Below are 72,089 nucleotides of genomic sequence, written 5' to 3'. Positions count from 1 at the left end.
GTAGCATGTCATCATATTAAGCGATGCATAACGTAAGCAGACACGGAAGAGTGCGACCTCTCTTGCGGACTCATGTAGTCCTCAAGGTCATCTGCTCAGTTGATGATGGTAATGCAGTTGTCGTGGCTGCCGGCGGTGGGGAAGAAGATATGAGGCGGCGAAAGACAGTCTGGAGAGCGGATCCCTGCTGTGGTGAACCCTTCCGTCGTTGGAGCAGCTGAGCTGGGGTGGAACACAGCACCGCAGGAGCAGGACAAACCACACAAGGTTTTCTTTGACACATATCAGTAACAGAAGTAATTGTTTAAGGGCTTGTTTGAATTTGAGGATTCTAACAATGCAGGGATAGGAAATAGACAGGAATAGGATAGGAATGCACATGCAAAATAGAGAATTTAAAAACAAAGGATTTCTGCCAATCTGGGTGTTTGGTTCACAAGAATTGGAAGAACACAGGATGCAAAGAAGCATGGTGAGATTAAGTCAAACCACGAGAAAATGTACGGTTATAATGCTATTATGCTCTATCTCTTAGTATTGTGCTTCATGAATAGGAATTTGAAAAGGAGGACAAGTGGAAATTAAAATTCCTACGCTTTTTCTTTCAACAAGACACTAAAGGAACAAATCCTATTGTTTCCTTTGCTCCATTCATGAAAAGTAGAACCATATGAAACTTTCCAATTCCTATGTTTTTCATTCACTTTTCCTTTCAAGCATTGGCGATTCTAGTAGGCAGGCTTGAGCAAGGAAAGGCCTACACTAAAAAATTGTTTTTGTGCTACTTCAATTACTTTGGACCCAGGCCACTGCCCTACTAGCTCAGCTCCCAGGGCCATCGACAAATGCATAACTCAAACGCGCAGAGATAAATAATGATGGCGTTCAGGAGAGTCCATCACGGATAGCTAAGTTGCCTGGTACCTCACTGCTTTTCATATAGTAGGATAAAATAATCGTATTTCCCGTTACTCCGTGTGCTCAGTGGACAATACATATATAACATGTAGAGTAAAAAAGAGATGCAACAAGTGTACAACCTCTTTGGCGAAGCCATGTCAATCTCAACATGATTGGGTTGGCCGGTGAGGTTGCTCCGGATGACTTGGCTGTCGGAGGAGGGGAAGAAGATCTTAGGCGTTTGGAGATGGAGCCCGAGGTACTGCTCCACTGTGATGGAGGGTTTCGTCGTTGGAGCAGCTCCGGTGAGTTGTACGATGCCGAGGCTGAAGCAGGACAAGAGAGACAATGTTAACCTGAGTGGAATTCTAATAGCATCTCCAATAGATGACGTAAAATACATAACCACAAAGTGCTAGATGTAAAATACATCAGCCGCTCATCTCTGAACTTAACTGTCGAAACTGAATTTAACTATCGAAACTGAACTTCACAGTCGAAACTGAATTTTGCTATCGAAACAGAATTTAACTGTCAAAACTGAACGCACTAGAGGTGAGGCTACATGTCAGTCGACTAACCTTTTTCATCTCTGGTCTGTCGATTTTGAAGCCGTTGGATACGAAATCAAGGGCATGCAGTTCATCTTCAACCTCCACCCCCCTGAGCTGCCAGCCACCACCGGCCAAACAGCCTCCCCCCCCCACCCCCGTCGCCCACGGCCGACGGTGCGCCACCCTGCCCGCCCCGAAAACACTCCCCACCGCTGGTCCGCCGCTGCCCCAGCCATCCCTCTAGGCCCCCCCATGCCGAGCTTTTTCTCCGGTGATCCCCATGCCACCGCCCCACCACCACCGGTGACCACCGCCCCCACCCTGAACCCTAAGATAGATAGTGGGGTACCTCTCCGGTGAGCCCCCCTCCCCGCTGCGGCTGGTTCTTCCTTAACTCCGGCGAGCCCCCCTGAAAATCGACTGACCCAAAAGTCGATTCAGTCGACTGAAGTGTAGCTAAATCGGAGCAGCATCGCAAGCAAGAGCAAGAGCAAGAGCAAGAGCAGCAGCGCGAGCAAGAGCAAGAGCAGACAAGGCAGGGGACTGAGAGCAAGAGCAGAGCAGCAGCGTGAGCGAGAGCTAAAGCAGCAGTAGCTCCTACTGATGTGGACGTCCCTGCCGAGGGAGCGACGCCGTGGAGGAAGTGGCCGACGACGCCGCCGTGGATGGAGCCACGCCGTGTCGGCTCGGGACCGAGCGCCGGCAGCACCGTGAGATCGAATCAAGAAGAAAATGCGGCGATTAGTGTACAACCTCTTTGGTGGAGCCGATTAGGCCATAGCTTCATCCGAGGAAATGGTGATGATGATGCTCTTCCAGTGGTGCAGGTGAATACGGCAGTGTGGGAATGGAGGTGGCGAGAAAGACGAGGGGAACATCGGGGCAGCTCCTTGGAGGAGGAGGATGGGGTGGCCGATCTGGCGGGACGACCAGATCGATGACGGATCCTCATCCGGTACGGTGGATGAGGGATGTTGAGGTGTTGCTGTGGATGATGTCGTCGGGGAAGAGGCTCCGACTGGTGGCGGACGGAGGAGGGTGTGGGGCTTCGCGGGTTTTCCCGACCTTGGTGTACGAATGGGTGGGCGGATGGGATGAGAGTGGGGAACCACGGCTTAGGGACGCGCTTGTCCGAAATATGGGGTAAGTTACGAAAGTACCCCCATCGATTTGAGGCGGTTCTTTCGGTTCAGAGGTATCACGGGCATTTCGCGTGTCGGGATTTCACAGGAGGTGGGAGTTTTCGCGCGCGTTCTAATTTTGGAATAGCAAGGCGCGGGTTGAGATGGAGGGTGTTGTTGGAGCACAACGAGACAAAGATATATCTTAAATATTTCAGGCTAACAAGGCACGGGTTGAAATTTCCGGACAAGCCTAACATGTACTGTACCAAATCAATTCGCACTAAAAATGTCATTCAAAACTTTGAATTCATGTTATGTTCAATTAAAATATTTCGCTACGTGTATAATGCATGCAACCTACTACTCAAATGAACGTTTTAGTGCATTCCAAACGTATATACTACCGCTTCAATATGAACTAAATCTAAATTTGTTTCTCTATTTGAATAAGATCTACAATAATGATTTTTGTGAAATCAAAGCATTTGAATTCATTTCTCTGTTTTAATAAGATCTACAATCATCATTATTGTCAAGTTAAACCATCGTTTGTGTATTATCTTCACAGCACACCACATGATTAGCCTCATATGAACTATGTGTACTATATGAACTCGAACTCAATTTTTTGAATCCACTTTATGTTGATTTCAAATCATAGTATATTTCAAGCTCTAGCTAGATCTTCATAATCTAAACCATGTCTCATATGTATAATGTGTTTATCACATTATGTATGGTGCCCCGCCCCCTACGCCTACAAGTATTTAGATGTGAGTTGCAAACACCACACATTACCACAAATCCAAATAAAATGTGAGAATGTTCGATATATAGTATTGTTTAGATTGTTCGATAATTAGTTGTAAGCTGCAAATGCCACACATTATCACAAATTCAAATAAAATGTGAGATTGTTCGATGTATAGTATGGTTTAATTGTCCGACATTTAGCTGTCAGTTGCAAATGCCATTGATGTCTACTACACAACCTTCTTCTTGGAGACGTTGTTGGGCCTCCAAGTGCAGAGGTTTGTAGGACAGTATCAAATTTCCCTCAAGTGGATGACCTAAGGTTTATCAATCCGTGGGAGGCGTAGGATGAAGATGGTTTCTCTCAAACAACCCTGCAACCAAATAATAGAGAGTCTCTTGTGTCCCCAACACACCCAATACAATGGTAAATTGTATAGGTGCACTAGTTCGGCGAAGAGATGGTGATACAAGTGCAATATGGATGGTAGATATATGTTTTCGTAATCTAAAAATATAAAAACAGCAAGGTAACTAATGATAAAAGTGAGCACAACCGGTATTGCAATGCATTGAAACAAGGCCTAGGGTTCATACTTTCACTAGTGCAAGTCCTCTCAACAATAATAACATAGTTGGATCACATAACTATCCCTCAACATGCAACAAAGAGTCACTCCAAAGTCACTAATAGTGGAGAACAAACGAAGAGATTATGGTAGGGTACGAAACCACCTCAAAGTTATCCTTTCTGATCGATCTATTCAAGAGTCCGTAGTAAAATAACACGAAGCTATTCTTTCCGTTCAATCTATCCTAGAGTTCGTACTAGAATAACACCTTAAGACACAAATCAACCAAAATCCTAATGTCACCTAGATACTCCAATGTCACCTCAAGTATCCGTGGGTATGATTATACGATATGCATCACACAATCTCAGATTCATCTATTCAAACCAACACAAAGAACTTCAAAGATTGCCCCAAAGATTCTACCGGAGAGTCAAGACGAAAACGTGTGCCAACCCCTATGCATAGGTTCATGGGCAGAACCCGCAAGTTGATCACCAAAACTTACATCATGTGGATCAATGGAATACCCCACTGTCACCACGGGTATTCCACGCAAGACATACATCAAGTGTTCTCAAATCCTTAAAGACTCAATCCGATAAGATAACTTCACAGGGAAAACTCAATCCATTACAAAAGGGTAGAGGGGGAGAAACATTAGAAGATCCAACTATAATAGCAAAGCTTGCGGTACATCAAGATCGTACCACCTCAAGAACACGAGAGGGAGAGAGATCAAACACATAGCTACTGGTACATACCCTCAGCCCCGAGGGAGAACTACTCCCTCCTCGTCATGGAGAGCGCTGGGATGATGAAGATGGCCACCGGAGAGGCATTCCTCCCTCCGGCAGGGTGCCGGAACGGGTCTAGATTGGTTTTCGGTGGCTACGGAGGCTTCTGGCGGCGGAACTCCCAATCTATTGTGCTCCCCGATGGTTTTAGGGTATATTGGTATATATAGGAGGAAGAAATACGTCAGGGGGGCCACGAGGGGCCCACGAGGGTGGAGGGCGCGCCCAGGCGGGGTGGGCGCGCCCCCCTGCCTCGTGCCTTCCTCGTTGCTTCCCTTACGTACACCCCAAGTCTTCTGGATTGCTTCCGTTCCAAAAATAAGTTTCGTGAAGTTTCAGGTCAATTGCACTCCGTTTGATTTCCTTTTCTGCGATACTCTAAAACAAGGAAAAACATAATCTGGCACTGGGCTCTAGGTTAATAGGTTAGTCCCAAAAATCATATAAAATATCATATTAATGCGTATAAAACATCCAAGGTTGATAATATAATCGCATGGAACAATCAAAAATTATAGATACGTTGGAGACGTATCAGCATCCCCAAGCTTAATTCTTGCTCGTCCTTGAGTAGGTAAATGATAAAAACAGAATTTTTGATGTGGAATGCTACCTAACATATTTCTCTAAGTAATTCTCTTTATTGTGGAATGAATGTTCAGATCCATAAGATTCAAGATAAAAGTTTAATATTGACATAAAAATAATAATACTTCTAGCATACTAACTAAGCAATCATGTCTTCTCAAAATAACATGGCCAAAGAAAGCTATCCCTACAAAATCATATAGTCTGGCTATGATCTATCTTCACCACACAAAGTATTTAAATCATGCACAACCATGATGACAAGCCAAGCAATTGTTTCATACTTTTGATGTTCTCAAACATTTTCGATCTTCACGCAATACATGAGCGTTAGTCATGGACATAGCACTATAGGTGGAATAGAATGGTGGTTGTGGAGAAGACAAAAAGGGAGAAGATAGTCTCACACCAACTAGGCATATCAATGGGCTTTGGAGATGCCTATCAATAGATATCAATGTGAGTGAGTAGGGATTGCCATGCAACGGATGCACTAGAGCTATAAATGTATGAAAGCTCAACAAAAGAAAATAGTGGGTGTGCATCCAACTCGCTTTCTCATGAAGACCTAGGGTATTTTGAGGAAGCCCATCATTGGAATATACAAGCCAAGTTCTATAATGAAAGATTCCCACTAGTATATGAAAGTGACAACATAGGAGACTCTCTATCATGATCATGGTGCTACTTTGAAGCACAAGTGTGGTAAAATGATAGTAGCATTGTCCCTTCTCTCTTTTTCTCTCGTATTTTTTTATTTGGGCCTCTCTTTTTTATGGCCTCTTTTTTCGTCCGGAGTCTCATCCCGACTTGTGGGGGAATCATAGTCTTCATCGTCCTTTCCTCACTTGGGACAATGCTCTAAAAATGATGATCATCACACTTTTATTTACTTACAACTCAACAATTACATCTCAATACTTAGAACAAAATATGACTCTATGTGAACGCCTCCGGTGGTGTACCAGGATATGCAATGAATCAAGAGTGACATGTATGAAAGAACTATGAACAGTGGCTTTGTCACAAATACAATGTCAACTACATGATCATGCATAGCAATATGACAATGATGAAGCGTGTCATAATAAATGGAACGGTGGTAAGTTGCATGGCAATATATCTTGGAATGGCTATGGAAATTCCATAATAGGTAAGTATGGTGGCTGTTTTGAGGAAGGTAAATGGTGGGTTTATGGTACCGGCGAAAGTTGCGCGGTACTAGAGAGGCTAGCAATGGTGGAAGGGTGAGAGTGCGTATAATCCATGGACTCAACATTAGTCATAAAGAACTCACATACTTATTGCAAAAATCTATTACTTATCGCAAAAAATTACTATGCGCATGCTCCTAGGGGGATAGATTGGTAGGAAAATACCATCGCTCGTCCCCGACCGCCACTCATAAGGAAGACAATCAATAAATAAATCATGCTCCGACTTCATCACATAACGGTTCACCATACGTGCATGCTACAGGAATCACAAACTTTAACACAAGTATCTCTCAAATCCACAACTACTCAACTAGCATGACTCTAATATCACCATCTTCATATCTCAAAACAATCATCAAGTATCAAACTTCTCATAGTATTCAATGCACTCTATATGAAAGTTTTTATTATATCCCTCTTGGATGCCCATCATATTAGGACAAAATTCATAACCAAAGCAAATTACCATGCTTTTTAGGACTCTCAAAATAATATAAGTGACGCATGAGAGTTCATATATTTCTATAAAATAAAACCACCACCATGCTCTAACAAGATATAAGTGAAGCACTAGAGCAAAGGACAAACTACTCCAAAAGATATAAGTGAAGATCAATGAGTAGTTGAATAATTATGCAACTATGTGAAGACTCTCCCATTTAATAATTTCAGATATTGATATTTTATTCAAACATCAAGCAAAGCAAACGAAAAGAAAATGACGCTCCAAGCAAAACACATATCATGTGGTAAATAAAAATATAGCTCCAAGTAAAGTTACCGATGAACGAAGACGAAAGAGGGGATGCCTTCCGGGGCATCCCCAAGCTTAGGCTCTTGGTTGTCCTATAATATTGCCTTGGGGTGCCTTGGGCATCCCCAATCTTAGGGTCTTGCCACTCCTTGTTCCATAATCCATCAAATCTTTACCCAAAACTTGAAAACTTCACAACACAAAACTTAACAAGAGAATCTCGTGAGCACCGTTAGCGAAAGACAACAAAACACCACTTCAAGGTACTGTAGTGAACTCATTCTTTATTTATATTGGTGTTAAAACTACTCTATTCCAACTTCTCTATGGTTTATAAACTATTTCACTAGCCATAGATTCATCAAAATAAGCAAACAACACACAAAAAACAGAATCTTTCAAAAACAGAAAAGTCTGTAGTAATCTGTGACTAACGCAAACTTCTGGAACCTCAAAAATTCTAAAATAAATTTCTGGACGTGAGGAATTTATCTATTAATCATCTGCAAAAATAATTAACCAAATATCACTTCCAAATAAAAATGGCAGCAATTCTCGTGAGCGCTAAATTTCTGTTTTTTACGGCAAGATCAAAAAGACATTCCCCAAGTCTTCCCAACGGTTCTACTTGGCACAAACACTAATTAAAACATAAAACCACATCTAAACAGAGGCTAGATGAATTATTTATTACTAAACAGGAACAAAAAGCAAGTAACAAAAATAAAATTGGGTTTCCTCCCAACAAGCGCTATCGTTTAACGCCCCTAGCTAGGCATGATGAATTCAATGATGCTCAGATAAAAGATAAGAATTGTAACATAAAGAGAGCATCATGAAGAATATGATTGGCACATTTAAGTCTAACCCACTTCCTATGCATAGGGATTTTGTGAGCAAACAACTTATGGGAACAATAATCAACTAGCATAGGAGGGCAAAACAAGCATAACTTCAAAACTTTAAGCACAATGAGAGGGAACTTGATATTATTGAAATTCCTACAAGCATATGTTCCTCCCTCATAGTAATTTTCAGTAGCATCATGAATGAATTCAACAATATAACCAGCACCTAAAGCATTCTTTTCATGATCTACAAGCATATAAATTTTATTACTCTCCACACAAGCAAAATTCTTCTCATGAATAATAGTGGGAGCAAACTCAACAAAATAATTATCATGTGAGGCATAATCCAATTGAAAACAAAAATCATTATGACAAGTTTCATGGATATCATTATTATTTATAGCATACAAGTCATCACAATAATCATCATAGATAGCAACTTTGTTCTCATAATCAATTGGAACCTCTTCTGGAATAGTGGATTCATCACAAAATAAAGTCATGACCTCTCCAAATCCACTTTCAGCAATATAATCATCATAAATAGGAGGCATGCTTTCATCACAATAAATTTGCTCATAAAAACTTGGGGGACAAAAAATATCATCTTCATCAACATAGCTTCCCCAAGCTTGTGGCTTTGCATATCATTAGCCTCGTAGATATTCAGGAATTCATATTAACAACATTGCAATCATGCTCATCATTCAAAGGTTTAGTGACAAACATTTTAATGCATTCTTCTTCTAACACTTGAGCACAATTATCGGAATCCTTATTTTCATGATAGATATTAAAAAGATGAAGCATATAATGTATCCTTAATTCCATTTTTAGTTTTCTTTTATAGACAAAACTAGTGATAAAACAAGAAACTAAAAGATTCGATTACAAGATCTAAAGATATACCTTCAAGCGCTAACCTCCCCGGCAACGGCGCCAGAAAAGAGCTTGATGTCTACTACACAACCTTCTTCCTGTACACGTTGTTGGGCCTCCAAGTGCAGAGGTTTGTAGGACAGTAGCAAATTTCCCTCAAGTGGATGACCTAAGGTTTATCAATCCGTGGGAGGCGTAGGATGAAGATGGTTTCTCTCAAACAACCCTGCAACCAAATAATAGAGAGTCTCTTGTGTCCCCAACACACCCAATACAATGGTAAATTGTATAGGTGCACTAGTTCGGCAAAGAGATGGTGATACAAGTGCAATATGAATGGTAGATATATGTTTTCGTAATCTAAAAATATAAAAACAGCAAGGTAACTAATGATAAAAGTGAGCACAACCGGTATTGCAATGCGTTGAAACAAGGCCTAGGGTTCATACTTTCACTAGTGCAAGTCCTCTCAACAATAATAACATAGTTGGATCACATAACTATCCCTCAACATGCAACAAAGAGTCACTCCAAAGTCACTAATAGTGGAGAACAAACGAAGAGATTATGGTAGGGTACGAAACCACCTCAAAGTTATCCTTTCTGATCGATCTATTCAAGAGTCCGTAGTAAAATAACACGAAGCTATTCTTTCCGTTCAATCTATCCTAGAGTTCGTACTAGAATAACACCTTAAGACACAAATCAACCAAAATCCTAATGTCACCTAGATACTCCAATGTCACCTCAAGTATCCGTGGGTATGATTATACGATATGCATCACACAATCTCAGATTCATCTATTCAAACCAACACAAAGAACTTCAAAGAGTGCCCCAAAGATTCTACCGGAGAGTCAAGACGAAAACGTGTGCCAACCCCTATGCATAGGTTCATGGGCGGAACCCGAAAGTTGATCACCAAAACTTACATCATGTGGATCAATGGAATACCCCACTGTCACCACGGGTATTCCACGCAAGACATACATCAAGTGTTCTCAAATCCTTAAAGACTCAATCCGATAAGATAACTTCACAGGGAAAACTCAATCCATTACAAGAGAGTAGAGGGGGAGAAACATCATAAGATCCAACTATAATAGCAAAGCTCGCGATACATCAAGATCGTACCACCTCAAGAACACGAGAGAGAGAGAGAGAGATCAAACACATAGCTACTGGTACATACCCTCAGCCCCGAGGGAGAACTACTCCCTCCTCGTCATGGAGAGCGCCGGGATGATGAAGATGGCCACCGGAGGGGGATTCCCCCCTCCGGCAGGGTGCCGGAACGGGTCTAGATTGGTTTTCGGTGGCTACGGACGCTTCTGGCGGCGGAACTCCTGACCTATTGTGCTCCCCGATGGTTTTAGGGTATATTGGTATATATAGGAGGAAGAAATACGTCAGGGGGGCCACGAGGGGCCCACGAGGGTGGAGGGCGCACCAGGGGGGGTGGGCGCGCCCCTGCCTCGTGCCTTCCTCGTTGCTTCCCTTACGTACACCCCAAGTCTTCTGGATTGCTTTCGTTCGAAAAATAAGTTTTGTGAAGTTTCAGGTCAATTGGACTCCGTTTGATTTTCCTTTTCTGCGATACTCTAAAACAAGGAAAAAACAAAAACTGGCACTCGGCTCTAGGTTAATAGGTTAGTCCCAAAAATCATATAAAATAGCATATTAATGCATATAAAACATCCAAGGTTGATAATATAATAGCATGGAACAATCAAAAATTATAGATACGTTGGAGACGTATGAGCCATGCATTATCACATTATGCTATAACATGTGCAGAACCACAACACGCGTATCACCGCTATATTCATGCATGCATATGTTTAAAACACTATGATCTCCTATTCAAATATATGAATCCACTTTCATATCAAATTATGATCTTTGTTAGTCTCTTACACCCGCACAATCCTCTAACCTTTGTAGCTACCACTAACTTTCTCTCGTGCATGCACACTCCCTCCTCGCCCTCGCCCTCCCTCAGCATTCTATCCAACTCGCACATTCATTTTTATTTTCTTTAGGTCGTTCTCCCACAGTCTCCACAACTCCTTTCCGAGACACACCGATCGATAAACCTCTCCAGCGATGTCTACCTACAACATACCCACGCACCTTCAATATCCTCCTTTATGTGTTCTTGCCTCGTGTCTCTCATACGGTCCCACACACGTGTAAACTCTCGCCCCTCTTTTCATCGATCTCACAACCGCATACTCCTCCCCCTATCTAGCTAGTAGCTGGGCCTCTCGCACCACCTCCTAGCTCCATTCTCTCGGTCTATCCATCTCGCCGGGCCTTATTTGCCTCTAGCAAATGGACGCACACCGACCAATCTCCCGCTAGAAATATAGCTAGCTAGGTCCTTATAACTTGTTTTCCCCACACGTCGATCGATCTACCTCATTAGTTATGTCTCTCCCTTCCTCCGACAAACAACAATTTATCTACCGATCTAGTTAGGTTTGCTTACCAAACACATGGTTCCCCTTCATCATCCATGGATGCATCCCGACAGATCTATCACGCACAGGCACACACAAAAACACATCCCCACTCTTATTGATAATATTGCAGTTCCACCCTCAGTTTGTCTAGTAGGCCTCTCCCACCATCTTCGAGAAGCAACTCCATCACCCATCCAGCACTCTACCCCTCTCCCTCCCTCTCCCTCTCCCTCTCCTCTCTCTCTCTCTCTATCCCATCCTATTTCCCGTTCTTTAGTTATGTATGGATGTCGACCGATCTCCCTCAAGACATAGCTGGGTCTCTCCTTCTCAACACATATATGAGTAGTTCTACCTCTATAGTTAGGTCTCTGCCTACCCCTCCCCCCACCCCCCTCCCACACACACACACACCGATACATTGAGCGCTCTAGTCATGTCTCCCTGCCACACACAAACTTGACATGTGCCCTCTGACGTTCCGGTAGGTCAGTCGCCCTATATCTTTGACATGCACACACACACACACAATTTCGATGGCTCTCTTCATCGATCTCGCACCCACCCACTTGATCTTCTCTTCGACTCTATCAATATATATGACCCCTCCCTATCTTCTCGTGGATCGCCCGGGCCTCTATATATGATATGGATAGGCCTCCATTTCACACACATTGCATTCAAAATTTTGTTTGAGATGTAATCGACACATATTCCCACAAATACATTCACGAAATCAACCTCTCCCCCAAACAAAAAACACTCATGAATGCACGAGCCATTTGTCTAGGTTTGTATCTCTCACACACACCCACGTAGGTGGGGGATGTGCACGAAGAGAAGAGGTGCACGTACTCCCGTATCTTTCACAACCACACCCGCGCGGGTACACGGTGGAGCTCATTTCTGTATGAAAAGGCAGCCCACATGGTAATTTGACCGTGTACTGGTTGTCCACTTGGTGGAGGGAGAATCGTCTACCACAGGTGAACAAACAAATTGTGACTTGGCGTGTTATGTTAAAAAAGAGGCAAACCATGTGGGGCCTACCTTAGAGGCAAGGCTCTATACACTGGAGTACTTTTGATGCGTCCCATCAACTTGCAGAACGAGGAGAAGCTTGCTTAGTATGCCGTATCCCCCGCCCACGGGCGCGGTGGCTCATAGGATGAGGTGAAGCTTGCTTACTAGTAGTAGTACTATACGCCTTACGCCCGCTCCCTCGCCCACACGCGTGGTGGCTCGCAGGACGAGGAGAAATTTTACTACTCCCTCTGTTTACTCCTCGTCCCTACTACCTTGGTTAGAGAGATTATCATATTGTTTGGAATATATATGTCCTTTAGTAGATTTCAATATGAACTAGTAGTACATACTCCAAACACTGATGTATATAGACGTATTTTAGAGTGTAGATTCACTCATTTTGCTCCTTATGTAGTCCATATTGAGGCCCTGTTTGGTTCATAAGTCCTAGGACCTTTTCTAGTCCCAACTAAAAAGTCTCTACTCCTTAAAAATTCCCTCCATGTTTGTTTTCAGGGACTAAAAAGTCCCTAGTCCCTCCCAAGAGGTTATTGAATGACCATGTTACCCCCAGTATATAGAAAAATAACAACCAAACAACACCATGGGGCGGCGGGGCAATGGGTGCAGGGAGGGGCATTGTTGGAAAAGTCCCAGAAAAGACTCTCCTTGAGAGTCTTCTTCATTAAGTCCCAAAAAGCAAGTTTTAGTCCCTAGTAGTCCCTCATGTTTGGTTAAAAAGTCTCTAAGAGGGACTTTTTCTAGTCCCTACACTAAAAAGTCCCTGAAAACAAACACCCCCTGCATAAAGTTGAGACACTTATTTTGGAACGGAGGGAGTACATATTTGCTATGATCTGTCAATCATTGAGATGTAATAGCATGAATGTTAGTCTCCTTTGTATTTGATGAAATGTTGCAACGGGCAACCTTGGACGCAAGATACATGTAACAGAAGCTGGAAGCTTCATAGCATTGTACTATCTCGCTGATAAATTACAGTATGTAGTATACTAGTACTTCATCTGTTCCTAAATATAAGTCTTTGTAGAGATTTCACCATGAACCACATACAGATGTATATAGATGCATTTTAAGTGTAGATTCATTCATTTTGTTCCGTATGTAGTCCACCTAGTGGAATCTCTACAAAGAATTATATTTAGGAACGGAGGGAGTACTATGTAAGGAGTTAGGTGCCGCACTGTGTCCAGAAAATATGATGATAGTGTGAGGTGGGCCATGTAATTACTGAGTCTGCATGTTTTCACTTCTCTTGCACTCCTCCACCGTAAGAATGGAGAAAATTGTAATCTAGTAGTACCTCCTTTCGCTGAAAGTGTGGGACATCCAGCAGTCCTACCACCTCAGTAATAATGACCAATGAGCCGTCAAATCACATAGACCCAGCAGTAAGTTGGACGGACGACGCAACCATCACTCTTGAATCCTCTTCTCCCTTCAATGCAGGCGCCAGTGAGAGGTCGTGTCCGCTCTGCCCGGGCATGAATGCGGCACCGATTCTATGGAGCGGCGCTGACCGTTTCAGGCGGGAAGCGCACGCGGGCCATGGAGGGGCTTTGTGTGGGCCAGGCTGGTCAGGAGCGGGCATGGCAGATGTCCGCCTGTCCCTACCGGATGCCCGGAAATGAGAGGATGCACCGACTCTCGCGGCTAAAATCGTACACTACACACTATCTCTCTATAGGAGTACGTCGATCTGTCGCTCTCTCTAACACACACATTTTGTTAAACACACACACACACATGCACACACAGGTTCATAGAATAGGAAAATCATGTGAGTGCGAAGCCACAGGAAGTGAGATACAAATGGAGTACGTAAAAGAAGCGAAGAGGACGAATATTCCATCAAACCTGGACTGAGGAGTAGTACTCCCTCCGTCTAGGTGTTAAGTCATCTTACGGAAATCAGATACTCCCAAAATGTTTAGGCGTCGTCCACTAACTTCGCATCTCAATGCCCTCCTAGCCTCCTTGCTAGCGAGCGTTGTTACTTAGGGAGCATTTGGATCCTTAGCAAGAACAGCTTATAGCATAGCCGAGCAAGGTTAGGCATTTGGAACTGTTAAAATAAGTTAGCTTTTGTGGGCCAGCTAGCTTGGGTGGGCTAGAAAAACCTTGCTAGCTCAGGAGAGCCAGATCGGCTCGCTTCCGACGGCAAACTTCGCGTAGTAGTAACATAGACTAGTAACATATGCATGTTACTAGTCCAAGTTACTCACCACTATGACCAGCCTAAGCAATGTAACCAAACGCTCATTACTCTGCCATGTTATCTCCCCCGGAAACCCAATGCATGGAGCGCAACTACGCGTTGATCAGTCAAGAAATCAAAGGTGGCTTGCATGCGAGTTAATACGTGGCCCTGCATGGTAGCTAAAACGGCATCTCTTAGTTGTTTGGAGACGAGGCTTGCCTGCTCCCGACCCGTGCTCCCATCGGTGCTCCCGACTACTAATTTTCCATCCAACGGCCTTTCCTCCCCCATACCCTTTTCTCCATAACAAAAAATGCAAACAGTCCTGTATTTCCGTGTCTTTCCCGCACGTATACAGGACGGAGCCCGTGCATGCATGTAGATCTCCCAACTTGGCACAAACAGAAGAGTTCGCCATAGTCTCGGCAAGATGTTGCACCACCGCCAGTGCAAGCGACGGTGCTCTATGGCCGCGCTCGACAGGACCATAGTCTCAGCAAGCTGTTGCATCATCGCCGGTGCATGTGATGTTGCGGTTGCTCTATGGCTGCGCTCGACAGGCGCGAGCACAAGGTCCCTCGGTCTCCACAACACCAGCATGCCACGCCCAACGAAGTAGCATACATGTTGATGTCTGGGGCACCAGTGCACTACCAACAGGCAAGGGCGGCCAATTGACGCGAGCCCGTGCGCCATCTCGGCCAGATCCTCTGCGTGCAGCACAATGACACTATCGAGCGATGCCTAAACCATGGAGCGCAGCTCCTAAGCATCCAGCCATACGAGGTAGTCATCCGCCGCCTTCATCATGCCGCCACGGGTGGTGGCCTCCTTCTCGAGCTTGACGAGCAGACCCACGGGGAAGAGCGGTGGTGTGATGCCCGGGAGCATATCAACCATGTCATGCTATGGCTTGAAGGAGTTGACGAACACCCACGATGCCTTGTGGAGGTGAAGAATTGGTTAAATATCATGTTGATGAGCAGCAGGCGATGCCCGTTCTCAGCGACATCGACGGAGAGGCGGACGTTGTGGGGGCAATGCCCTAACCATACGATGTTGAGCTGCAGCTCCCGCTCGTGCCGAAGGCCCTGGTTGAGAACAAGCATTCCCTGGTGGCCGCCGTCGTCGCCGCGGCGACGGGATGAGCCCAACGAATGCCCTGTATTTTGACGGTTCACTTTGCCGCCGAGCTGTATCCTCACTTTGCCGCTGGGATTGCACGGGTTCCGTACGATTTGTTAGAGTCCAGATTTGTGTATGGAAGGGATAGGGAAATACGGGAATTATTTATTTGTATTTCCTATAAAAAGGGACAGGGGGAGGAAAGCGGGAAGCAGCCGTTAGATTAAGAACAAGTGATGTGGGAGCACAGATGGGAGCAGGCTGCGGGAGCAGGCAAGCCTCATCCTTAATTGTTGCGTTTAGAGATAGAAATCGGGGCTTTGATTGGAGGAATGGCCGGTCAAGTTTCTCCTTCTCCGCTAATCTGCTTGCACCTTGGTCCCACTTCACCTTCTAACGTGACTTATTACACCTAGACGGAGGGAGTCATACGAGATATGGTGGCACACTGACTTAGGTCGAATACAAGTGCCCAAAATTGTGTGCATGTCATAATAAGGATTCACTTACAATAGTACGTGAGCGAACAGAGGGATCAATTGGACAGTGTTCCCGAGAAGTAGCGAGATGTGTGAGGTAAGATACACCGCTGGCGCTTTTAATTTTTCTTATTAATTTGTTTATTTCACCCTCTGACTGGTGGGACCCAACGTACTACGTGTAGAGAGAGGTAAGGTGACTAAGGCTACATTATTTCTGCACCACTATGGATAGTCTTACCACCAAAGCCACATGACACGATTATGATTTAAATCCCAATGACTCCCACACACAAAAAAACATGTCATGCTTGTCACATGAATGTAGGAATGTATAAAAGGTTATTTTCCTCTCGTTGAACATAACGGGAGGGTTTTGTAGCTGGTTAGCCTGTTCGCTCATCAAACTTGAGGTCTCGGGTTTGATAACTACACTTGAGCTCAATTCGTGCCAGGAGGATTCTTTGACTGCTCAAAATGGATGGATACGGAGCTATACGATTAGCTGCAGCCTCGGCGCTTGTTTTCTAGGGTTTGCACTCTTCACACTCTCTCCAGTATATACATACACGCTGGAGCCTCAGCGCCGGTAGGTGCTCTCTTCACACTCTCTCACCCTCTCCAGATCTAACCAAGACTTCGTCGGCCTCTCTCTCTCCCCTCACTGCTGGTCTACTTGTAGTTGCTCTCTTCACACTCTCTCACCCTCTCCAAATCTAAACAAGACTTCGTTGGCCTCTCTGTCTGTAACACCCACGATGCGGCAATATCTCCCACGTGTCGAGGCATGACTTAGAGGCATAACCGCATGGTGGTTTAGTCGCAGGTGGGGTAATCTTCACACAATCTCATGTACTGAATAAGAAAGGGATAAAGAGTTGGCTTACAATCGCCACTTCACCCAAATAACAAGTTATACATACATCATCCAGAGTACAACCAAAGGTCCGACTACAAAACCAAAATAAAGGAAGACAACCCCAAATGCTAGATTCCCGATCGTCCCAACTGGGCTCCACTACTGATCAACAGGAAAAGACACATAACAGCTATCAAGATCTTCATCGAGCTCCCACTTGAGCTCGGTTGCGTCATTGCACTGGTATCATCGGCACCCACAACTGTGTGGAAGTATCTGTGAGTCACGAGGACTCAGCAATCTCACACCCGCGAGATCAAGACTATTTAAGCTTATGGGTAGGATAAGGTAGCGAGGTGGAGCTGCAGCAAGCACTAAGCAAATACGATGGCTAACATACTCAAATAAGAGCGAGAAGAGAAGCAACGCAATGGTTGTGAAGCCAGAAGTGATCAAGAAGTGATCCTGAAACTACTTACGCACAACCATAACACAAGAACCATGTTCACTTCCCGGACTCCGCCGAAAAGAGACCATCACGGCTACACACGCGGTTGATGCATTTTAATTAAGTCAAGTGTCAAGTTCTCTACAACCGGACATTACCAAATTCCCATCTGCCACATAACCGTGGGCACGGCTCTCGAAAGTGTATACCCTGCAGGGGTGTCCCAGCTTAGCCCATCACAACCTCTCACGGTCAAGCCTTCTCCCGGGGAGACCCGATCAGTCTCGGAATCCTGGTTACAAGACATTTCGACAATGGTAAAACCAGACCAGCAAAGCCACCTGAATGTGCCGACAAATCCCGATAGGAGCTGCACATATCTCGTTCTCATGGCACACCGGATTGTCCAAACTTCCGGTAGGCCAGCCCAGAGTTGCCCCTGGTGGCCACCGGCGGTTGACAGGTTGGACCAGCACTCAGAGGAGCACTGGCCCGGGGGTTTAAAATAAAGATGACCCTTGAGTCTACAGAACCCAAGGGAAAAGGCTTAGGTGGCAAATGTTAAAACCAAGGTTGAGCCTTGCTCGAGGAGGTTTATTCAAAGCGAACTGTCAAGGGGTTCCCATAACACGCAAAATCAAGGAACATAACACCGGTATGACGGAAACAAAGGCGGCAAGAGTGGAACAAAATACCAGGCATAAGGCCGAGCCTTCCACCCTTTACCAAGTATATAGATGCATTAATTAAATAAGAGATAACGTGATATCCCAACATATACATGTTCCAACATAGAACAAACTTCAACTTCACCTGCAACTAGCAACGCTATAAGAGGGGCTGAGCAAAAGCGGTAACTTAGCCAAACAACGGTTTGCTAGGAAGGTGGGTTAGAGGCTTGACATGGCAATATGGGAGGCATGATATAACAAGTGGTAGGTAGCGCGACATAGCGATAGAGCGAACAACTAGCAAGCAAAGATAGAAGTGATTTCGAGGGTATGGTCATCTTGCCTGAAATCCCGCAAGGAAGAAGAACGGGTCCATGAAGAAGACAAACGGACGTAGTCGAACGGATCCTCACAACTCCGGAATGAAACCGAAGCTAACGAGAGAAGTAACCCGGAAAGAAGGAAACAACATAGTAAACAACCATCACATAAACATGGCATGATGCACAACCAAGTATGATGCATGTCCGGTTTAATGAGGCATGGCATGGCAAAGTGCACAAACAACACTACAAGTTAAGTGGAGCTCAATATGCAACGAGTTGCATATTATCGAAACACCACATTCAAGTTATTTAGTTCGATCTCGTTTATGTACCCAACAATATTAAATGTTGATTAACAAGGCAAGAGGTGAGGCTTAAGTAAACTACACATTCTAGGCAATTTAAATGAGGCCGGAACAACAAGCAACAATTCCGGAAAATCCCCATTTACCAATTTAATGCAAACACCAATTTTAACCATTTTAAATGTTGTTATCATGATGCGGATGATATATGCAAGTTGGATGCAATTTTAAGAAAATATTGCCATGAGCATGTTGTGAAGCATTTGGCCACCATGGCGGAAACGAAAGGGGTGCCACGGCAACGACAACGGAAATGGTGCCACGCAACATTCCGGTTCTGACAACTCATTGAGATATCGGTGCAAAAGAAGCAAGTGTGCGGGACATGCTAGAGATAGAGGGGTGACCCCGGTTACCGGGTTCCCACACGTCGACGGCTCAGAAACAGGTAACGCGCAAGAGATACATCGTACGCGGCGAGCAATAGTTACATGAAACCATCTCATACACACATCACAAGCATTCGTCCATGGGCAGTCGTCTCGATGTTATACCTTTGAAGCGTGCATTTTCGGAGCGGTTTGAGTTTGTTGAGGGAAGTAGTGGTTCACGTTTTGAAGAGGAACTTGATGAATTCGAATCCCTTCGGGGTTGTCGTGGTACTAGGGGTTTTCGGACTCGTCGATCTCGTTCTTGTGACGGTAGTGGTACACGGTCGTCGTGGAAGTAGTTGTACACATTGTCGTGTCGAACCCATGGCGACGGTAGTCGTTCACCCGACGGTCTTTGGCAACGGTCGTCGTACAGGGTTCGTAGATGTTCGGGTCGAGGGTAGAGGTACTTGGTATCTTGTGGAACTTCACGGTTCGTCGTGGTACTTGGCGGTATCGAACGGGGCAACAACATGTAGTCGAACTTGGGGTCTTGGTCCTGGCGATCAAAAGGGTACTTGCGGTCTTGACGAATCCATAGTGGTACTGGGCGAGATCATGGCCACGGCAGTCTTCGGACTTGGTTTTCCTATACATGACTCCAGGGGTCCTGGGGGAACTCGGCGATGGCCATGGCAAAGAGTCGATGGTAGATAGTGAAGCAGGGAGCAGCAGCTCGAGTCGCGGCAGCAGCAGCTATAGCGGGCAGAGGTCGGGGTCGGAGCATGGACGCAGTGAGGATGAGGGCTACTGCTGCTGCCCCATGGCGGGCGGGGCACCTGGATGAGGAGGAGGCTGCAGCCTCGGTGACGAAGCCTTGCTGGTGGTCGGCCGGTGATGGAGGTTGGGCGCGCAGAGGCGCGACGGAGGGTTGCGGGGTTGAGCATGAGCTCTCCTGCGTGACCTAAAGCCCTCGCTTGTAGGCACTGGCTCGCCGGTGACGAGGAAGAAGCAGGGGCGGCGGAGCGGAGCCAAGTAGTCACTTGGTCGGCAAAGCAAGGAGAAGCAGAGGACGGGGAGGTGAGGAGAAGCAGAGGACGGGGAGGCCGGCAAGGCTTTCCTGGACGGGCAACAACGGAGGTTGTAGGCTGGCGAAGGGCTCATCGGAGCATCCAGTGCTCGCGGAGGCGGAGGCATGGTGCAGGGGAGCATCCAGAGCAGCTCGGACGCGAAGGCAGCGCACGCCGGAGTTGATGGCCAGCGTGGTGGCAGGTGAAGGAGGAGCGGGAGAGGAGGTGGCTGTGGCGTGGAGGAGGAGCAGCACTCGGGACTGGAGGAATGCCATGGCACCATGGGGGGAAGGAGGCGCAGAGGCAGGGCTTGCCGGCGGTGGCTCCATGGAGGTGGAGCAGGGGATCGAAATGGAGAGGTTGCGGGGTGCGTTGTGTGTGTGTTTCTGGCGGCGCAGGAGGAGAACGAAGGGAGAGATGGGGATCAAGCGGAAGGGAATCGAGGGGGAGCCGGTGTTGTGGGAGAAAGCGGAGGGGGTCGATCGGGAGATGGGGGTTAGGGTTAGGATGGGCCTCGAGGATGGTCCAAGTGCCATGGGGGTTTGGTGGGCCTAGGGAGGCCGGCCTGGGCTGGTCTTCTCTCTCCCTCTCTCTTCTTCTTCCAAAAACAGAAGAAAAAAAGGAAAAAACAAAGAAGAAAAAAAGGAGAATAAAGAAGAGATAGGACAAGAATTTGCGCAAGCGGGTAATTTTCCCGGACTCATAAAAATGAGCCTGATCCCGGAAAAATAGAAGTGGGCATGCGGTTGAAGTTGAATTCAAACTCATTTGAAATTAAATCCAAAAGATTTGAATAGGAAGTGAGGTTAGGGAAGGTCCAAAAATATTGAGACTTTTGGAGGAGCCTCAAAAAATGGAGAAAGAATTATCAGCAAGGTTTGGAGACGAGGAATTGAGAAAGAAAAGGCATGGGGTTATCTTTGCATGTGTGTTAGAATATCTACTATAGCTCCCTAATATATTGGGAGGATATGTTATATAGAGAAATCACCATGTGAGTTCCCTCAATTTAAATAGATCAAAGATCTATGCATTTTATTTAGTTGAGTTTTAAAAAGGGATGCAAGATGACATGATGCAATGCACATGATGCAAAGATGAATGCAACGAACCAAACAAATCACATGACGAAACTTGGAATACAAGGAAGGCATCTAAAGCGCCGGTCTCGGGGCATTACAACACTCCATCACTACGAGAGGATCTCGTCCCGAGATCTAGGATGGCACCGGGGAGAAACGGAAGAGGAAGAGGTAAAACAAAGTTCCTTCTTGGACAAACGAGTGAAACCATGAACCTTGAGAGGTTGAACAAATTGAAAGAAACAATGCAACAAAGATGAACAAAGTTGAAAACACTCCGTTAGAAAAGAGGAACAAGGAACCTTACTAGAACCTTGTAGGTTGAAAGACATAAGAAAAGGGTTGTAATGGACAGGAAGTACATGCAAACACTCCAGTTGAAATGAGATGTACAAGGAACAATAAAGAAAAATTATGACAACACTCTGGTTGGAAATGGAAGGAAAAGAATAAGAGCTTGGCGAAATGAAAGCACTCATAGGAGCACTGGCCCGGGGGTTTAAAATAAAGATGACCCTTGAGTCTGCAGAACCCAAGGGAAAAAGGCTTAGGTGGCAAATGTTAAAACCAAGGTTGGGCCTTGCTGGAGGATTTTTATTCAAAGCGAACTGTCAAGGGGTTCCCATAACACCCAACCGCGTAAGGAACGCAAAATCAAGGAACATAACACCGGTATGACGGAAACTAAGGCGGCAAGAGTGGAACAAAACACCGGTTAAGGCCGAGCCTTCCACCCTTTACCAAGTATATAGATGCATTAATTAAATAAGAGATAATGTGATATCCCAACATATACATGTTCTAAAATAGAACAAACTTCAACTTCACCTGCAACTAGCAATGCTATAAGAGGGGCGGAGAAAAAGTGGTAACTTAGCTAAACAACGGTTTGCTAGGAAGGTGGGTTAGAGGCTTGACATGGCAATATGGGAGGCATGATATAACAAGTGGTAGGTAGTGCGATATAGCGATAGAGCGAACAACTAGCAAGCAAAGATAGAAGTGATTTCGAGGGTACAGTCATCTCATCTGAAATCCAGCAAGGAAGAAGAACGGATCCATGAAGAAGACAAACGGACGTATTCGAACGGATCCTCACAACTCCGGAACGAAACTGAAGCTAACGAGAGAAGCAACCCGGAAAGAAGCAAACAACATAGTAAACAACCATCACATAAACATGGCATGATGCACAACCAAGTATGATGCATGTCCAGTTTAATGAGGCATGGCATGGCAAAGTGCACAAACAACACTACAAGTTAAGTGGGAAACACCACATTTAAGTTATTTAGTTCAATCTCGTGTAGTTTCCATATTGACGAATTCGAATCCCTTCGGGGTTGTCATGGTACTAGGGGTTTTCGGACTTGTTGATCTCATTCTTGTGACGATAGTGGTACACGGTCGTCGTGGAAGTAGTTGTACACATTATCTTGTCGAACCCATAGCGACGGTAGTTGTTCACCCGATGGTCTTTGGCAACGGTCGTCCTATAGTGTTCGTAGATATTCGGGTCGAGGGTAGAGGTACTTGGTATCTTCTGGAACTTCACGGTTCGTCAGTGGTACTTGACGGTCTCGAACGGGGCAGCAACATGTAGTCAAACATGCGGTCTCGGTCCTGGCGATCAAAAGGGTACTTGCGGTCTTGACGAATCCGTAGTGGTACTGGGCGAGATCACGTCCACGGCAGTCTTCGGACTTGGTTTTCCTGTACATGACTCTAGGGGTCCTGGGGGAACTCAGCGATGGCCATGGCAAAGAGGCGACGGTATATAGCGAAGCAGGGAGCAGCAGCTCAAGTCGCGGTACCAGCAGCTATCACGGGCGGAGGTCGGGACTGGAGCATGGACGCAGTGAGGACGAGGGCTGCTGCTGCTGCCCCATGGCAGGCGAGGCACGTGGACGAGGAGGAGGTTGCGGCCTCGATGACGAAGCCTTGCTGGCGGTCGGCCGGTGACGGAGGTTGGGCGCGCGGAGGCGCGATGGAGGGTTGCGGGGTTGAGCATGAGCTCTCCTGCATGACCTACAGCCCTCGCTTGTAGGCACCGGCTCGCCGGTGACGAGGAAGAAGCAGGGCGGCAGAGCGGAGCCAAGCAGTCACTTGGACGGCGAGGCGAGGAGAAGCAGAGGACGGGGAGGCCGGCGAGGCTTTCCTGGACGGGCAGCAGTGGAGGTTGTAGGCTGGCGAAGGGCTCGCCGGAGCATCCAGTGCTCGCAGAGGCCGACGCATGGTGCAGGGGAGCGACGGAGGCGCTAGGAACGAACCCGAAGAGGAGAAGGGAGGGGCGGAGCAGAGCAGCTCGGACGCGAAGGCAGCGCACGCCGGAGTTGATGGCCAGCGTGGCGGCAAGTGAAGCAGGAGCAGGAGAGGAGGTGGCTGTGGCGTGGAGGAGGAGCAGCACTTGGGACTGGAGGAAGGCCATGGCACAATGGGGAAGGAGGCGCAGAGGCAGGGCTTGCCGGCGGTGGCGCCATGGAGTTGGAGCAGGGGATCGAAATGGAGTGGCTGCGGGGTGCGATGTGTGTGTGTGTCTCTGGCGGCGCAGGAGGAGAACGAAGGGAGAGATGGGGATCGAGCGGAAGGGAATCAAGGGGGAGGCGCCGTTGTGGGAGAAAGCAGAGGGGGTCGATCGGGAGATGGGGGTTAGGGTTAGGATGGGCCTCGAGGATGGTCCAAGTGCCATAGGGGTTTGGTGGGCCTAGGGAGGCCGGCCTGGGCTGGTCTTCTCTCTCCCTCTCTCTTCTTCTTCCAAAAACAGAAGAAAAAAAGAAAAAAACAAAGAAGAAAAAAAGGAGAATAAAGAAGAGATAGGACAAGAATTTGCGCAAGCGGGTAATTTTCCCGGACTCATAAAAATGAGCCTGATCCCGGAAAAATAGAAGTGGGCATGCGGTTGAAGTTGAATTCAAACTCATTTGAAATTAAATCCAAAAGATTTGAATAGGAAGTGAGGTTAGGGAAGGTCCAAAAATATTGAGACTTTTGGAGGAGCCTCAAAAAATGGAGAAAGAATTATCAGCAAGGTTTGGAGACGAGGAATTGAGAAAGAAAAGGCATGGGGTTATCTTTGCACGTGTGTTAGAATATCTACTATAGCTCCCTAATATATTGGGAGGATATGTTATATAGAGAAATCACCATGGGAGTTCCCTCAATTTAAATAGATCAAAGATCTATGCATTTTATTTAGTTGAGTTTTAAAAAGGGATGCAAGATGACATGATGCAATGCACATGATGCAAAGATGAATGCAACAAACCAAACAAATCACACGACGAAACATGGAATACAAGGAAGGCATGTGAAGCGCCGGTCTCGGGGCGTTACACTCTCCCCCTCACTGCTGGTCAAAGACCCGACAGGATCTGTCCGCCAGGAAGGGAAGGAGGCTTAACGCTGTCGCCGTTGGCGAGGGAGGGAATCCACTACCGGCGCAGTTGTTCACTTTCACCCAGCGGTGGCACGGGAGGGCATCCGACCCCTTCTTCTTCGCCACCGTACATAGTGTGGGCCGAACGGCCTCCGGTCGCCCAACGAACCACACCCCAAGAACCTTAAGGTATAATTTACTTATTCCACATGCATTTCTCTAGCTGCATGTGGGCTTTTTCCGCTTCTGCACTCGAATATAGGTGTTGGATCAAACAGGAAAGTAGTGGGGAAAGTTGTATACCATGAATCTAGGACGTGGTTCAAAGAGGAAAGGAATGGAGGAAAGTAGTGGGAAAAGTTGTATAGCATGAATCTAGGACGTGGTTCAAAAAGGAAATGAAGGGGGAAAGTAGTGGGGAAAGTTGTATCGCATGAATCTAAGACGTGGTTCAAATAGGAAAGGAATGGGGGAAAGTTGTATAGCATAAATCTAGGACGTGGTTCAAAGAGGAAAGGAAGGGGGGAAGTACGAGTACATACTGGCTATCTAGCACCTACGTTGGTCGAAAAGGGAAAACAATGACAAACGCAGTACGCACATCTGTAATGAACTGATCTTTTGTTTTGGGGGACAAGGCTGTAGAGTTTGAGCAGGACTTGATTTGCTGCGGTCACATAGGGAAACGTGTCTAAAGATAACAAAACTGGGACCAACACAAACATGCTCCTTGGTTGTTTGTTCTTTGTTGCAACAGACTGTGCATCACCACAGTACATCGGTAGATGCACATGGTGCTGGTGCGTCCACTGTCCCATGCAACAGTTTAGCTGTTGTTAATCTAAGGCCCTGTTTGGTTAAAAACTCCCTAGTCCCTACCTGCTTGGTTCCAAGGACTAAACATGGACTAGAGGTTATTAAATGACATGCTAAAAGACCATGTTGCCCCTAGTAATGAACTAATAGAGACAAGGTGTGATGCATGGCAGGGGCAACTATTGGAAAAAGTCCCAAAAAGACTCTCCCTCAGGGTCTTCTTTTTTAGTCCCAAATGCCCACTTTTAGTCCCTAAAAGTCCCTCCTGTTTGGTTTAGATGGGATTGACACGGAGTTTTTTTAGTCCCTCCACCAAAATGTCCCTGTAAAAAAACACCCTCTAATAATGCCGCTGGAAAATTGATGCAATGCCACAGTTAAAAGCAAATTACATGTTTAACAAATTTTATTGTTAATATAATCTCTCTATTAATATTAAACAATGCCACCATTTGAGAAATGGTACTGTCTTGCTTTCTTTCCCATTTAGATAAGGTAGATGCTTCTTTTTGTTGGCTTCTGTGTCATCCACAATTATTGACCACTAGTTGTTTCCTTTGCACCTCTGTGTAAACAGGGTTATCTACTTCACCTCGTTGCCATTATGACCTTTTGTTGCACCGCACAAAACACTTTTGTTTTAAGAGTGTTTTGTGCAGTTCAACCAAAATGTCACACCGACAATGTTGTTTGATTGCTTGATCTTAGTGGAACTGCACAAGAGGAGATCTTACTTCCTATCCGTGTTGGCAAATTTGGTTCAGATCTTCTTCTTGTGAGTTGTTTGAATTCCGCGTCATGAGAGGTCAGTACTAGCCTTCTTTCACATGATTCTGAAGTGTGCTTTCATATGTTGTGCTACTTGTACGATAATGTTGCTTGATTTTAGTGAACTGCACAAATGGAGACAAGACTTCCAATCTGTATGTGCATAGTAATATCCCATTGAGGTAAGATAAGGATATTTCACAACTGTTGTCCTGTATTTTGCCACTTTCATCAGAAAATTAATGTCATTGTTTAGTGCTATACTTGTGCAACCTAATTGACATGCCAAATCTTACATTGAAGGCGAAGCTTGTCTGTTATTGAACCAAGTGATGAAGGGGAAGAACAAGCAGAAGAAAAACAAAATCAACTCCCGGTGTTGTAATGAAGCACTGGAACTGTGATGACACAAGTAATGATATAGTTTTGCATCTTAATTTATTGCTATGGCTGGAACGAGCAATTGTTTTGCCATTGATTTCATGCCACTCTTAATGTAATACATAATTATCTCTACTTGTGCAAACAGGGATCTTCTTTGAAGATACCATATATTTTTGTGGAACTGCACAAGAAGATGTTGGAAACATTAAACTAATCGAAGGGTATATAGTAAGCATGGCCACCACAGTAGATATCCACAGATGGTTCCGGAGAAGTGCTTCATCTGTATGCTCTACACAATAAGTCTCCTGACAAAGGTTGGTACTCGCCCACTGATTTCATCCATATGATTGAGCTTTGTCATCTCTATTGGTGTTGTGCTACTGTTTAGATACTGTCGTCAAAAAGTAGTATTGTCCTTGAGAAGTGCTTAATCTGTGTTGTTTTAAATATTTCCTTTCCTTTTTTCTGAGAAAACAGGGATGCTAGCATTTAGTTGTCCTCTTGTCTTTGCACAACAGGATCATCCTCCTCTGAAGAAGAATATGGAGTACGTGAAGTGACTAGTTCCGATTATGCCAGGATGAAGAAGCCTTGTCTATCTTCTCATCAGAAGGAGCAGTTGAAGGATGGTTACATTACCCCCCACAAGACCAAACTAACTTCAGCTCAGAAGGACTGACAAATCTCCATTTTCTTGTTGTGATGCGTGAGTACAATGTTGTTCTAGGATTCTTTCCGGTGAGTTCCATTTTTCTAAAAGTGTGCTCTACATGGACAATGTAGGTGCATGTTTAAACTATCAATTCATAATACAGTTTGCTTTATACTAATCACTTTTTTTGTATTTGTGCAAACAGGGATGCTCAGCTTGATTTCAATGGGAACTGCACAAAATGTTCATGAATACATCGAATCATTCATTTCCACCACAAGAAAGGAGGTGTCGAGCGAATTTGGTAGGTTTTGGTGGAATTGCACAAGAAGAACAACTGGTTTATTTAGCACGAGGTGCCATGACAATGTTCGAACTGATGGCAAACCCTGCACATTCCACAATCATAGGCATTTGATATTTTGGAATGGGACAACCTTATCAAATTTTGCTCATTGATTTTAGCAAGAAGACATGTGTTTGATATTTTTGAATGGGACGCCCTTTGCTCTCAGCAGTGTCGATCCATTTTTCTTTATTCTTTAGTTGTGAAGTAAATATTGGCTCTGACATGTGAATCCCTGAGATGCATAATCATCGATTGTTTTGAATGTTCTCTATGAATTGTCAGGCTTGTGTGTTTGATTGCAATGTACAGGAACGCTAAAAAGCTTCTCAAACTCTTTGTACTCCTTCTGTTCCTTTTTACTTCGCACATTGTGAAAGTGCATACTTTTTTCTATAAGATTGGTCAAAGTAGAGATACTTTGACTGGAGACAAAACTTGTATGCAGACTAGAAAGGACCGGAGGGAGTACATGTGAAACTGCTGCAAACGAGGTGATCACCCTAGGAATAATGCTAGTACGTATTGTTTTGCATGTTCATCCAATGCCAGTGATACAAGAATTTGAACAAATCAAAATAAATGCATTCATACACGGTCGGATTTCATATAAACATGCCGGATTTCATTACATTTCATACATTCTTCAACTAAAAAGGGGTGCGCTGGAGGTATAATTAATTAACCGAAGCTACCCACCTGCATCTGGGCTCAAGTTCTCTAGCAAATGACAGTATCGCATGAGCTTGCTCAACCACGGAGCGCTCTTCAATCATCCTGTAATCATAGAATTGCTCCATGATGTGCAGCTCAGTGCCAGCAACCGGAGGGTAGCAGCGGTGGCCTTACTTGGACCCGAGCGGCGGCGACCTACCGTGTTCTACTCTTCCTCGTTTTCTGTGTGGCGCGGCCTCGTTGGCAGCGGGGCGGGGCCTCGGCAGAACCAGCGATGTCCTCTGTCTCGTTGCCGGTGGGCGGCACCTTGGTAGAGCAGGGGAAATCCTCCCCCTCATTGGCGGCAGGGTGGGGCCTCGGCTGAGCTGGTAGTGTCCTATGCCTCGTTGTTGGCGCCGCGGGGCCTCGGCGGAGCAAGGCCTCGTCGACGCCAGCGGAGCAGGGACTCGTCGGAGCCGACATTGTCCTCTGCCTCATCCTCGGTCTCGCCAAACATCGCCTCGCCCGCTTCATCGCCCTCTTTGTAGGCGGCCGCAGCCTCGACCACCCACATGCGGTACCGCCAGTGCTCGAGGCGGCCCTCGCGGGCGGAGCGGTACGAGTCGAGCAGCGCCTCCTGCTCCGCCCACTCCGCGGCGATCTGCTCCTCTGCCTGCAGGTGCTCCTGGAGAAGATGGTGGTTGTAGGCGGTGTCGGCCTGCGCCTCCCGGAACTGCTCCTCACGCTTCTGCATCACCGTGTCCATATATTGGGCACGAGCCTCATCGATGGTCATGGTGCAATGCGCCGGCGAGGATGGCACGGAGGAGGGGGTTGGCGCCGGATCGTCGACTACCATGTTCTCCATTGGGACGTCGTCGTCCTCTGGTGGCCTACCGGCCAGCCAATCGGCAGCAATGGCTGCCATCTCCTTGTGGTCTGTTGTCCGCCCATCCCGAAGAGTGCTGGAGCGCGAGGAAGCCATGGTGGGCAGTAGTGGTGTGGACAGGAGAAAGGGAACGGATGCGGATGACTGCGGCTATGGCAGGCGCAGCAGTTTATATAGCAATGGTGGATGGCGGAGGGACGGACGTGTGGCGTTGGAGTAGCCGCCTCGGCAACCGCGTATCATTAATGTGGGCGGCAGAAGGACGGACGGACGACACTTGTGTCGTTTGAAGGCGCAGCAATCGCCTGCACCGGGAAGCGGGGCAGGCGGCGCTGACCGTTTCGGGCGGAAAGCGCGCGCGGGCGAGGGAGGCAGTCTGGGTGGGCCAGGGCAGTCACACTCATGCTTGGCAGCGGGTCGGTCCAGTAGCCGGACATGCTGGCTCGCCAGCTAGCTCGCTGAGCTAAGCGACGACAATCATACGATGGACGTAGCTTCCGACCAAGAGCCGGCGCCACTGTCCAAGCCGGTTCATGCCGTGTTCACCATAGAGCAGGTGCGGCCACACTTCGACGCCCTAATGGCGGAAGAGCTACCAGCACAGGAGGACCTGTGCTGCAACCGCCGTCTCCTCAACGAGCACCGGTGAACAAGCGAACGACAATGCCATCGCGGACATGTGGCCCTATGATCCTGGCTTCCTGAATGAGCAGCGGCGCTGTATCAGACCATCCGTAGGGCCTGCGAGGCCCTCTCCGTCGTCCTTCGAGTTGTTGTGCTCGCAGTGGCGCCACCGTCTCGCGTTGTCAACATGGTCAACGGACATGAGGATGAGGACATGACTTTACTTGGAGAGGATGACAGTGGGGACCCACCAGGGCCACAGCCACACGTACGCAAGTGCCTCCATATTAGTATATAAAACTATAAAAAAAATTGCTTCCTCCTGGTTTCCTGACATCACAGTCCCACACCATTGTCAACCTATGTAGTCAATAAACGAGAGAATTGCACAAGAAGCGGCCGGCAGCTGGGACCAAGCAGCTCGAGCAGTATTTGTGTTTTTGAGGTGTGAGCACTGCAGAGTTTTTCTTGAGCGATGTTTAGCCCAGATATTAATTTTTCTCCTCTGAACAACAACGAAAACATCGCTACAGGTATTAACTGGGCGGGCTGTGGCCCATCTAGCCCAGGCCAGATATCCAGCCCAGATATTAATTTTTTCAAGCTGAAAATGGCTAGCCCAGCTATACTTTTTTTAGGAATACCCAGGCAAGGTCAAGTTGTTATTCTCCGCCCCTCTGGGCTGCAAATCTTTCCTAGGAGGGATGCATTAGGCTTAACAAGAAAATGGGCTTTAAGAAATAATAAATGGGATGTAATTATAAAAACTAGGCAGTAACTATAAAAAATGCACCAAACACGTAATTACTTTATAAAATATTATTTTTGCATATTGAAAATTTTAATTTCATTAATTGTTGCGAGCACAAAGTTTCGTTGGATTTTTACGTAACATAAACTTATATTGAAATTGTATTTAATCTGACTAGAAATTTCGGGATAAAAATATTTCGGATCCCATCAAAATGTGGGAAATTTTATTGAATTTTGTTTTGAACAGTTGGTTGAAATGGGTTGTACTTCTAAAAATTGTAAATGGGTTGTAGCAAATTCCATTAGAATTTAAAATTTGGCTACACATTCTTACAAATCTCAAATGGGCTATAAGTTCTCTGACACACACTTGTGGCCTTACTAAGTTGACGCGTCCCCTAAAAAAGAGAGTTGACGCGTATGCAAGGCTTTGTCAACTTATAGTCAACACACGGTTCTAGCAGCAGTGGCCGTTGGATGTCCATCCAATGGATGTCGTGCTTCTTCTTCAATCTCAGATATTCTAGCTTCACCCGCCCAAAAAATGATTCCTCCTCCTGACATCTAGGGTGCACCGTTTCGGAAGCTGACCTGTGAGCCTAGTAAGTTGACGCGTACCAAGGGCTTTGTCAACTTAGTCAATGCGTCATCGTTGTGTTCATGGGGAGCCAACCTCTGGTCTTCTAGGGCGCACCGATTCCTCCCCCTGACATCTGGGGCGCACCGATTCTAGCTGCAGTGACCGTACGATGTCCGTCCAACGCCCGTCGTGCTTCTTCAACCTCGGGTCTTCTTGCTCCAGTCGCTCAAAGCAGCGCCGGTCGTGCCGCCTGCTCCTACCTCCCGTGGCCGGCTATGCTGCCACGGAGGCCTCACCGCCCCTACTACTGCCACCACTGGCCAGGCCATCCCTCCACTCACCCACACCCCCTGTTATTCTACGGCGACGGCAGCCTCACACCGCAGCCGAACCAGTGGACCCTCATACTCCTCTCCGCGTGGGTATCCACTGCCGCGTCTTTCCCGGCTCCACGTCGTCCCCTTCCTAGGCCTCACTGTTGTCCACCGCCGTGGTTTCCTTGGTTCGGCGTGGTCAATGTGGTCAATGACCGACTTCCATCGGAAGAGTACTGTATGTGGAGAGGCTGGCAGCTGGGTCCACGGCAGCCACAAGGAAGTGCCACCTTATTATGCGCAAAATAATTATTCCTCCACCTGATAGCTGGGACCCACCAGCTACATCTTCGCATGCAAGGAAGTGCCTTCGGGCAAAAAAACGATTCACCCCCCTGACTGCCGTGACCCACCACCTACATCTTCGCACGCAAGGAAGTGCCTGATAGTAGGGACCCACCTGGTCGAAGCGTGCGTAGTGTTTTCATTCTGGTCATGAACGTGTACGTACATACTGGTCCATGTAGAGGCGCGCACGTAGCATGTACACGTACGTACAGCGGCCAGTGTGCAAGAAAGAAAATACGGCCATGTACGTACATACGGGCAGTCTCGAACGCCTACTCGCGCATACGTACGACTAGGGCTCGTTTACATGGCTGGGTCGGAATGGAGAAACAGCGTCATCATCGTGTTCATGGGGAGCCAACCGGCTGGGTCGGAACGGAATGCGTCGTCATGTTCATCAGGAGGGCTTGGATGGAACAGCCGATGGAAACCAGGCCTGGTGTACCGCACAATGGAGGAAACGGCGTTGTGTTCGACCGGCCACGTTCGAAACGGGATCCTGTTCATCGGGAGGGGTCTAGCATACCGCAAAACGGAGGAAACGGACCTCCTACGGTCTAAACGGAGGTCCTGTTCATCGGGATGGGTGTGGCGTACCGCAAAACGAAGGAAACGGACTTGTGTTGGAGCGCTATGGTCAAAACGGGGGTCCTGTTCATCGGGAGGGGTGTGGCGTACCGCAAAACGGGGCTCCACGAGATATTGTTCATCTCCATCGTCGACCCCCTCCAGCCTCCACGGGCTATTGTTCATCCACCATCGACCTCCTCCAGCCTCCACCTGCGACTGTTCATCCACGGGCTCCTGTTCATCCAGCCTCCACCGCGCGCTACTCCACCGGCTACTATTCAACCAGCCCTCTCCATGGGCTCCTGTTCAACCACCCCTCCATGGGCTACTGTTCATCCAGCCCTCCACCATCTAGTGTTCATCCAACCCTCCACGGGGTGGTCCTGTTCATCCAGCCCTCCACGCGGTCCTGTTCATCCAGCCCCAACCGGCTCGATCGATCGGGGTCCTATTCATCCAGAGGCAACGCCACGGGGTCCTATTCATCCACCCCCACTGGGAACTGTTCATCCAACCCCCTCCCCCCAGCAACGCTCATTGTTCATCCAGAGGCAATATCGATCGGCTTCAATTAGCAGCAGTAGCGAAGGAATCGCTCGATCGGCTTCAGTTAACAGCCATCGATCGATCGCTCGGGTTCAGTAACGCGTAGCCTGCAGTGCAATCGCTCGGGTTCAGTAGGCGAACGCCTCGCTCGGGTTCAGTTAGAGCCCAACGCCTCGCACCCACGCGCGTGCGTGTACGAGAGAAACACGCAAACCTTTGTGCATCGCTCGGCCCCGACCACCCACCGTAACCGGGAACACCCCGATATTTTCCTCGCCCTCGCTTCTGCCACGGTTTTTTCCATCATGGACGGCCCAAAGAATGTCATGCAGCTGCGTTTCCGGCCCGCCCAGGACGAAAAGCCCATTTGCTGTCATTATTTTTTGTCATAGAAGTAGGAGCTCCCCACATTTATGATGATACCGGGTTTTGTCACAATTATCATCATAGAAGTGTCATAAGTATGACAGGAAAAAAATTCGTTCGGCCCAAAATGTCACGGATGTGTCTTTCTTTTGTAGTGCATGGGATTACTCCTGCAAGGGTCAATCACAACATGTGTTTTGTAACAAAAATGCATCTTGATGTTCCCTGCAATGCATAGGCATCTTGCTAGTTATAGAAGAAGCCCACACGGGCATCTTGCCGCAGGGTGTGCCACCGACCCAAACTCCTTTTTTCAGACGCTTAGGTGCACCGGATGGCGTGCCATGCTACAAAATGTAAAAAACAGCTCCAATTTTTTTAAAACTTGTTATCTTCAAACTAGCCACACCCATCTCTCACCTCATCAAAACAGCCTGAGGAATATATTTTGAGTGAAGCATAATTTTCCGGATTTGTTGTTTGTTATATCCGGCCTCATTTAAACTTGCCTAGATAGGTACTTTTCATATGCTTCACCTCTTGCCATGTTTAAAAACTTTTAATATTGTTGAGTACCTAACCGGGAGTGAACTAAATAATTTACGTGGTGTTTCGTCAATATGCAACTCGTTGCATATTGAGCTCCACTTAATTTGTAGTATTGTTTGTGCACTTTGCCATGCCATGCCTCATTAAACCGGACATGCATCATACTTGGTTGAGCATCATGCCATGTTTATGTGATGGTTCTTTACCATGTTGTTTGCTTCTTTCCGGGTTGCTTCTCTCATTAGCTTCGGTTTTGTTCCGGAGTTGTGAGGATTCGTTTGTCTACGTCCGCTTGTCTTCTTCAGGGACTCGTTCTTCTTCCTTGCGGGATCTCAGGCAAGATGACCATACCCTCGAAATCACTTCTATATTTTCTTGCTAGTTGTTCGTTCTATTGCTATGCCGCGATACCTACCACTTGCTATATCATGCCTCCCATATTGCCATGTCAAGCTTCTAACCCACCTTTTCCTAGCAAACCGTTGTTTGGCTATGTTACCGCTTTTGCTCAGCCCCTCTTATAGCGTTGTTAGTTGCAGGTGAAGCTGAAGTTTGTTCCATGTTTGGAACATGGATATGTTGGGATATCACAATATCTCTTATTTAATTTAATGCACATATATACTTGGTAAAGGGTGGAAGGCTCGGCCTTATGCCCGGTGTTTTGTTCCACTCTTGCCGCCCTAGTTTCCGTCATACCGGTGTTATGTTCCTTGATTTTGCGTTCCTTATGCGGTTGGGTGTTATGGGAACCCCTTGACAGTTCGCTTTGAATAAAACTCCTCCAGCAAGGCCCAACCTTGATTTTACATTTGCCTAACAACGTATACCTTTCCTTTGGGTCTGCCAACCCGAGGGTCATCTTTATTTTAACCCCCCCGGGCCAGTGCTTCTCTATGTGTTGGTCCAAACCGGGCAGCCTGCGGGGCCACCTCGAGGAAACTTGAGGGCTGGTTTTACTCGTAGCTTGACCTATCCGGTGTGTCCTGAGAACGAGATACGTGCGACTCCTATCGGGATGTTGACACATCGGGCGGCTTTGTTGGTCTTGTTTTACCATTGTCGAAATGTCTTGTAACCAGGATTCTGAGACTAGTTGGGTCTTCTCGGGAGAAGGAATATCCTTCGTTGACCATGAGAGCTTGTGATGGGCTAAGTTGGGACACCCCTGCAGGGCTTGAACTTTCGAAAGTCGTGCCCGCGGTTATGGGCAGATGGGAATTTGTTAATGTCCGGTTGTAGAGAACTTGACACTTGACTTAATTAAAATGCATCAACCGCGTGTGTAGCCGTGATGGTCTCTTTCTGGCGGAGTCCGGGAAGTGAACACAGTTCTTGTGTTATGATTGAACGTAAGTAGTTTCAGGATCACCTCTAGCTTCACGACCATTGCTTTGCTTCTCTTCTCGCTCTTATTTGCGTATGTTAGCCACCATATATGCTTAGTGCTTGCTGCAGCTCCACCTCACCACCTTTCCCTACCCATAAGCTTAAATAGTCTTGATCTTGCAGGTGTGAGATTGCTGAGTCCTCATGACTCATAGATACTTCCAGAACAGTTGCAGGTGCCGATGATACCAGTGCAGGTGATGCAACCGAGCTCAAGTGGGAGCTCAATGAAGATCTTGTTCGTTGTGTTGTTTCATTTCCTGTTGATCAGTAGTGGAGCCCAGTTGGGATGATCGGGGATCTAGCATTTGGGGTTGTATTTTTTTATTTTGGTTCCGTAGTCGGACCTTGATTGTATTCTGGATGATGTATGTTTAAGTTGTTATATGTGTGAAGTGGCGATTGTAAGCCAACTCTTTATCCCTTTCTTATTCAGTACATGGGATTGTGTGAAGATTACCCCTCTTGCGACAAACCTACCATGCGGCTATGCCTCTAGGTCGTGCCCTGACACGTGGGAGATATAGCCGCATTGTTACAACTGCATTGGTTTTCCCTTGAAGAGGAAAGGGTGATGCAGTAAAGCAGCGTAAGTATTTCCCTCAGTTTTTGAGAACCAGGGTATCAATCCAGTAGGAGACCACGCGCGAGTCACCTCGTACCTACACAAACAAATTAGAACCTCGCAACCAATGCGATAAAAGGGGTTGTCAATCCCTTCACGGCCACTTGCAAGAGTGAGATCTGATAGAGATGATAATAATAAGATAAATATTTTGGGTATTTTTATGATATAGATTGAAAGTAAAGATTGCCAAATAAAGTAGATTGGAAAATTATATGATGGAGAATAGACCCAGGGCCATAGGTTTCACTACTGGCTTCTCTCAAGAGATCATAAGTATTATGGTGGGTGAGCAAATTACTGTCGAGCAATTGATAGAAAAGCGAATAATTATGAGAATATCTAGGCATGATCATGTATATAGGCATCACATCCGAGACAAGTAGACCAAAACGATTATGCATCTACTACTATTACTCCACACATCGACCGCTGTCCAGCATGCATCTAGAGTATTAAGTTCATAAGAACAGAGTAACGCCTTAAGCAAGATGACATGATGTAGAGGGGTAAATTCATGCAATATGATATAAACCCCATCTTTTTATCCTCGCTGGCAACAATACAATACGTGTCGGTTCCCTTTCTGTCACTGGGATCGAACACCGCAAGATTGAACCCAAAGCTAAGCACTTCTCCCATTGCAAGAAAGATCAATCTAGTAGGCCAAACCAAACAGATAATTCGAAGAGACTTGCAAAGATAAACCAATCATACATAAAACAATTCAGAGGACATTCAAATATTTTTCATAAATAAACTTGATCGTAAACCCATAATTCATCGGATCTCGACAAACACACTGCAAAAGAAGATTACATCGAATAGATCTCCAAGAGAATTGAGGAGAACTTTGTATTGAGATCCAAACAGAGAGAAGAAGCCATCTAGCTACTAGCTTTGGACCCGAAGGTCTGAAGTAAACTACTCACACATCATCGGAGGGGCCATGGAGTTGAGGTAGAATCCCTCCGTGATCAATGCCACCTCCGGCGGAGCTCCGAAAAGGCCCCAAGATGGGATCTCTTGGGTACAGAAGGTTGCGGCGGTGGAAATAGGGTTTCGTGGTGCTCCTGGATGTTTGCAGGGTATATATAGGAGGAAGAAGTAGGTCGGTGGAGCAACGAGGGGCCCATGAGGATGGAGGGCGCGCCCAGGGGGGTGGGCGTGCCCCCCTACCTCGTGGCCTCCTTGATTGTTTCTTGACGTGCACTCCAAGTCTCCTAGATCACGTTTGTTCCAAAAATAACGCTCCCAAAGGTTTCATTCCATTTGGACTCCGTTTGATATTCCTTTTTGGTGAAACTATAAAATAGGCAAAAAACAGCTGGTTGGGCCTCAGGTTAATAGGTTAGTCCCAAAAATAATATAAAAGTGTAAAAATAAGCCCATTAACATCCAAAATAGATAATATAATAGCATGGAGCAATCAAAAATTATAGATACGTTGGAGACGTATTAGAGGATGTTTCCTTGGGGGTCTCTCCAGCGCGGCGTGATCGTAGTTGCAAGTTTATGCCTCTTGAGATGCCAAAGTTGAGGGGCACTCGGATTTTGTCCGATGAGCAGGTAAGTGATGAGTTTGATCACGTAGTAAATGCATTCTAAAGACTACTTCCATGTCCATTTCCTAATTCTCTAGCTGCTCACTATTTCATAGGTTAGGCTCAGTGCCAGTGGAGATTGGCTTGCGTATGTACGGGAGGGTACCAACATCAATTTGCACAACATTTACAATGGTGACACCGTTCCTGTAGAACATTTGTCCAACGTTGGGATCAGCCATGCAACGGGCCACCACCTGAATTCGTACGATGGAACCACGGTGACATTGAAGAAGATAGCAATCATGGAAGCCCCGATAAGGTCGTCCGCCAACCAAAATTACACTCTCATCATGGTGTTCAACATCGCAATTGCTTTCACGAACCTTGCACATGGCGGTGAAAGGTGGACCATGCTGTCTGCGGCCGATTTGTTGCCGTACGAGTATGAAGATGGTGTGCTCCTTTCTAACCGCATCTTCACGGTGAAAAACCAAGGGACTTGTTTCGTATGGGCAACATCCTATGGTATACTCCCTCTCTTCTAGTTTATTTGTTTTGATTTTTTTTGTTTTATAAGTTTCTAATTCAAATTTAGAGCTCACCATCACTTGTTGAGATTGCAATGTCCATTAAATTGTTGCGTGCATGTACTAGTAAGAAACAAATCTCGAGTTTGGCATGAGTTCGTGCAATGGTAGCACCACAAGGCCTGGCGCAGGAGTTACATTTCCCTCTCGGGGCCCTCGGGACTGAGCTTCAGCGCCTTACTACACCTGCCTTTGAGTCAATAACATGTGGACCCGATAGGTGGCTGGTCCACATGTAATGCTCCCGAAGGCAGAGGGGCAGTGGGGCCGAGAGGGGTGAGCCGCGGGTCGGGGACGTGTGGTTTCATGGGTTCGAGCAACGTCGTGGGAATCGCATGTGGCTACTGTAGAAACTTGATTCTCGCCGCATTTCAGGTGCCCCACATGTCATGCACACAAAGGCAGAGGGGCGGTGCGGCCAAGAGGGGTGAGGCGCACATCGGGGGGACGTGCTACCGTGGGTTGGAGCGGTGTTGTGGGAATCGCGAGTGGCAGTGGATGAAACGTGATGGTCATCGTAGTTGAACTTCCATGGACAAGTTGTCATGTCTATGGACACATGCATTGCATCCAATCACTGGAAGGAGTAGTAGAGAAAGCTAGGCGGATAAATAGTTCCTTATACTCAAGCGGACCCATGCTACTACTTGTTCCAAAGACATGCACACCATCGAAATAGTCCATCTATATCAATATACACATAGAGGAAATATTTTTTACAAGAGAGGAAGTAGTTCATCCATCCATAATGCCCTGCTGCTTGTGCAACTTCTTCTTCTTGTTGTTCTCATTTTCTGTGGGAGACGGCTTCACAACAAGCTCTCTAGACCTTGCAGCTATCTCGAAACTCACACGGGCATCGAGGGCAGCATATTTTATCCGCTCGTACGTAAAGGGATAATTCTCCCATCCAGACGACCTTAATGCCAGCGTCTCGTCACCCTTCTGAAGATTTGTTCCAAGCACAAAATTTGCTACGTCGAATAGGGATGGTGTGATTTATCACAATCTTCTAAAGGAATTTTTATTTTGGCTTGTACGTCAGTGGTGCTTTTCAAATCAAGGTTGTACAGCTCCAACTTCTGTTTGTCCCCTACAATGGCTGCCCCACAGAAGTATATGTCCTCCCTAGACAATAAATCGTGGAGCTCACCTGGTATGGAGGTCGCGTGTATGATGTGGTACACCAAAACATCATATTCGAGGCACAGCAGAAGGACGGCATCGTGTTGGATCTTCCTAGTGGCACGCTCCGTGTACTCTGCGTCGAGACCGATGACCTTCATTTCCACCTTTTGGAGGGAGTTGGATACATTGTTGATCCACTTCTTAACATCCCTTGGGTGGTCGGTGATGGTGACAACTATGCTCAATGAGCCTTCGAGGAGGACATGTTGGACGCTAAAAACCTGCTGTCGGTGTCAAAACCGGTCGATCTCAGGTAGGGGATCCCGAACTATGCGTCTGAGGATCGAAGGAAATAGGAATCTGTTGGGGAACGTAGCAGAAATTCAAAATTTTCTACGCATCACCAAGATCAATCTATGGAGTAATCTAGCAACGAGGGGAAGGAGAGTGCATCTACATACCCTTGTAGATCGCTAAGCGGAAGCGTTCAAGTGAACGGGGTTGATGGAGTCATACTCGTCATGATCCAAATCACCGATGATCCTAGTGTCGAACGGATGGCACCTCCGCGTTCAACACACGTGCAGCCCGGTGACGTATCCCATGCCTTGATCCAGCAAGGGGAGAGGGAGAGGTTGGGGAAGACTCCGCCCAGCAGCAGCACGACGACGTGGTGGTGGTGGAGGAGCGTGGCAATCCTACAGGGCTTCGCCAAGCACCGCGGGAGAGGAGGAGGGAGAGAGGCAGGGCTGCACCATGGAGAGGTCAAAACTCATCTTTCGGCAGCCCCAAAGTCCTCAAGTATATATAGGGGAGAGGGAGGGGGGTGCGCCCCCTTTAGGGTTTCCACCCCAAGGGGTGCGGCAGCCCCAAACCCATCTAGGGTGGCGGCCAAGGGGGGAGAGGGGGAAACTTGCCCCCCAAGCTAGGTGGAGGCGCCCCTCCCCAAACCCTAGGCGCCTTGGGCCCTTGTGGGGGGGGCGCACCAGCCCACCTGGGGCTGGTCCCCTCCCACACTTGGCCCATGCAGCCCTCCGGGGCTGGTGGCCCCACTTGGTGGACCACCGGGACCCTCCCAGTGGTCCCGGTACGTTACCGATAGCACCCGAAACTTTTCCGGTGACCAAAACAGGACTTCCCATATATAAATGTTTACCTCCGGACCATTCTGGAACTCCTCGTGATGTCCGGGATCTCATCCGGGACTCCGAACAACATTCGGTAACCACGTACATACTTTCCCTATAACCCTAGCGTCATCGAACCTTAAGTGTGTAGACCCTACGGGTTCGGGAGACATGCAGACATGACCGAGATGACTCTCCGGTCAATAAGCAACAGCGGGATCTTGATACCCATGTTGGCTCCCACATGTTCCACGATGATCTCATCGGATGAACCACGATGTCGAGGATTCAATCAATCCCGTATTCAATTCCCTTTGTCCATCGGTACGATACTTGCCCGAGATTCGATCGTCAGTATCCCGATACCTTGTTCAATCTCGTTACCGGCAAGTCTCTTTACTCATTCCGTAACAAATCATCCCGTGATCAACTCCTTGATCACATTGTGCACATTATGATGATGTCCTACCGAGTGGGCCCAGAGATACCTCTCCGTTTACACGGAGTGACAAATCCCAGTCTCGATTCGTGCCAACCCAACAGACACTTTCGGAGATACCTGTAGTGTACCTTTATAGCCACCCAGTTACGTTGCGACGTTTGGCACACCCAAAGAACTCCTATGGTATCCGGGAGTTGCACAATCTCATGGTCTAAGGAAATGATACTTGACATTTAGAAAAGCTTTAGCATACGAACTACATGATCTTTGTGCTAGGCTTAGGATTGGGTCTTGTCCATCACATCATTCTCCTAATGATGTGATCCCCTTGTCAATGACATCCAATGTCCATGGTCAGGAAACCATAACCATCTATTGATCAACGAGCTAGTCAACTAGAGGCTTATTAGGGACATGGTGTTGTCTATGTATCCACACATGTATCTGAGTTTCCTATCAATACAATTCTAGCATGGATAATAAACGATTATCATGAACAAGGAAATATAATAATAAGCAATTTATTATTGCCTCTAGGGCATATTTCCAACAGTCTCCCACTTGCACTAGAGTCAATAATCTAGTTCACATCGCCATGTGATTAACACTCACAGGTTACATCGCCATGTGACCAACATCCAAGAGTCTACTAGACTCAATGATCTAGTTCACATCACTATGTGATAAAAACTCAAAGAGTTCTGGGTTTGATCATGTTATGCTTGTGAGAGAGGTTGTAGTCAACGGGTCTTGCCATATTCAGATCCCTATGTATTTCGCAAAACTTTATATCGTAGATGCTGCTACCACGTTCCACTTGGAGCTATTCCAAATTATTGCTCCATTATACGTATCCGGTATCTCTACTCAGAGCTATCCGGATAGGTGTTAAGCTTGCATCGACGTAACTCTTTATGTCGAACTCTTTATCACCTCCATAACCGAGAAACATTTCCTTATTCCTCTAAGGGTAATTTTGACCACTATCTGGTGATCTACTCCTAGATCACCTTTCTACCCTCTTGCCAGACATGTGGCAAGGCACACATCAGGTGCGGTACTCAGCATGGCATACCGTATAGAGCCTATGACAAAAGCATAGGGGACGACCTTCGTCCTTCCTCTTTCTTCTGTCATGGTCAAGCTTCGAGTCTTACTCAACTTCACACCTTACAACTCAGGTAAGAACCCCTTCTTTAACTGATCTATTTTGAACTCCTTCAAAAACATGTCAAGGTGTGCGTTCTTTGAAAGTATCATCAGGCGTCTTGATCTATCTCTATAGATCTTGATGCCCAATATGTAAGCAGCTTTATCCAGGTCTTCCTTTGAAAAACACTTTTCAAACAACCATTTATGCTTTCCAGAAATTCTACATTATTTCGGATCAACAATATGTCATCCACATATACTTATCAGAAATGTTGTAGTGCTCCCACTCACTTTCTTGTAAATACAAGTTTCTAGCAAACATTGTATAAACCTAAAAGCTTTGATCACTCCATCAAAACATATATTCCGATTCCGAGATGCTTGCTCTATTCCATAGAAGGATTGCTGGAGCCAGCATACCTTTTAGCATCCTTAGGATCGACAAAACCTTTTATTGTATCACATACAACTTTTCTTATGAAAACTGGTAAGAAAACTTGTTTTGACATCCATCTGTAAGATTTCATAATCGAAAAATACAGCTAATGCTAAGATGATTCCGACGGACTTAAGCATCGCTACGGGTGAGAAATTCTCATCCTTGAACTTGTGAAAAGACTCTTTCCCACTAGTCGAGCTTCATAGACGGTAACATTACCGCCCACGTCCGTCTTCTTCTTAAAGATCCATTTATCTCAATGGCTTGCCGATCATCGGCAAGTCCATCAAAGTCCATACTTTGTTCTGATATATGCATCCTATCTCGGATTTCATGGCTTCTAACCATTTGTCGGAATACGGGCCCACCATCGCTTCTCCATAGCTCGTAGGTTCATTGTTGTCCAACAACATGATTATCTGAGACAGGATTACCATACCACTTAGGAGTAGTACATATCCTTGTCGACCTACGAGGTTCGATAGCAACTTGATCTGAAGCTTTATGATCACTATCATTAACTTCCTATTCAACAGACGTAGGCGCCACAGAAAACATCTTTCTGCGTTGCATCACTCTCTGGTCGAAGTAAAAGTTCGACAACCTCATCAAGTTCTATCTTCCTCCCACTCAATTCTTTCGAGAGAAACTCCTTCTCGAGAAAGGGCCCGTTCTTAGTGACAAACAATTTGCCCTCGGATCTGAGATAGAAGGTGTACCCAACTGTCACCTTTGGGTATCCTATGAGGATGTGTTTGTCTGCTTTGGGTTCGAGCTTTTTTGGCTGAAGCCTTAAGCATCGCAGCCCCAAACATTAAGAAACGACAACTTTGGTTTCTTGCCAAACCAATGTTCATACGACGCCGTCTCAACGGACTTAGATGGTGTCCTATCTAAAGTGAATGCAGCTGTCTCTAACGCATAACCTCAAAATGAAAACGGTAGATTGATAAGAGACACCATAGATCGAACCATATCTCATAGTGTTCGATTACGACGTCCGGACACACCATTACCTTGTGGTGTTCTAGGTGGCTTCAACTGTGAAACAATTCCACAATGCCTTAAGTGATTGCCAAACTCATAACTCAGAAAATCCCCTTTTGATCAGATCGTAGGAACATGATCTTATTGTTATGGTGATTCTTAACTTCACTCTGAAATCGCTTGAACTTTTCAAATGTTTCAGACTTGTGCTTCATTAAGTAGACATACCTATATCTACCCAAATCGTCAGTGAAGATGAGAAAATAGCGATATCCACCGCACGCTTCAATTCTCATTGGATCAGCATGCATGATTTCCAACAAGTCACTTGCCCGTTTCATTGTACCTGAAAACGGGGTCTTAGTCATCCTGCCCATGAGGCATGGCTCGCATGTGTCAAGTGATTCAAAATCAAGTGGCTCCAAACATCCATCGACATGGAGTTTCTTCATGCATCTTACGCCAATATGACCTAAGCGGCAGTGCCACGAGAAAGTGGTACTATCATTATTAACTCTACATCTTTTGGCGTGAACATGTGTATTACTACGACCGAGATTCAATGAACCATTCACACAGGGTGCATGACCATGAAAGGTATCATTCATGTAAACAGAATAACCATTATTATCTAATCTAAATGAATAACCGTATTGCAATGAACATGATCTAATCATATTCATGCTCAATGTAGACACCTGATAACATTTATCTAGGTTCAATAGTAATCCCGGAGGCAGATGGAGCGTGCGATGGTGATCTCATCAACTTTGGAAACACTTCCAACACACATCGTCACCTCGCCCTTAGCCAGTCTCCGTTTAGTCCGTAGCTTTTGCTTCAAGTCACCAATAATAGCAACTGAACTGGTATCCAATACCCGGGTGCTACCAGGAGTACTAGTGAGGTACACATTAATAACACGTATATACTTTGTTGAAGTTGCCAGCCTTCTTATCTACCATGCATTTGGGGTAATTCCGCTACCAGTGACCGCTCCCCTTACAATAGAAGCACTCAGTCTCGAGTTTGGGTTCAACCTTGGGTTCCTTCGCTAGAGCGGCAACTGGTTTGCCATCCATGAAGTTTCCCTTCTAGCCCTTGCCCTTCTTGAAACCAGTGGTCTTGTTAAACCATCAACACTTGATGCTCCTTCTTTGATTTCTACCTTTTGCGGTCTTAAGCACCACGAACAGCTCTGTGATCATCTCCATCCCTTGCATGTCATAGTTCATCACGAAGATCTATTAGCTTAGTGATACTGTCTAGAGAACTCTATCAATCACTATCTTATCTGGAAGTTTAACTCCCACTTGATTTAAGTGATTGTTGCACCCAAACATTCTGAGCACATGCTCACTAGCTGAGCTATTCTCCTCCATCTTGTTGGCAAAAGAACTTGTCAGAGGTCTCACACCTCTCAACACGGGCATGAGCCTGAAATCCCAATTTTAGTTCTTGGAACATCTCATATGTTCTATGGCGTTCAAAACATCATTGGAATCCTGATTCTAAGCCGTAAAGTATGGTGCACTAAACTATCAAGTAGTCATCAGGATGTGTCTGTTAGGTGTTCACAACATCCACAGACGACGTTGTAGGGGTTTGCACATCGAGCGGTGCATCAAAGACGTAAGTCTTCTGTGCAGCAGTGAGGACACTCCTCGGACTACGGACCTAGTCCGCATCATTGCTTACAATATCTTTCAACTTAATCTTTCTCTAGGAACGTATTGAAACAGGGAGCTACAACGTGAGCTATTTATCTACAACATATTTGCAAAGACAGTTTAGACTATGTTCATGATAAATTGAGTTCATCTAATCAAATTATTTAATGAATTCCCACTCAGATAGACATCCCTCTAGTCATCTAAGTGAAACATGATCCGAGTCAACTAGGCCGTGTCCGATCATCACGTGAGACGGACTAGTCAACATCGGTGAACATCTTCATGTTGATCGTATCTTCTATACGACTCATGCTCGACCTTTCGGTCTTCCGTGTTCTGAGGCCATGTCTGTACATGCTAGGCTCGTCAAGTCAACCTAAGTGTTTTTCCTGTGTAAATCTGGCTTACACCCGTTGTATTCGAACGTTAGAATCTATCACACCCGATCATCACGTGGTGCTTCGAAACAACGAACCTTCGCAACGGTGCACAGTTAGGGGGAACACTTTCTTGAAATTATTACGAGGGATCATCTTATTTAAGCTACCGTCGTTCTAAGCAAATAAGATGTAAAACATGATAAACATCACATGCAATCAAATAGTGACATGATATGGCCAATATCATTTTGCTCCTTTTGATCTCCATCTTCGGGGCTCCATGATCATCGTTGTCACCGGCATGACACCATGATCTCCATCATCATGATCTCCATCATCGTGTCTTCTTGAAGTTGTCACGTCATCTATTACTTCTACTACTATGGCTAACGCTTTAGCAATAAAGTAAAGTAATTACATGACGTTTATGTTGACACGCAGGTCATAAATAAATAAAGACAACTCCTATGGCTCTTGTCGGTTGTCATACTCATCGACATGCAAGTCGTGATTCCTATTACAAGAACATGATCATCTCATACATCACATATATAATTCATCACATCCTTTGGCCATATCGCATCACAAAACACTTGCTGCAAAAACAAGTTAGACGTCCTCTAATTGTTGTTGCAAGTTTTTTACGTGGCTGCTATAGGTTTCTAGCAAGAACGTTTCTTACCTACGCTAAAACCACAACGTGAATTGCCAATTTCTATTTACCCTTCATAAGGACCCTGTTCATCGAATCCGATCCGATTAAAGTGGGAGAGATAGACACCCGCCAGCCACCTTATGCAACTAGTGCATGTCAGTCGGTGGAACCGGTCTCACGTGAGCGTACGTGTAAGGTTGGTCCGGGCCGCTTCATCCCACAATACCGCCGAATCAAGATAAGACTAGTAACGGCAAGTAAATTGACAATATCGACGCCCACAACTGCTTTGTGTTCTACTCGTGCATAGAAACTACGCATAGACCTAGCTCATGATGCCACTGTTGGGGAACGTAGCAGAAATTCAAAATTTTCTACGCATCACCAAGATCAATCTATGGAGTAATCTAGCAACGAGGGGAAGGAGAGTGCATCTACATACCCTTGTAGATCGCTAAGCGGAAGCATTCAAGTGAACGGGGTTGATGGAGTCGTACTCGCCGTGATCCAAATCACCGATGATCCTAGTGTCGAACGGACATCACCTCCGCGTCCAACACACGTGCAGCCCGGTGACGTCTCCCATGCCTTGATCCAGCAAGGGGAGAGGGAGAGGTTGGGGAAGACTCCGTCCAGCAGCAGCACGACGGCGTGGTGGGGGTGGAGGAGCGTGGCAATCCTGCAAGGCTTCGCCAAGCACCGCGGGAGAGGAGGAGGGAGAGAGGCAGGGCTGCGCCATGGAGAGGTCAAAACTCATCTTTCGGCAGCCCCAAAGTCCTCAAGTATATATAGGGGAGAGGGAGGGGGGTGCGCCCCCTTTAGGGTTTCCACCCCAATGGGTGCGGCAGCCCCAAACCCATCTAGGGTGGCGGCCAAGGGGGGAGAGGGGGAAACTTGCCCCCCAAGCTAGGTGGAGGCGCCCCCTCCCCAAACCTTAGGCGCCTTGGGCCCTTGTGGGGGGGCGCACCAGCCCACCTGGGGCTGGTCCCCTCCCACACTTGGCCCATGCAGCCCTCAGGGGCTGGTGGCCCCACTTGGTGGACCACCGGGACCCTCCCGGTGGTCCCGGTACGTTACCGATAGCACCTGAAACTTTTCCGGTGACCAAAACAGGACTTCCCATATATAAATCTTTACCTCCGGACCATTCCGGAACTCCTCGTGATGTCCGGGATCTCTTCCAGGACTCCGAACAACATTCGGTAACCACGTACATACTTTCCCTATAACCCTAGCGTCATCGAACCTTAAGTGTGTAGACCCTACGGGTTCGGGAGACATGCAGACATGACCGAGATGACTCTCCGGTCAATAAGCAACAGCGGGATCTTGATACCCATGTTGGCTCCCACATGTTCCACGATGATCTCATCGGATGAACCACGATGTCGAGGATTCAATCAATCCCGTATTCAATTCCCTTTGTCCATCGGTACGATACTTGCCCGAGATTCGATCGTCGGTATCCCGATACCTTGTTCAATCTCGTTACCGGCAAGTCTCTTTACTCATTCCGTAACAAATCATCCCGTGATCAACTCCTTGATCACATTGTGCACATTATGATGATGTCCTACCGAGTGGGCCCAGAGATACCTCTCCGTTTACACGGAGTGACAAATCCCAGTCTCGATTCGTGCCAACCCAACAGACACTTTCGGAGATACCTGTAGTGTACCTTTATAGCCACCTAGTTACGTTGCGACGTTTGGCACACCCAAAGCACTCCTACAGTATTCAGGAGTTGCACAATCTCATGGTCTAAGGAAATGATTCTTGACATTTAGAAAAGCTTTAGCATACTAACTACACGATCTTTGTGCTAGGCTTAGGATTGGGTCTTGTCCATCACATCATTCTCCTGATGATGTGATCCCATTGTCAATGACATCCAATGTCCATGGTCAGGAAACCGTAACCATCTATTGATCAACGAGCTAGTCAACTAGAGGCTTACTAGGGACATGGTGTTGTCTATGTATCCACACATGTATCTGAGTTTCCTATCAATACAATTCTAGCATGGATAATAAACGATTATCATGAACAAGGAAATATAATAATAACCAATTTATTATTGCCTCTAGGGCATATTTCCAACAGAATCAAGGATCAAGGATGACACGATGTCTACCCAGGTTCGGGCCCTCTTGATGGAGGTAAAACCCTATGTCCTGCTTGATTGTATTTGATGGGTATAGGGGTTACAATGGTCGATCTACCTCAAGATCGTAATGGCTAAACCCTAGATGTCTAGCCTATGTGATTTGTGATAGCCTCTACGGACTAAACCCTCCAGCTTATATAGACACCAGGAGGGTCAAGGGTTTGTACAGAGTCGGTTTTACAGAGAAACAAAATAATGCACCCGAATGATAAGCTTGCCATCCACGCAAAGGAGAGTCCCATCCGGACACGGGAAAAGGTCTTCTGCCTTGTATCTTCACGGCCCACCAGTCTGGCCCATATCAATTTGTCCGGACACCCAAGGACCCCTTAGTCCAGGACTCTCTCAGTAGCCCCTAAACTAGTCTTAAAAATGACGATGTATTCGGCTCGTTGATTGTCTACGGTGTTGCAAGGCGGGTTCCTTATCCGCATACAAAGCAGTCTCTTGACCAAAAGATTTGTATCGAGCCCTGCATTATAGTTACAACCCTAAACCACAAGGGCATAACATTTAATAAAGCATACCTTCTGACAGCTTTTTTGGCGAAACATTACGTCTAGCCTAATTATTATTTCTAACCGTTATTGGTCTCCCGCTTCGTGTTTCGAGGCATGGCCTTCATTGACACATCTTATCAAAGCAGAGATCGTGCCCCCTTATTACGATATTTTCATCAATATGGGTTTGGGTAATCCAACCGTGCCGTTCGCACGACCCCTTGGGAATAGGCGAGTTTTAAGGCTAGTGGGGGAGCGCTTGATATTCACTTCCTATATAAGCAGATAAGGATCCATTTTTTACCCCACGCCTTCTTCCTTCCTCAGCCTTCATGTCCTTGAGCTCCAACGCCCAAGCTTTCAGCCTTTCCCACCGCCCAATTCTCCCAGCCATGTCCGGATCCGGTTCACAGGGCAAGTGGGTGGCCTCCTCCATCACAGAGAAGGACATCAAGGAGCTCCAGGAAGTAAAGTACTTGACTGCGTAAATCGCACACCGACTCCTGGCCAAAGAGCAAATCATCCCCACACCAGAGCCCGACGAGAGTGTTGTCTTCATCCCCCACTTTCTCCGCGGGCTAGGGTTTCCACTCCACCCCTTTGTCCGTGGACTCATGTTCTATTACGGGCTAGATTTCCACGATCTGGCCCCAAGCTCCCTCCTTCACATCTCGGCGTTCATCATCGTGTGTGAGGCGCTCCTCCACATTCCTCCCCACTTCGGCCTGTGGCTCAAGGTTTTCAATGTGAAGCCGAAGGTGGTTGACGGGTAGCACGCCGACTACGGCGGTGCCATGGTGAGCAAACTCCCCAAAACCACTTGGCCCAAGGGGGCCTTTGTGGAGACCGTGAAGGTGTGGCAGCATCAGTGGTTCTATATCACCGAACCTCGCGGTACCAAATGGGCAGCTGCCCTTGAATTTAGATCTAGGCCTCCCATGCGGCTTGCATCTTGGACCAACAAGGGCCTAGACTGGGGATCGACCGACGAAGTGACGATGCTGCAAAAGTGCATCAAGAGCATGATAAAGAAACACACCAGTCTCATCGATGTGATTTAGGTGATGCTCTTCCACCGGATCCTCCCATGCCAACGCCGACCTCTCCGCATGTGGGAGCTTAATCCGGACGGCCCCCGGACCCTGCAACACTTCTTTGGTACAACCCACAAAGAAATCTGGAAATTGCTTTTTAAAGCCCGGAAGTTGTGGCTGGAGAAGACCAAAGATATTGGTCTTGACAACGCGCATCCGGCAACTAAGGTAAGCTTCTTTCTTCTAAACATAATTTCAATCCATAAGTCAAGGGGTATACTGAGACACCATTCCTTTATTCAGGGCTGGATGGCGAAGGCGGAGTGGATCAGGTGTCTGGGCGCCGCTACCAGAAAACCCAGCCGATCCTCTATTGACAAGGATGCTGGTCCCGGCGCCGTACCAGGCGCCGGAGAAGAAGGTCAAGAAGAAGGGCAAGGAGGCAAAAAGCGGCCTTCGCTGTATGGGTACTTCAAACGCTGTGTCCGGAGATACCGAAGCTCTCTCCTCCCATGAGGGAGATGAAGACAAAGAGGAGGAGGAGGAGGAAGAAAGCAACTCTCCCCCTAAGGGGAGGAAGAAGAAAAGGGCGGCCTCCGTAGACCTAGAAGCGGAGGCATCCAAAAGGGGGAAGATATCCCTCTCGGATGGCTCAGACTCGGATGCCAAAGTCATCCCTCAGTGGCGCCCCAGGGCAAAGCCCCTGGGCGAATCGTAAGCTTTCAAAAAATGTTGTACATATATCCGGTCTTTTATGATTCGTGATAACATATCATTATGTGTTCTAGTCTGTCCCATGATCTCCCTCAACAATCATCGTCTTTGGGGGACTTTCTGGCACCGGAGATGGTGGAGAGCGAGACGCCTCCACAAGCTTCTTCGCCACACACCGCGGATGACACCGAGGTGTTATCCCAAAGGACTTCTCCAGGCCATGAAGAAGTGCGGGAGGTCGTCAAGACGGCGCCAGAGGGTAATGCCTCGGCTGCCAAAAACATGGGGGAACCCACCCCTATGGAGACCGACGATGAGGGCCATGACCAACCTGGCCCCCAGCCGAACACCATTCCGGAGACCAGTACAACTCCGGAATCGAGCGGGCAACCCCCTTTGAAGGAGGGGGAGCACCGACTCCACCAGCAACCTCCATTAATCCAGAGGCGCTGAACACCCTGAGGGAAGCACTTCGACGTGCTTCCGTCATAGAAGAGCACCGTACCCTGATGGGCTCGGTGGTTGAGAAGATTCAGTCTGCCAAGAGCGGGCTGAATGAAGCCTTTACCAGCCTACTGACGGGCTTTGTGGTATGCGACGTAAGATGCCTTTTATATGAAAAAACTTATGCCTATATACAGATAGTAGCCCCTGAGACTATGTTCGGTTTTGGATAAAGCCGAACAGAGGATCAAATGAATATCTCAGAAAGTGACATACATATCTATTAAATGTACGGGCTTCCCTGTTGGCAGCGACCGCCCAGGTCGCTGAAGTTTCCGAGCTCAAACGGAAGCTGAAGCTGGCCGATGACGACCTCGACCGTATTAACAGACGTTTCGATGAGGCACAAGGTACATATTTGTACGATTGAAATTATATTGGAGGAGTTTTAAGATAACACACTTGCTTGTGTAAATGATATGAAGGTAGTGCGTCCGAGGTTGAGACTCTCAAGGACGCCCTGTCGCAAGTCCGAAAGCAGGAGCAGGAGAGTAGGGTTGCTGCCGATAAAGCGGCTGCAGATTTAAAGACCGGACAGGCCACCCGCCGTCAGTATGAGAGGGTGACCGAGGTCGAGCAAGAGCTCAAAGATGCTGCTCGTAATGTGAGGCCTTGGAGAAGGAGAATAAGGCTCAAGCTGTCGAACTCTCCAAGGCTCTTCAAGAGGCCAGGGAGGCGCGGCTCAGTCCCGGGCGGCTCGCGAGGAGATCAAGCAGGCTGAGCTGATAGCGGCTGGTAAGCCCTTTCTTTTGCAGAGTAAATTCGGCAGTCAAGAATATGCCCCACTTACTCGCTTGTGGAGTTCTCCAGATGCGTTTGCGGATCTTCCGGGGAGCGTCGCTGATGCTGCGAAATTTTTTCGGGCCCAAGAGGGGAACACGATGGAGAAACTCTTCTGGTCGCAGTACCTGGCGCCGGAGCGTCTAGCGCTGTTGAATGACTAGATGATGCAGATGGCGGAGCTGCATAGGATGTCTGGTTTGGCCATGAAGGACATCATAGTCCGTTTGTGGCCAGCCGAACCCATTCCTAGCAGCTACTTCAGCTTGGTCAGGCGGCTTACCGATGCCCTATTGCGAATTGAAGCTGTTAAGCGCTCCTCGTGTATTGAGGGTGCCCGGATGGCTTTGCCCGCGTCAAAATGCATTGGGCAAAGATGAAGGCCGCCGTCGTAGCAGTTGAAGGGCCGCCCGAAGGCAAGGACTACCGCAAGCCGGAGCGCTATTTTGAAGATGTCCTAGAAGGAGCCCGTTTAATAGAGGGTCAATGCTCGAAAGATATGATATTTGAATGAACGTATCCAGGCTACACAGACTGTGTGTTATGAAACAAGTTCTTTGTATAATATGCTTGCTTTTTTATCGCAAATTATTTTCCTCCTATGCGGCCATTTGTTGTATCTGAAAGTTTGCCAGTCGTTGGCTTCAGCCCCCACGTAGATACAACGGGGGTGTTCGGAATAGCACGTGACCACTCTTATCCCAACTTCTTGGTCCGTAAAGGATGTGATCATGCAGCGAACTAGGCAATCGGACTATGCGGCTTTACCACTCTCACTTAGCCATAGGAGTTTGACAATGGGATTATAGGCATAGCCCCTGGTGTTGTTCGGCTATCCAAACTTGGGTGCTTTAGACGCCTGATCGGGTGAAGGCCAGTCCTTCGTGTAATATGAAAAAACGCGAAAATATTTTAATAAGTCACCGAACCGCTGACCAACTCTCGCCATATTGTGATAGTCAGCTTTCGGCTTTCTCTACTGAGGTGTTTGACCGGACGAACCAGAAACACAATCGCAGTAGTTCTCCCTTTACTACCTTAGCCGAACAAGCGGAACGTAGGGTGCCAACCACAGGAGCCAGGCAACCCAACTATTGACCAAAGACATGATTCAGAGCTGATGCATATAATGCGGTATTCAGGACGCCGAAGTGTACTACGAAAGTGTTCGGACTTTTTGTTTTTTGAATATTTGTGGCCGAATAGATCCCCTGGCAATTAATGCCAATGTGTATATGTTAATCAGTCATGAAGACGGGATACAGATTATGGAATAGGCCAATATCGAACAAGGTAGGACAAAACTGCTTCCGCTATATTCTGATTGATACGTTAAACATTCTCTTACAGAGAATGCCACAATTATCAAGGCTATTTTACATGTCGAGAATTCGAGGGAAAGCTCTATACAGGTCCTATAAAGGAAAGGTGGTCTTGAAGATCCTTTGGACACTCTGCCGCATGTCTGCGCCGCTTTTCACCTTGGTGTAGGATCCTTTGAGAGGATCAATCGATCGAAGATACATAAGGGTCCTGGAAAAGGGCCCTCGGTACCATCGTAAAGTGATGTGAGTTGTAAAGAACCTGAAAAATAGAAATAAGAAAAAGGGGAGAATATGGGGGTCCGAATCCGTATTGTGGATTTTGTTTTTAGTGCGCCTCCATCCCCGCCCATGGCATCTTTAGTGCGTAATTATGTATGCACGGTAGTATGCCACCACCAGGTTGGGGTTTTGACGGAGGCCGCATTGCTAATCTAGCTCTGGACGAGCCGGACTGTCATTTTGCAGGTAGACCAGACTCGTTTGATAGCGTCCGGGGGCTTGACTGCCGATGTAGTATTCGGCTTGATAAGGCCACCCTGTACTTTAGCTGCTAGGGCCGGAGTTTGCTCCTCGGTACGGAGGGGGCGCTCCATGTTTCCATTGACTTTTATGACTCCGCATGGTCTGGGCATCTTGAGCTTTAGATATGCGTAGTGCGGGACTGCATTGAAACGGGCAAAAGCAGTTCGTCCGAGCAGTGCATGCTAACCACTGCGGAAAGGGACGATGTCGAAGATTAAATCTTCACTTCAGAAATTATCTGGAGAGCCGAAGACTACCTCCAGCGTTATTGACACTCTGCAGCAAGCCTCTACATCGGGTATTACTCCTTTAAAGGTGGTTTTGGTGGGCTTGATCCTTGAGGGATCAATGCCCATTTTACGGACAGTGTCTTGATAAAGCAGATTAAGACTGTTGCCGCCATCCATGAGGACTCGCGTGAGATGGAATCCGTCGATGATAGGGTCGAGGACCAACGCTGCCGAACCTCTGTGATGGATACTGGTCGGGTGGTCTGTGCGGTCGAAGGTGATCGGGCAGGCCGACCATGGGTTGAATTTTGGGGCAACTGGCTCTATGGCGTAAACGTCCCTAAGTGCGCGTTTGCGCTCTCGCTTGGGGATATGAGTGACATAGATCATGTTTACTATCTTAACCTCGGGGAGAAATTTCTTTTGCCCCCTGTGTTTGATAGGCTAGGCTCATCATCATCCTCACTGGGTGGCCCTTTCCCCTTATGTTCGGTGTTTATTTTATCGGCATGTTTAAAGACCCAAGAATTTCTGTTGGTATGATTGGCAGGCTTGTCCGGGGTGCCATGGATCTGGCAAGGCCGATCTAGTATTCAGTCGAAACTAGATGGACCATCTTTGTTTCCTTTAAATGGCTTCTTCCCCTGACCGGGTTTAGAGCCACTGAATCCGGCGTTGACTGTTGTGTCTTCGGTATCTTCGTTGTTGCTTCGACGCTTGTGTTTGTTGTGTCGTGGTCTGCTGTTGCCATCTCTGCCTTCGGAGGTGCTAGGGTCGCTGGTGCTATTGCTTCTACGAGCTAGCCAACTATCTTCTCCCGCACAAAAGCGGGTCATGAGTGCGGTGAGAGCTGCCATGGACTTCGACTTTTCTGGGCTGAGGTGTCGAGCGAGCCACTCGTCACGAACACCGTGCTTAAAGGCCGCGAGGGCTTTGGCGTCTAGACAGTCGACAATTTGGTTCTTTTTAATTAAGAACCTGATCCAGAGCTTCCGGGCTGACTCTCCGGGTTGCTGGACTATGTGACTAAGGTCATCGGCGTCTAGAGGCCGAACATAGGTACCTTGGAAGTTGTCTCTAAAGGCATCTTCCAAATCTTCCCAACTACCAATGGAATTTTCTGGGAGGTTGTTTAACTAGTGTCGTGCTGGTCCCTTGAGTTTTAGGGGGAGTTATTTGATGGCATGAAGATCGTCACCGCGAGCCATGTGGATGTGGAGAGGAAAAACTTCGATCCATACTGTAGGATCTATTGTTCCATCATATGATTCAATGTTCACGGGTTTAAACCCTTCTGGGAACCAGTGCTCCATTACCTCATCGGTGAAGCATAAGGGGTGTGCGGCGCCTCTATATCAGGCAACGTCGCGACGGAGTTTGAATGACGTCTGTATGCGATTTTCAGCCCTGGTGAGGTTATGCTTGTCAGGCCAAGCCTGGCGGTTCTCTTCTCGCGTTGGGGCATGCCCCCTTGATCCATAGATTGATCTTGTCTGGCCTGCTCTATTGCCCAGGTCTTGTCATAGATCGTAGGTGTATCCTGGAGCCGCTATCTCTCTTCCCTTATGGCGAGGTGGTGTGGGTTGGTGTCCGGCTTAGGTGGCCGCTTTATCTCGCCCACGTGGTGGCCAGTCTGGTTCATTAGCGTAGTCATGTTTCGGCGGTATTGGCTCGAAGGCCTCGTCGTCGAATTGTGGCAGTAGCCGACGCTTCGGATATCTCTTTGTTGGGCGTTGTAGGCCATATTCCTCGGCAGCTAGGACCTGTCTCCATCTGTCATAGAGCGTATCCTGTTTGGCTTGGATCCATTGCTACTACTTTTTTAGGCTTCTCACAGTGGCGATTAGCTGGCGCTTAAAGCATTCCTGCTCGAGTGGTTCCTCTGGCACGATGAAGTATTCGTCGCCGAGGTTCACATAGTACTCGGAGAGAGGTAGATAATTACTGTCTTCCGAGTCCTCATTCCCGACCGGATTGTCAGGATTAACTTGCCCCTCCTCCACATTATCTTGTTCGGATGTGGGCTCGACGGGGGCTTCGGGGTCTTCGGCATCCACTGGAGTGTTACCATCTCCGGTGCCGGTATTACGGTCGTTGCCACGACATGATTTTGAGCGGCGTCGCTGGCGTCGGCACTTTGGCGGTGCCTCATCAGGTTTGTCCTCCACCGGATCTTTCCTATCTACACCGTCATTGTCGTGGTTTTGTCACGGCAGATGTCCTAGCGTGAGGACTTAGTCGTGGAGCCATCGCAACGTAGTTAGCTTAAAGGGGTTAAAGCGGGACAAAGGACGCAAGGAGTTTATACTGGTCCGGCCCCTTGCGGTGAAGGTAAAAGCCTAATCCAGTTGTGATGGAATTGCTAGGGTTTTGATGACCAGGGAGCGAATCCGCTTTGCCTGGCTCTCGATCTGTTGTTTTCCGTCCCTAAACCGTCGACGGGTTGTCCCTTTATATACAAAGGTCGACGCCCGGCGGTTTATAGAGTCCCGGCCGGATCATAAGCGTAAGCGTGTCCAGCTCCGTTTCTACCTTTTCTTATCTTACAACACAAGTTATACATCTTATGGCGGTTTATTCCTATGGATCATAATCCGCCTTTGGGCCTTGGGCCCTCCTGTTAGCTCTCCTTCGTAAAGCGATGTACTCCTTTTCCTCGTGGGCTATGACAAGAACAACTCACTATGAGTATAATCCGGCCCCTCCTGGGCGGTTTATACTCAATAGTTATATCCCCAACATTAGGCCCCAGATTGATTTGAACCTGTTCATGTCAATCTTCAGCACTTAGAAAAATTCCTTCTTCAACATCTTCACAAAAATCTTGTAAACCGCCATGACGTCATCATCCAAGACCATGATAGCCCGCCGTGACGTCATCCTCTATTAACTTTACACAGAACCCAAATCTTTTAATGTATCTCCTTTAATGAATCTCCGAAAATCGAGGCGTCCGCATGTCTGCATATCCAGTTTTCGACCTCCTCAATTCTCGCGCCGGCCACTTATCCCTTCCCCTTATAAATAGGGCCGAGGATCATTTTCACTTTTCCCCTCGTGCCTCTTCGTCTCATCGTCTTCCTCGCGTCGCCCCAGTGCTTTGAACTCCGCCGCCGTCGTCGGACTTCGCCTCTGCTTCGATCTTGGCTGATGCATCACCCTGAATGCACCAGAGAACCACGGTGCCTCTCCGCTGTTTCCTCAGCACCGGTAAACCTCCCTTTCCTCCACCGTAGATCTATCTTTAGGGTTTGAGCATTTCATCAGTGTTCGTCGGTGTTCGTGGTTGCACGGTAGTTCTTTGACTCAAGCCTCAATATTCAACCTGTATAACGATGGCCATAATCTTTCTTTTTCATCAGTGCATATTGTTTAAGCAAAACTTCAATCTGAACCTTTATCCATTGCTTCGTATCCATATTTTAGGTCTGAATATACTTTGGTTTTCTGGCCCATGGTAGATCCGAAATTACAACGCCAACCTGTGAAACCTGTTTTTTCATCACTTAGTTATTTCAGATATGTACCTTCAATATCAATGTAGGTGGTTTAATTGTAGAAACTGATAACCTGCCAAGTACCATTAGTCCCCTCTTAAACCGCCGATCACTTATCATTACACTTCTGACAACACCAATATCTGGTTTAACAATTTTGCATGCTTTTCCACTTTCCATCTCTTAACCTGCACGGCTTTATGCTTGTCAACCATGAATCTTAAACTGGCACAAACCCTCCTTCAGGTTGTCAAAGAAATGGCCAAGTCTTTTTATGCTTGCAACTGGGTGCCATCCCGGATTACAGAAGAAGATCTGAACGGATGTGTTGCAACTGGAGAGCACCCGGTCCAGAAAATCCTCCTACGCCCAAGGATGGCGAGATAGTTGTGTTTGTTGATCATCTAAGCTGTGGTTTTAAACCTCCCGGATAAAAAAATTTCCGTGATGTGCTTGCTAGCTTCCAGATCCACTCTCAAGATATTGGACCTAACTCTGTGTCCAATATTTGTAATTTTCAAGTGTTTTGCGAGGCTTATCTGCAAGAAGAACCGGCCATTGAACTGTTCAGGGACCTTTTCTATTTAAACCGACGTACTGAATTTGTAGACAAGCCCAATACTGAACTTGGCGGTGTTTCAATTCAAAAAAGGAAAGACGTTAGCTTCCCTCACGCCAAGCATCATAGTCACCCTAAGGATTGGAACCAGACTTGGTCCTATTGCAAAGATACTTCCCCTGATGATGAGAATCCTCTGTCGGGTTATCGTGCTCACCGACTTACCAATACACATCCATTTCCCCAAAGATTGACTGCAAAAGAATGGGCCAAATACGCACCACAACTTGCAAAGCTCAGAGCCTTTGTGGCTAATGGTTTAACAGGAATTGACTTTGTTCATTGCTGGATATCTTGGGGTATTTTCCCTTTAAGCCGTCGCCCCGGTTTAATGTGCGAGTACACATGGGACTTGAAAGACCCTCAATGGCACACTGACATTCAGTTAAGTGATGCTGAAATCACTGAAGCTGTCAAAAAGATATTGGATGAATCGGTGGCTGTCTGTAGCAAAACAGGGCTAAGTCCCTTCTGCATTTCAAATAAACCGCCAGCTGTAAGAATTCCCTAACCCTTGTTTCAACCTGATATTCTTAACTCTTCCTTATAACCTTTGCCAATCTTCTAACAGGGTGATGACCCATTTTGGAAGAAGAAACCTCAGGATAAACCGGCCAAGACCCCTTGACCCAAGACAAAGGTCGTCAAAAAGCCTGCTAAGAAGAAAGCAGCTGCGTCCACCGAGCTGAACCTCGACGAAGATCTTGACAACCCAAAATCAGAGGTAGAACTTGAATCTCTTGGTTCATTTTTCATACACCTCATTGACAATGACCATTATCAGGATAAGGCTGAAGCCAGCGGGCTGATGATGTAGAGGTTATTATTCTTTCCTCCGGTTCAGATCCTCAGCCAACACAGAAAACCCGTCAAGCAAACGAGAAAGTAAAATTTTCACACCCTCTAGCTTATCTGAATCCAAACTTTCTTTTGAAGAAAAAGCAGCATGAAGCTCGCCGCACAACCCGGCATAGTGGCCAGGTGGTTACTTCGTCCAGTTTACCGAACACGACGGTTCGTAAACGCCGACCAGAGGTTTCATCCATTCTTGACACATCTTATCCCAAGGTTGGTTATTTTCGGCAACCTCTTAATCCATCTGACTCAAACTACCATGGAACTTCCCATTCATCCTCTGGCGAATCAACAGGGACACAGCTTCCTCCCCTTAAGATTGTTCCGGGGTAAGCATACTACACTTAGCTCTTTATCCCTTGCACCTTGCTACCTCTTGAGCATTGCGTTGGTTTTCCCTGAAGAGGAAGGGATGATGCAGCAAAGTAGCGTAAGTATTTCCCTCAGTTTTTGAGAACCAAGGTATCAATCCAGTAGGAGGCTACACGCGAGTCCCTCGCACCTGCACAAAAAAATAAATCCTCGCAACCAACGCGAATAGGGGTTGTCAATCCCTACACAGCCACTTACGAGAGTGAGATCTGATAGACATGATAAGATAATATTTTTGGTATTTTTGTGATAAAGATGCAAAGTAAAATAAAGGCAAAGTAAAAAAGCAAAGGAAATAACTAAGTAGTAGGATATTAATATGATAAAGATAGACCCGGGGGCCATAGGTTTCACTAGTGGCTTCTCTCGAGAGCATAAGTATTCTACGGTGGGTGAACAAATTATTGTTGAGAAATTGACAGAATTGAGCATAGTTATGAGAATATCTAGGTATGATCATGTATATAGGCATCACGTCCGAGACAAGTAGACTGACTCCTGCCTGCATCTACTACTATTACTCCACTCATCGACCGCTATCCAGCATGCATCTAGAGTATTAAGTTAAAAACAGAGTAACGCCTTAAGCAAGATGACATGATGTAGAGGGATAGACTCATGCAATATGATGAAAACCCCATCTTGTTATCCTCGATGGCAACAATACAATACGTGCCTTGCTGCCCCTACTGTCACTGGGAATGGACACCGCAAGATTGAACCCAAAGCTAGGCACTTCTCCCATTGCAAGAAAAATCAATCTAGTAGGCCAAACCAAACTGATAATTCAAAGAGACTTGCAAAGATAACCAATCATACATAAAAGAATTCAGAGAAGATTCAAATATTATTCATAGATAGACTTGATCATAAACCCACAATTCATCGGTCTCAACAAACACACCGCAAAAAGAAGATTACATCGAATAGTTCTCTACAAGAGAGGGGGAGAACATTCTATTGAGATCCAAAAAGAGACAAGAAGCCGTCTAGCTAATAACTATGGACCTGTAGGTCTGAGGTGAACTACTCACACTTCATCGGAGAGGCTATGGTGTTGATGTAGAAGCCCTCCATGATCGATGCCCCCTCCGACGGAGCTCCGGAACAGGACCCAAGATGGGATCTCATGGATACAGAAAGTTGCGGCGGTGGAATTAGGTTTTTGGCTCTATATCTGATCATTTTGGGGTACATAGGTATATATAGGAGGAAGGAGTACGTCGGTGGAGCAACAGGGGGCCCACGAGGGTGGAGGGCGCGCCTGGAAGGGTAGGCGCGCGCCCCTACCTCGTGGCCTCCTCTTTTATGTCTTGACGTAGGGTCCAAGTCTCCCGGGTCTTGTTTGTTGAGAAAAACACGTTCCCGAAGGCTTCATTCCGTTTGGACTTCATTTGATATTCCTTTTCTTCGAAACCCTAAAACAGGCAAAAAACAGCAATTCTGGGCTGGGCCTCCGGTTAATAGGTTAGTCCCAAAAATAATATAAAAGTGGATAATAAAGCCCAATAATGTCCAAAACAGTAGATAATATAGCATGGAGCAATCAAAAATTATAGATACGTTGGAGACATATCAAGCATCCCCAAGCTTAATTCCTGCTCGTCCGCGAGTAGGTAAATGATAAAAATAGAATTTTTGATGTGGAGTGCTACTTGGCATAATTTTAATGTAATTCTTCTTAATTGTGGTATGAATATTCAGATCCGAAAGATTCAAGACAAAAGTTTAATATTGACATAAAAATAATAATACTTCAAGCATACTAACAAAGCAATTATGTCTTCCCAAAATAACATGGCCAAAGAAAGTTATCCCTACAAAACCATATAGTCTGGCTATGCTCCATCTTCACCACACAAAATATTTAAATCATGCACAACCCCGATGACAAGCCAAGCAATTGTTTCATACTTTTGACATTCTCAAAACTTTTTCAATTTTCACGCAATACATGAGCGTGAGCCATGGACATAGCACTATATGTGGAATAGAACGGTGGTTGTGGAGAAGACAAAAAAGGGAAGATAATCTCACATCAACTAGGCGTATCAACGGGCTATGGAGATGCCCATAAATAGATATCAATGTGAGTGACTAGGGATTGCCATGCATTGGATGCACTAGAGCTATAAGTATATGAAAGCTCAAAAAGAAACTAAGTGGGTGTGCATCCAACTTGCTTGCTCATGAAGACCTGGGGCATTTTGAGGAAGCCCATCATTGCAATATACAAGCCAAGTTCTATAATGAAAAATTCCCACTAGTATATGAAAGTGATAACAGGAGAGACTCTCTACTATGAATATCATGGTGCTACTTTGAAGCACAAGTGTGGTAAAAGGTTAGTAACATTGTCCCTTCTCTCTTTTTATCTCTTTTTATTTGGGCCTTTTCTCTTTTTTATGGCCTCTTTATTTATTTATTTTTTATTTTTCGTCCGGAGTCTCATCCCGACTTGTGGGGGAATCATAGTCTCCACCATCCTTTCCTCACTGGGACAATGCTCTAATAATGATGATCATCACACTTTTATTTTTCTTACAACTCAAGAATTACAACTCGATACTTGGAACAATATATGACTCTATATGAATGCCTCCGGCGGTGTACCGGGATAAGCAATGAATCAAGAGTGACACGTATGAAAGAATTATGAATGGTGGCTTTGCCACAAATATGATGTCAACTACATGATCATGCTAAGAAATATGACAATGATGGAGTGTGTCATAATAAACGGAATGGTGGAAATTTGCATGGCAATATATCTCAGAATGGCTATGGGAATGCCATAATAGGTAGGTATGGTGGCTGTTTTGAGGAAGGTATATGGTGGGTGTATGATACCGGCGAAAGGTGCGCGGTATTAGAGAGGCTAGCAAAGGTGGAAGGGTGAGAAAAGTGTGTATAATCCATGGACTCAACATTAGTCATAAAGAACTCATATACTTATTGCAAAAATCTACAAGTTATCAAAGCAAAGTATTACGCACATGCTCCTAGGGGGATAGATTGGTAGGAAAAGACCATCGCTCGTCCCCGACCGCCACTCATAAGGAAGACAATCAAAAAATAAATCATGCTCCGACTTCATCACATAACGGTTCACCGTACGTGCATGCTACGGGAATCACAAACTTTAACACAAGTATTTATCAAATTCACAACTACTCAACTAGCACAACTTTAATATCACCATCTTCATATCTCAAAACAATTATCAAGAATCGAACTTCTCATAGTATTCAACACACTCATAAGAAAGTTTTATTATTAATCTTGTATACCAAGCATATTAGGATTTTAAGCAAATTACCATGCTATTTAAGACTCTCAAAATAATCTAAGTGAAGCATGAGAGATCAATAGTTTCTATAAAACAAATACACCACCATGCTCTAAAAGATATAAGTGAAGCACTAGAACAAAACTATATAACTCAAAAGATATAAGCGAAGCACATAGAGTATTCTAAAAAATTTCAAATCATGTATGGCTCTATCAAAAGGTGTGTACAGCAAGGATGATTGTGGTAAACTAAAAAGTAAATACTCAAATCATACAAGACGCTCCAAGCAGAACACATATCATGTGGCGAATAAAAATATAGCTCCAAGTAAAGTTACCGATAGAAGTAGACGAAAGAGGGGATGCCTTCCGGGGCATCCCCAAGCTTTGGCTTTTAGGTGTCCTTAGATTATCTTGGGGGTGCGATGGGCATCCCCAAGCTTAGGCTCTTGTCACTCCTTGTTCCATAATCCATCAAATCTTTACCCAAAACTTGAAAACTTCACAACACAAAACTTAAAGTAGAAAATTTTGTGAGCTCCGTTAGCGAAAGAAAATAAAAGACCACTTCAAGGTACTGTAATGAACTCATTCTTTATTTATATTGGTGTTATACCTACTTCATTCCAACTTCTCTATGGTTTATAAACTATTTTAGTAGCCATAGATTCATCAAAATAAGCAAACAACACACGAAAAACAGAATCTGTCAAAAACAGAACAGTCTGTAGTAATCTGTAGCTAGCGCAAGATCTAGAACCCCAAAAATTCTAAACTAAATTTCTGGACGTGAGAAATTTATCTATTAATCATCTGAAAAAAGAATTAACTAAATATCACTTTCCAAATAAAAATGGCAGTAGTTCTTGTGAGTGCTAAAGTTTCTGTTTTTTACAGCAAGTGTAACAAGACCTTCCCCAAGTCTTCCCAACTGTTCTACTTGGCACAAACACTAATTAAACACAAAAAACACAACTAAAACAGCGGCTAGATAAATTATTTATTACTAAACAGGAGCAAAAAGCAAGGAATAAAAATAAAATTGGGTTGCCTCCCAACAAGCGCTATCGTTTAACGCCCCTAGCTAGGCATAACAAGCAAGGATAGATCTAGGTATTGCCATCTTTGGTAGGCAATCCATAAGTGGCTCTCATAATAGATTCATAAGGTAATTTAATTTTATTTCTAGGAAAGTGTTCCATGCCTTTCCTTAATGGAAATTGGAATCTAATATTTCCTTCCTTCATATCAATAATTGCACCAATCGTTCTAAGGAAAGGTCTACCAAGAATAATAGGACATGAAGGATTGCAATCTATGTCAAGAACAATAAAATCTACGGGCACATAATTCCTATTTGCAACAATAATAACATCATTAATTCTTCCCATAGGTTTCTTAATAGTGGAATCCGCAAGGTGCAAGTTTAAAGAGCAATCATCAAAATCACGGAAACCTAACAAATCACACAGTCTTTGGAATTGTGGAAACACTAGCACCCAAATCACATAAAGCATAGCATTCATGGTCTTTAATTTTAATTTTAATAGTTGGTTCCCACTCATCATAAAGCTTTCGAGGTATAGAAACTTCCAATTCAAGTTTTTCTTTATAAGATTGCATCAAGGCATCAACGATATGTTTTGTAAACGCTTTATTTTGACTATAAGCATGAGGAGAATTTAGCACGGATTGTAACAAGGAAATACAATCAATCAAAGAGCAATTTTCACAGTTAAATTCCTTTAAATCCATAATAGTGGGTTTAACAACATCTAGGGTTTTAATTTATTCAATCCCACTTTTATCAATTTTAGCATCAAGATCAAAAAATTCCGAATTCTTGGAATGCCTTCTAGGTAAAGGTGGATCATATTCGGTCCCATCATTATGAAGATTCATATTGCAAAACAAAGATTTAATAGGGGACACATCAATAACTTTTAGATCTTCATCTTTATTTTCATAGCAATCCGGTTTAGCGGCCATCTTATTAACTAAGGTAGCCTGCTTATCCAAAATTTCAGCAGTTAATTTCTCAAGATGAGCAATTTGGGATCTCAAACCATCGAATTCTTTAGACATATCATCAAGCTCTTTATTCATAAAACTCATAAAACTTTTCTGTTCTTTAAGCTCGTTTCTGAAGAAACTATTATGTTCAAATTGCAAAACCATAAAACTCTTGACATTACTTTCGATCTCTTCTAGCCTTTTAAGGTGGAGATCACCAAATTTAGGTAGAGCCATACAGGCAAGCAAGGAAACTAACACACAAGCAAACAAAAAGCAAGTGGGCAAAAAGAGGCAAAATAGAGAAAGAGATGGAGGATAGAGAGAGAGAGAGAGGGCGAATAAAACGGCAAGGGTGAAGTGGGGGAGAGGAAAACGAGAGGCAAATGGCAAATAATGTAATGCGGGAGATAAGGGTATGTGATGGGTACTTGGTCTGTTGACTTTTGCGTAGACCTCCCCGGCAACGGTGCCAAAAATCCTTCTTGCTACCTCTTGAGCACTGCGTTGGTTTTCCCCGAAGAGGAAGGGATGATGCAGCAAAGTAGCGCAAGTATTTCCCTCAGTTTTTGAGAACCAAGGTATCAATCCAGTAGGAGGCTACACGCGAGTCCCTCGTACCTGCACAAAACAAATAAATCATTGCAACCAACGCGAATAGGGGTTGTCAATCCCTACACGACCACTTATGAGAGTGAGATCTGATAGATATGATAAGATAGTATTTTTGGTATTTTTGTGATAAAGATGCAAAGTAAAATAAAGGCAAAGTAAAAAAGCAAAGGAAATAACTAAGTAGTAGGAGATTAATATGATAAAGATAGACCCGGGGGCCATAGGTTTCACTAGTGGCTTCTCTCGAGAGCATAAGTATTCTACGGTGGGTGAACAAATTACTGTTGAGCAATTGACAGAATTGAGCATAGTTATGAGAATATCTAGGTATGATCATGTATATAGGCATCACGTCCAAGACAAGTAGACCGACTCCTGCCTGCATCTACTACTATTACTCCACTCATTGACCGCTATCCAGCATGCATCTAGAGTATTAAGTTCAAAACAGAGTAACGCCTTAAGCAAGATGACATGATGTAGAGGGACAGACTCATGCAATATGATGAAAACCCCATCTTGTTATCCTCGATGGCAGCAATACAATACGTGCCTTCCTGCCCCTACTGTCACTGGGAAAGGACACCGCAAGATTGAACCCAAAGCTAAGCACTTCTCCCATTGCAAGAAAAATCAATCTAGTAGGCCAAACCAAACTAATAATTTGAAGAGACTTGCAAAGATAACCAATCATACATAAAAGAATTCAGAGAAGATTCAAATATTATTCATAGATAGACTTGATCATAAACCCACAATTCATCGGTCTCAACAAACACACCGCAAAAAGAAGATTACATCGAATAGTTCTCCACAAGAGAGGGGGAGAACATTGTATTGAGATCCAAGAAGAGAGAAGAAGCCATCTAGCTAATAACTATGGACCCGTAGGTCTGAGGTGAACTACTTACACTTGATCGGAGAGGCTATGGTGTTGATGTAGAAGACCTCTGTGATCTATGCCCCCTTCGGCGGAGCTCCGGAACAGGCCCCAAGATGGGATCTCGTGGATACAGAAAGTTGCGGCGGTGGAATTAGGTTTTTGGCTCCGTATCTGATCGTTTGGGGGTACGTAGGTCTATATAGGAGGAAGGAGTACATCGGTGGAGCAACATGTGACGCCCGAATAATTGAGCTACAGTAATTCCCTGCTAATGATGCCACGTCACCACGATTCCCGTTAAATTAAACTCACATTGATTCAAGCGGAATTCAAATTCACATTTAAACTAAAGCCAAACGCTAAAAGTTCTCAAACATTAAAACTTAAATGTTCTAAGTGTGAAAAATAAATGCAAAGGCTTATTGGTAAAGGAATCAACTTTTTATAAAATATTTAAATGCCCTTACTTAAATAAAACTGCAGCTTAGACACGTAAATAAATGCCTTTTTCAATTAATAAAATATTAACTAAGTTATTTAATTGCCCAAAACTATTGGGGCAGTGGCATGTTTATTAAAACTAAATTAGGTACAACTTTGGTATTTTTACAAAACTATAATAAAATACAAAACTAAAAGAAAACAATAAGGAAAAATAAATAAAAGGAAAAAGGCAAAACAAAAAAAGCAAAATTAGGAAAGGAAACCACGTGGGCCGTTCGGCCCAACTAGGCAACCAGGCTACCCGACCGGCCCACCCTACCCCTACTTAACCCCCACTCCCACCGAACCCTAGCCCATATTCCCCACTCCCCCCACGCTCGGTCCACTACCCCCTGCTCGGTCCACTCCCTCCCGATCCGATCTGGATCGGGATCCCGTTGACGCCGCCGCCGATCCCCGCGGCCACTACGCCGGAGCTGCCACCGTCGCCCTCCGCCTCGACCCCCCCCCCCCCCGCCGGACCGCTTCATCCTCGTCTTCCCCTCGCCCCTCTCCCCCTGCGTCCCCGTCGCCGCCTGGACCGCGCCGGCCCCAGGAGCTCCCCCACCGGTCTGCTTCCCCGTCGCAAGTCGTCTCCGTCCTTCCCCTCGACACCCGCTGCCCTAGACCCTACGTCTCCGGTGAGGCTACGGCCTCCGCGCCCCTCCTCTCTCTCCCCCTCGCTCGCTCACCGCGCCGTCCGCGCTCCGGCACGCCCGCGCCTCGCCGGCGCCCGCACGGCCACAGCCGCAGTCCCTCCACTCCTCACTTCATCGCGCACACGCCACACCGCCCGCTGCTGCCGCTGCGTCTCCCTAGCGCCCGCTTCACCGCGGCTCCCGCCCGGCCACTTTCCCGCGGCCAACAGCCGTGCCTCGCCCCGTTCTGCTCGCCCGCGCCACCCACAGCCGAGCGTGCCATCGCCCTGCCTCTGCCCCGTGGAAGCCCTGCCACTACTCCACGCCGGCGCGCCCCCTGGCCCCCCTGCTCCCTACGACCGCCCTACCATGGTCGCCGGTGCCCCGCCGCGCCCAAGTCGGGTGCGCCCCGCGGGACAGCGCCCGTTCGGGCCAGCGCCCGTTTGGGCTGTGCCTGTTAGCCCCCCGGCCCTATGACAAGTGGGGCCATCCCAGAACGGTCTTAAAAAAGGAAGATTAAAACATAATAATAATTAATAATAAAAATAATTAACTAATTAATTAACTTAATTAATTCTGTTAACTAACTATTAAACCAAATTAAGCTGCTAATTAATCTAACTAAATAGTTAGCTAGTTAGGCAATGACATGTTGGGCCCACGCATCAGGTTGACCAGTCAACTCCGTTGTCTGCTGACGTCAGCATGACATCATGCTGATGTCACCTTTTTCGAATTAAATTAAATAATTAATTAAAATCCAGAAATTAATAAAATCTTTAGAAAATCATATCTTTTAATCCGTAACTCGGATTAAATTATTTTCAACATGAAAGTTGCTCAGAACGACAAGACACATCCGGATACGCAGCCCATTCGTCCGCCACACACCCCTAACATATCAAACTCGCAACTTTTCCCCTCCGTCTCCTCTGCCCGAAAACGCAAAACACCAGGGATACTTTCCCGGATGTTTCCCCCCTTCACCGGTATCACCTCATACCGCGTTAGGGCACGCCTAGCATCACGCTTTGCTTTTTCATGCATCGTTATGCACCTCTTTGCATTGTATTCATTGTTTCTTCCCCCCTCTTCTTCCGCTAGACACCGAGACTGACGCCGCTGCTACCCAGTACGACTACGGAGTTGACAACCCCTCTCTCTTGCCAGAGCAACCAGGCAAGCCCCCCCTTGATCACCAGATACCGCCTACTCTCCTCTATACTGCTTGCATTAGAGCAGTGTAGCATGTTACTGCTTTCCGTTAATCCTATTCTGATGCATAGCCTGTCATTGCTGCTACAACTGTTGATACCTTACCTGCAATCCGAAATGCTTAGTATAGGATGCTAGTGTTCCATCAGTGGCCCTACACTCTTGTCCGTCTTCCATGCTATACTACTGGGTCGTGATCACTTCGGGAGGTGATCACGGGCATATGGTATATACTTATACTGTTACATTACTTATGATACTGTTCGGAGATGGGGGCTGAAGGGGCAGGTGGCTCCATCCAGGTAGTGGTGGGCCTGAGTTCTCGACGGCCCCTGACTGTTACTTTGAGGCGGAACGACAGGGCAGGTTGAGACCACCTAGGAGAGAGGTGGGCCTGGCCCTGGTCGGCATCCGTGGTTATTTCAAAATAACACGCTTAACGAGATCTTGGTATTTGATCTGAGTCTGGCTACTGGCCTATATGCACTAACCATCTACGCGGGGACAGTTATGGGCACTCGACCTCGTGGTATCAGCCGAAGCCTTCGTGACGTCAGCGACTGAGCGGCGCGCGCCGGATTGGAACGTAAGCCTGCTCTTGTATTAAGGGGGCTAGTTCTGCTTCCGGCCGCCCTCGCAACGTGCAGGTGTGCAATGGGCGATGGGCCCAGACCCCTGCGCCATAGGATTTAGACCGACGTGCTGACCTCTCTGTTGTGCCTAGGTAGGCCTGCAACGTGTTGATCTTTCGAGGCCGGGCATGACCCAGGAAAGTGTGTCCGGCCAAATGGGATCGAGCATGTTGGGTTATGTGGTGCACCCCTGCAGGGAAGTTAATCTATTCGAATAGCCGTGATCTTCGGTAACAGGACGACTTGGAGTTGTACCTTGACCTTATGACAACTAGAACTGGATACTTAATAAAACACACCCTTCCAAGTGCTAGATACAACCGGTGATCGCTCTCTCACAGGGCGACGAGGGGAGGATCATCGGTTAGGATTATGCTACTCGATGTTACTTGGTGAACTTACCATCTACTCTCTTCTCCTACTACAAGATGGAGGATACCAGAAGCGTAGTCTTCGAAAGGACTAGCTATCCCCCTCTTATTTCGGCATTCTGCAGTTCAGTCCACATATGATACCCTGATTCCATTTGATAACAATGCATACATATGTAGTGTAGCTCCTTGCTTGCGAGTACTTTGGATGAGTACTCACGGTTGCTTTGCTCCCTCTTCTCCCCTTTTCTATACCCGATTGCTGCGACCAGACGTTGGAGTCCAGGAGCCAGACGCCACCGTCGACGACGACTACTACTACTCGGGAGGTGCCTACTACTACGTGAAGCCCGCTGACGGCGACCAGGAGTAGTTAGGAGGATCCCAGGCAGGAGGCATGCGCCTCTTTCGAGTTGTATCCCTGTTTGTGCTAGCCTTCTTAAGGCAAACTTGTTTAACTTATGTCTGTACTCAGATATTGTTGCTTCCGCTGACTCGTCTATGATCAAGCTCTTATATTCGAGCCCTCGAGGCCCCTGGCTTGTAATATGATGCTTGTATGGCTTATTTTATTTGTAGAGTTGTGTTTTGAAATCTTCCCGTGAGTCCCTGATCTTGATCATACACGTTTGCGTGTATGATTAGTGTATGATTGAATTGGGGGCGTCACAAGTTGGTATCAGAGCCGGCTGCCTGTAGGAATCCCCCTTCCACACTCCTTGGCCGAAGTCGAGTCTAGATATTGCAAAACTTTTTACTAACATGGCTGTGAGGCCTATGGGCCCACGTTGCCATTGGGTGGTATTAGGATCTTTTACTCCTCGATCTTTACTCCGGGATTCTGAACTCTCTTCTATTCGGGTTAAAATATTTTTACTAAAATCTAACTTTAGGTTCTCAAAAATACTTTCTCCCGGAGAGCCCCTTCAGTCCAGATGATCGCCGGCTGCACCAGAAAATTTCGAAGATACTCTCCGATATTCTCTCGAGACTTTGTGCCCGTTGCTTTTGCAATTTCCTACCATCGAAATATCCCTATGGATAAATACCTACACTTGCCGTTCTTACTTTTGTTCCTAGTTGATCTTGTTATAACAAGATACCCTGGAACCCCCTCTATTTGTTACGAAAATCCTTTAAGCTTACTGCCTTACAGTTTTACCACATGAATACCCCTATTGAAAATTCCTCGCACTTATTGAGTATCTATTCATCCCCAGTTGTTCGTATGCTTCATAAGATACTCTGAAATACTATCCGACCTTCTGAGCATCCTCTTCAAACTATTGCTCTGCAAATACTTGTATGCTTACATTATGGATGCTCCCATATCACTAGCAATATTCACTAGTATCTTTTGACACCGTCATTTTGATCCTATTGATTCAACATGTGTGTGAATGCACACAATCATCTATCAACCCTTCTAAATTATCCTTCCGGCTCAAACATCATTTTGAACATGAGCTGATTCTCGCCAATCAAATTGTCGTCGATTGTGCCCCTAAGTATATTGAACTTATCCATCCTTGATCAGAGCGTCTGCTTCTAATCCTTCACTTTGTAAATCATAATTCCTTTGCAATTGAGCTCTAGTTACTCAGTTGTTTCTATAATCCAATGTCTTTGCATTGATTCTTCCTCTGGTTGTGAGCCGATACTCACATCAGATCCTTTATGGACCATCAGAACCTTGTTGGATTTTATCCGACAACGTCCTTCATATTCAATCACTTTGGAAGTTCTTTCCCTGATACATAATTCCTTTGGTAAATCATATTCCTTGATTTGGTCAACCATGCCCTGCCTTCGAGCTGGTGAAAATTACTCTTGAAGCTTGTGGTATATGTTCCTAAGATGCCCCAATGGGTTGGACCTATGCCTTCCTTAATCTGTGGGAACTCGAGAGTTTTCACGAGTCATACTCATCTGGTATCTCACCAGGTAAAACTTTCAACACTAATGCCTTTATCAAAGTGAGAAGTGAATGGAAGGTTATACATTGAAGAAGTGAGAGTCGACCTTGAACTTTGTGTTCATGCCCATGGACATGATGTAGATCCTATCCTGGAAGCTTCTTGTAATAATAGCTATTTCCTTGATATAATATCCTTTGGATTCGGTGAATTGATCCTTTGCCATCATGGTTCCGACCATATGTTCTTCTTTGATCCCATTTCTCGGGCAAGTTTAAGCACTTGTCTTCTGTGAATCAATACCACACTCTGATTCAATAACTCTATGTAATCTTCATTGCTTATGAGTTTATTAATCCTTCAAGTCACTCCTAGCCTGATCGGCTATATCATTATCGTGCAACTTTTTAACTGTGCTACCTGGTCCTTCCTCTCGGAGCACAACTTTTCAATGATGAGCTAAGCTTATGTTGATCTTTCTCATCATATCATTTCACCTTGTACAACAAGCTTGAATTCGAGTTTGTGTCGTACTCATGGTCCCAAGAACGTTTTGCTTCATCATTCGTTGACTTGATGTCATTGCCAATCGATTACATCTTCATGAAACTTCTCGACAAATGTGTCATGATCATCATGAACGTTCTGAGCTCTTCTAGGATATCAATCGAACTCATGATGACAAATACCTTCCTTGCCCCTCGTTGATTTGTGTTATCATCAACAACATTATTGCCTTCCCTCCGAGACAAACTTGCTCATGTTTTGTGTTATACCTTGAGTTCCTTGCTACCCAGCATTGTTCTT

At 46.2% G+C, this 72,089-nt stretch overlaps 1 protein-coding gene across 1 annotated transcript; it reads left to right on the top strand.

Moving 5' to 3' along the window:
- The first annotated feature begins 23,915 nt into the window (after positions 1-23,915).
- LOC147965522 (uncharacterized) lies at positions 23,916-51,969 on the top strand. The gene is made up of 6 exons (XM_087530494.1): positions 23,916-23,962; positions 37,432-37,558; positions 37,650-38,061; positions 51,277-51,375; positions 51,451-51,629; positions 51,781-51,969. Exons 1-6 carry the CDS (start codon positions 23,916-23,918, stop codon positions 51,967-51,969), a joined length of 1,053 nt encoding a protein of 350 aa, XP_087386620.1.
- The last annotated feature ends 20,120 nt before the right edge of the window (positions 51,970-72,089 follow it).

The sequence above is a fragment of the Triticum urartu genome, chromosome 6A (assembly GCF_056163025.1).
Source record: "Triticum urartu cultivar PI428250 chromosome 6A, HENAU_Tu73, whole genome shotgun sequence".
Classification (NCBI taxonomy): domain Eukaryota; kingdom Viridiplantae; phylum Streptophyta; class Magnoliopsida; order Poales; family Poaceae; genus Triticum; species Triticum urartu.
This window is presented reverse-complemented; position numbering and strand designations above follow the sequence as displayed.

Bases quoted from the DNA above. Each gene is read 5' to 3' on its own strand.
- LOC147965522 (XM_087530494.1), top strand. From the start codon at position 23,916: ATGGAGTTGGAGCAGGGGATCGAAATGGAGTGGCTGCGGGGTGCGAT. The intron at 38,062-51,276 runs GTATACTCCCTC...CCCTGTTGGCAG, and splicing joins CGTATGGGCAACATCCTATG to CGACCGCCCAGGTCGCTGAA. The intron at 51,630-51,780 runs GTGAGGCCTTGG...TTTCTTTTGCAG, and splicing joins TCAAAGATGCTGCTCGTAAT to AGTAAATTCGGCAGTCAAGA.